The sequence below is a fragment of the Dermacentor andersoni genome, chromosome 11 (assembly GCF_023375885.2).
Source record: "Dermacentor andersoni chromosome 11, qqDerAnde1_hic_scaffold, whole genome shotgun sequence".
Classification (NCBI taxonomy): Eukaryota; Metazoa; Arthropoda; class Arachnida; order Ixodida; family Ixodidae; genus Dermacentor; species Dermacentor andersoni.
Window position 1 is genome coordinate 7746713 of NC_092824.1, and position 72089 is coordinate 7818801.

The following is a 72089-nucleotide window of genomic DNA, read 5'->3' on the forward strand; positions in this document are numbered from 1 at the left end:
TGATTTCTTTCGTATTTAGTGTTTCTCAATCTAGGCATATTTTTCTGAAAACACGTCTTAATGAGTTTTTCAGTTTACCCGTTTAAGAGGTCAATTTCGCATTAACACCCTGTATTGTTGTATGTAAAGCTGTTTATCGATACTAACTCCAGATGCAATGAGTAAAGAGTTGACTAACTTACAAGGCGACAACATGCCTGTTCAGTATCAATGCACTCATATCCAATAGAATAACAGGGAAGATAAAGCGAAACTTGTGGCTGAGGCTAATCGACTATAAATCTGAAACGCTGTTCTTTGGTACATTAGCGAATAAAATATCAAGCAGTGCAGCTCCATGTTCGTGGTTGCGGCCAGGAACTGTGATTGTATTTGGTCTATGATAGAGTTGATATTTCACCTTCCCATTAAATAGCGCCCTGTTTGCACCGCCCATAAACGGAATGTGGCATGCATTTAATGGGACGAAGACAGTAGGGTATCAACGCATAAAAAATGTAATTTGTCGCCCACCGGTAAGCAGCTGTAACGATGGCGCTACGTAATAGGACTTTAGTGCATTGGAAAGCATGAGTCACAAGGGTTAACAAGGTCATGAGTAAGACATCTGTTGGCGTACAAAGAACTTCTTCACCACGATTGGTAGCCCTAGAAATTTCCTTATACGTGTAGCCCCCAGCTGTTGGCTGTTCTTTAGAGTTACTTATGTTTCAGAGATAGCAAAACATAAAACCCCTATGCTAAGGCGTAATAGAAGACGCTGAAGACAGAGCAGGGGAGACAAAGCGGAGGAGGAAAGACAGGGAGGTTAGCCAGTGTAAGTACCGGCTGGCTACCCTATGCTGGGGAAAGGGGTCAAGCGAATAAAAGGAGAAAGACGAAGAAGATAAAAAAAATGGAAACCGTAAAATTCACACAGTAACGCGATACTACCTGAAGACAGTGATTTCATTTTAAACCGCATATATTTACATGAAAAGCACTGAAATAATTTTCACTGTGCTTACACGCTCGTTAACGCTCCTTAAAAATTAAATTATGCGGTTTTACGTGCCAAAACCACTTTCTCATTATGAGGCACGCCGTAGTAGAGGGCTCTGGAAACTTGGACCACCTGGGGTTCCTTAAGGGGCACGTAAATCTAAGAACAGGGATGTTTTCGCATTTTGCCCCCGTCGAAATGCAGCCACCGTGGCCTGGATTCGATCCCGCGACTTCGCGCTCAGCAGCCCAACATCATAGCCCCTGAACAACCACGGTGGGTGTTAATGACTCTTGAATCATAGTACCGACATCTTTGAAAAAAAACTAAATTGTTTCAATGCATATTAGCAAATTTCGGTTCCTCGAAGTTGTGCGTGGGGTTTCTGGACAATTTCTGAAGTATTCTCTTAATAACGCTCGCCCTTAATTTCTAGTTTATTTATTGTTATAAATGTACATTCAGTTTTCATTCATAGATTTGTGTTTATGGTGAGTGACACCTTAGCCCTCTGCATTTTTGTGTGCGCTCTTTAGGCAACAATTTTCTGTGTTCTATAACTTTCATAAAGGCCCCATACGTCAAAGGTCAGCAAAATCAACAGAACTCACTTAGATTCAACAGCAACCTATAATTTCTTGTTTGAGACTCGCTAGGACTGACGCTCACTAAACTTATGCTTAGTTGGGTTCACTCACACTCAAATCCACTAAAATTATACTCCGCCAGCCTTACTTGTGCTTTGATTCGCCAGATTTCTTCTCAGCCGAGTTCAATCGGTCTCAAACTCACTAAAATTATACACATCTGGCTACACTTAGACTCGGATGGACGAGTCAGACTGAGTTTTAGTGCGTAATGTGATGAGTAAGTTTGCCGCCGTATGCAACACGCATGAGATGAGTAATCCGCACTTCTATAGTAGCTCCCTCATACCTTTTTGAATCCTGTGATGTTTTTTTTTTATCTTTACAACCTTTCAACAGGAATCTCCACTTTTACCCCGCGACACCAAGAAGATGTGGTGGTGGCATCCTCAGTGCTGACTCCCTCCTTGTACACCTAGCTCAGCGCCTTCGAGCTGCTGCGGCGTTTTCACAGGTACGTGTCTGGATAGCAGTGTTTTCGAATCAAATCAAATCCACTTTATTCCAAATCGCAATCTGAATAATGCAGGTGTTGAGGGCCGTGGTCTAAAAGGCAGAAAACGGCTTGACCAGGCCCACGGTCCCTTTAACTTCGCACAAACAGATGGCAAATATGAGCGAAGAGCTAAAACATTGCTCACCACATAAGCACAGCATAAGAAATACAAGAAAGAAAGGAATACAGCAGAAAATAGCAAATTCAGATTAAACGAAATGTAAAGACGATCATAAGAGAGAAATGCTATTCTGGATAGGTGCTGATTACAGGTAGACAAATGCAATACACCTATGCTGATACACATATACATATATTCACATTCAAAGCAAGCAGCTTACTAGCAAAAGTACACGGGCTAAGAAATGAAGTGTAAATGGTATGGAAATAAGTAGCGTAGGGTCTGCTTTCCGTACTTGGTTCGAGTTCGACGAAGTTCCCATTTTTTGTTAAGGCGAGTAGTGCATTGTTTTCGTTTTTCTTTAAAAGAAGAAATGCTAGCTAAGAAGATGGGATTCCTGGAAACGGCTACCTCACACTAGTACATACGATAGTACATATCCTTTAATGCAAATGTCATGAAGGCAGCTCGTAGCCGAAGCAGCAGGTCACCATAGGGAAAATCGTCTTCTGAACACATTAACATAGCTGAAAAGATAAAACACTGCACTCTCAGATATAAATGCTTAATAAGGCTAATTTTCTGAGCTAAGTCCTTTCCCTAAAAGAACCATTTAGGTTGTATTCATAGCTTTGCGATACCAAATTCCCGTGTGACTGGCCGCTCAAGGCACTTTGCATGTATTCGCGGGCTTCTTTCTTGGAAAAGCACTTTTATGTAACACGCAATGAGCAACAGAAAGCTGTATCGGGAGGTTTTCATGTTGCTTTCCAATTTTTTCACTGACACTTTTAATCTAATTATTATATTGAGATGTAGTTAACTAATTAAGAGTAAGTAATTAGGCGGAATGAAAAAATAATCTGAGTATCTCCAAGCGACGACAAACATTACCCTAGTTCTGTCTAGCTAAATAGCATTTAGATATTTCTAAATCTTGGTGGATGATTATTCAGACACCCTGCAGAACGAAAAACACTATTACAATTTTTATAATCATGTCATGCGTGTTATTGGTGGCTATGTTTGCTTTAAGTGATTCCTTCAGTAAGGTGCAAGCAGTTTTGAAGTTAAACTGTGTTGCAGCTAAGGCGTACAACCTAGAAAATTAAGCAAAATGGTCAAGTTGTGTTCACTATTCAGATGTTTAACTAAGAAGCTATACAAAAAGAAAACAAGACACAACACCTAATAAACAATGCAAAAAAATTGAAAATCTCAACCGAACAAGAAACCAGTTTTTGAAAATGTAGCAAAAAGCTACCAGCTTATGTGGAGTACACCCTTGCTATGTGCTCCAAGTGAAGAAATTGTTACCGCAATGCTTGGGCAGCATATGAACGTAACAATCAACAACTTTCAGGAGCATATTAACACCACTAAATGAATTGGGCTTTGAAGAGTCTCGATATAAAATCCTCAACAACTTGTTCTGGCATTTACTGTGTTGAGCTCAATCAGTATACTCAAAAGCCGGCTCTCAGAATGCAAGCTCGCAGCCACAATTTCTCTAAAGGCAGCATCAGCTTGAGTCTTGAGATAGAGATGACCTACAGATAAAGTGGATAATGCATGGCAAACATCATGAACACACGTCTTAGCACGTGGGCTCACTCATGGAGTTTAGAACTCTTCAGGCATTAGAAGGCCGCCGCGTGATTGATCTTTTATATCTGTTTCACAGGTACGTTTATAGTAATAACTTTCATTGTTTGCCGCATGATTATCCTGTGCTCACATCTTGTCGCATTCCCAACGCACTTAGTTTCATGCGCTTTCATGGTCAAACGCAGACATTTCACTCATCACCACATTGCACACTGGAGCAGTCTCCTGGATCACATTGCATCCATCTCCAATCGTGAAACATTTGGTGATAGCCTGAATTCGTTGCGAATTGATGTGGTACAAAGATGTTTGACTTTGCTATTTTTGTCATGTAATTACTGTTGCCCCCCTTACTCAATGCCCTTCAATGGGCCTCTAAAGTAACGTGAATGAATAAATACTCTTCTTACTGGGCTAGTTCACGCATTGCTTTGAAGAACCAGGTTGCGCAATCAAAAAAGACAACCACAGTAAAAGGTGACGGAGTCGGAATCATAATTTCATGGAGCCATGAAATTATGTGACGCATACACAGGATATATTGAAGCTGCTTTCGGGAAGAGTTTCATGCTTCCAAGCCTTCATCTTCAGTGGTGAAAGCTGTCTCGACTACACAAACAAGCGATGAGAATAAAAAAAGAACTTCTACATCCTAACAATATGTTGGCCATTGGCAAGCAACCAGCAGACTTTTTGCTTCCTAGCTTGCCTCGTGCTAATCTACTATGCCACAGTACCTGCTGTGCCCTGTACCAGCCACTTTAAAATGCAATGTGTTCAGAGCCCTTGCCCTCTGTTTTTCTGCTTTGGAAACAGTTTACCATGTGTTCAGTTAGCGTCGAGGAAGGGGACACAAAACACTGTGCACCACTGATCTCTAACGCGTTTTGCTGGATGCCGCTCGCCGCGCGGGATGCAGGTGAAGCCAATGCAAATGCGCTGTCGCGCACCGGCTTGTCCTGGAAGCAGGGCGTATGGTGCACTAACTCGTGCGTGTGATCAATTACTATTGCTGCCGTAAAATTTTTCCTTCGTGGTTTGCCACATTTTACGAGATGCCTCTACATCTCTGGTAAGCGCTTTTACGACAATCTGAACCTGTATACGACAGTGTTTTCCTACATAAGGGGTTTTCTCACCAGTGTTTCCAGTGCGCGTGCCACATAGCGACGCCATGGGCGCTGGAGGAAATAACTTGATTTCGTGTCCTGCGAGTTGGTGGTGAGGGCCAAAGGCCCCGCCTAGGTAACGGCCAGGAGTTCGTGTGTCCTGGCGGCATCCTCGGCCCGCTGGACTGCCCATAGTTGATCCTCGAGGGCGGGGCTGAGCAGCGCTGCTTCCCAGCGCGTGCGAAGGCTGTTGCTAGAGGCCGCGTTCTCGTTATTTTAATGTATCCCTCGGCCTTCCCTTAATATATGCTCCGTAGTGGTTCTGATTTCGCATGTGTTGCATTTGTCCGCTTGGTATACATCCGGATATATGATCTGCAAGAGCGCAGGATTCGGATACGTCCTAGTTTGTAACTGCCGCCACGCGACAGACTGCTTTTTTGTCAATTTTGGGTGAGGTCGTGGGAATATGCCCCTCTGTAACATAGAGTGTTTCGTAATGTCATTATATGTTGTCATTCTGTCCTCCCACTCCCACTCATTTACTGCACAGTCACGTCCGGAGGGTGTCGGGGCGCCACTCGCGACTGCGGCTCGGTCTGTAAGCCCTTGAGCCGCGTCGTGTGCCGCCTCGTTGTTACCGTCCTCCGTGAGGGTGTGAGCGGGTGTCCATATGATGTACACTTTTCTCTTGAAATTCTGACCTCCTGCAAGAAGAATGTGTAGTGCCTCCGGGGAGATTCGGCCGTTGGCAAAGTTTCTTATTGCCGTCTGAGAGTCGCTGACTATCACGGTTGCGTTAGTCTGAGCTACTGCTAGCGCTATGGCTACTTCTTTCGCTGTCTCGTTACTTGTGGTGCGTATCATCGCGCATGTCTTACACTGTTTCTCGCTATCGATTACAGCTGCCGTAAACCCTCGGCTGCGACTGTTTCGAGCTGCGTCTACGAAGACTGCGTCCTTGTCTCTGCCGAATTTCTTTTGTATCTGCTTCGCTCTGTTCCCTCGTCTGCCCTTATTGGGTTCTGGGTGCATGTTCTTTGGTATTGGGGGTATTACCATTGTTTCCTTCGTCTCTCTCGGATGTCCACCTTGACACCATGCTGTGTGTGGTAACCTATGTCTAGTCTCTCTAGGATGTGTCTGCCGGCTCTATTCTTAGAGAGGCGTTCATATTGTGCCGTACATTGCGCTTCAATGAGCTCGTCTATCGTGTTGTGGAGTCCTAATTGCAACACCTTGTTCGTGCTGATACTGATCGGTAGCCCTATGGCTAGTTTGTATATTTTCCGAATGAGGCATTCTAGTTTGATCTTTTCCGCGACCTGCCATTTAAAGTGCGGCGCTACGTATACTATTCTACTTATTACGAAGGCCTGTACTAACCTGGTCGTGCTTGCCTCTCTCATCCCGCTACGTTTGTTTGCTATCCTCCTGATTAGTCTCACGATTTGCGCTACAGTTCCTTCCAGTCTTCTCAGGGTTTCTCCGTTGTTGCCCTTGGCTTCGATGAGGAGCCCCAATACCCTGATCCTGTCTACCTTGGGTATGGGCTTCTCATCGGCCGTCTTTAACTGTATCTCGTCTCTATGAGTGAGATCTTCCATGTAGTTGCCTGGTTTACAACCTCTGCGAGTCGGTCTGTACAGTAACAGCTCCAATTTCTCTGCAAAGCAGGTTAGCCCTGTCCCCTCTAGATATCGTTCGATTGTTTCAACCGCTGCTTGAAGCGTATGTTCTATTTGCCCGTCACTTGCGTTTCTCACCCATAAGGTGATATCGTCAACGTATAAGGTATGGTTGAGTCCTTCGATTTCTTGTAGCTTGGCTGGCAGCTCGATTAGCGCCAGATTGAATAGCATCGGTGATAAGACCGAGCCCTGTGGCGTACCTGCGCTGCCTATCTCGATCTCCTCCAAAACTATGTCCGCTATCGTGATCTTTGCCTTTCTGCCCGTTACAATATTGCGTACATAATCGTACGTCCGTTTTCCCAGTCCTAGTTCTCCTACTCTATTTAGTATTCTTGCATGTGTTACGTTATCGAAGGCCTTTTTTAGGTCCCACCCGAGAATTGCCTTTGTCGATCTTCCCGAATCCTCTATGATCTGATGTTTTAGTTGTAACAGAGAGTCCTGGGATGAGAGATTTCTCCTGAATCTTATCATCGTGGGGGGTGAGAGTGCGTCCCTCTCCTCGAGCTAGGTGGTTATCCTCGCCAGGACCACGTGCTCCATGAGTTTCCCCGCGCAAGAAGTGAGAGATATGGGCCTCAAATTCTCAATTTGCAGTCGCTGGCTCGGTTTAAGTATTAACACAATTTGTGCCGTCTTCCATTCCTCCGATATCTGCCCGGCCTTCCAGGATTCCTTAATATATTCTGTTAACTTAGTTATAGACTCATCGTCCAAGTTCCTTAGCTATTCGTTACCCCGTCCAGGCCGGGTGCCGACTTGGCATTGAGTTTCTGTAGGGCTGCCCTGACTTCTGACTCGCCGATTTTGCTGTCTAATTTGCCATTTGCCTGCCCTGTGTAGTCAGGGTGTATGACGGGCATCGCTTGCGAGATGTATCTTTTCTCGATTTTCTTGAGGAAGTCCTGCTCTGTCCCTGGGTACGCTTGTATTAGCCGACTTATATTTTGCCTATGTGCGTGACTTGGTCCCATCCGAGTCTAACAAATATCGAAGGATGCTCCACGTTTTTGCCATTCCTATCTGAGTGTCCATGTCGTTGCATTTTTCTTCCCTATTTTGTCTGCATAGCGGCTGGGTGTACTGTTCTATGTCCCTGCTCAATTTGACTATCTTTCTACGAAGCTTCCAGTTGCATTTTCGTTTTTTCCATCTTCGTTGCAACCCTGCCTTAGCTTTCCACATGTGTAGAAGCTCATTGTCTACGTTATCTAAATGCGCCTCCGCCGGGACCGTTTTCGTAGCTGCCGCCACATCTCCCTTTAGTTTTTCGGTCCGTTCCTCAATACCTTGTGTCATGTCGTTGGCCTCCTCCCTTATTTTCCTGAATTTGTCCCAGTCGACAATCTTAGGCTGTCTACCCTTTGTCTTGCGCGGTCCTGCCCTTACTGTTTTTTCTAGTATATTGTGATCGCTCACAAAGTCGTGTTGCGTATTTGTCCTCTGCGTGTCCCGCATTTTCTTGGTGAACGTTAAATCTGGCGTAGTATCCGCGCAAACGCTGTTACCTATTCTTGTGGGAACCGATCGGTCGGTCACGAGGGTCAGGCCCTCCTGTTGCACGTCTAGCCAGAGATTCCTGCCTTTTTGAGTTTCGATTTTTTATCCCCATGCCGCGTGCTGGGCGTTAAAATTGCCTCCGATCACTAACGCTCGGTTGTCCGCTATGGCTAGGGTTTTTTAAAAAGCATTCGAAATTTATGGTGTCTGCATTTTGGACTGCTATAAATATTTAATAAGAAGAGACTGTCATTCCTTTTCCGCATGGGTATGAGTTCCAGAAGAATGTGACAGATCGACTTAGCATCCGTGTCGTGTTGCACGACCGCGTGATTTCACTTTACCAACGTCGTTAGCGCCTTCGTCTCCCCTTTGGCAGCACCAAAGGACTTGTAGCCCGACAATTTTGCCACCCCGTGCGTTTCTTGCATCATTATAATATCCGCGTTTTCTTTGTATTTAAGGTGTTGTTGCAGAATGTATCGTTTTCGATAGTATCCTCTACAATTCCATTGCCAAATCGTGCATCTATCTCGTCTATCCATGGCGACGTTACAGGATTTCCAATCCCTCGGAGGGTACCGGGGGCCTAGTGTACGCCGTCTTAACCGGTCCTCCCCTACTTGTTTTCGCTCCCCATATTGCTAGCTTCGCTTCGAAGTCAGCCATCATTTGTTGCACTTGCTGTAGTATCGCCTTTCCTAGCGCCTCCATCTTTGCCTCCATCTTTTCCTCAAGCCTCATTTCCAGTTGTTCTAGATTAGTTTCAAATTTGGTTTCGTCCTGTTTGATGCTGGCTTCGATTTTCTATTCAAATCCCTCGTGTCTTTCTTGGAGCGTCGTGGCTGGCTTGGGTTTCCTTACTCCGGTTTCAATCGGAGCGTTCTCGGATTTACGTTTAATGTGGGTGAGTGCTACGTCTTCTTCCATTGCTGTGTCTTTTTGCTTCCTTATAACTCGCGAGATTTCCTCATTGCGTGGCACTTTCCCGCTCCTCAAACGGTCGTTCTCTTCCCTGAGTTTTTTTTAATTTCATCCATAAACGCAACATTGCTCTGCCTGATCTGCGCCAATTCTTTCTCTAGCGTCTTAACTCTATTTTAAGAAGCAGCCTCTGCCTCCGGACGCGCCTCGGAAGCCGCATCCGCCCAGCTCACCTGTAAAGATCCCGCGGTGCCGATGTCGTTGCTCTTTCCTTTTGGGCTTTGAGATCCTCCTCCCCCCTGTGATCCGGGAGATCCGGTATTGCTGGTCTTGGGTCTAGATCTCGCTCTGAACCACGATCTCGATCTGGTTCTGTTGTTGGACGTCGAGCGGCCCCTTTCCCTTGCCTGGAGCTTGGAGAAGTCTTCCAGTCCGGATCCGTCCCTCGTTCGATGTCCCGACCATTGTCTCCAGTCTTCCGGTCCTGGCCTGTACAGTCTCTCAGCTTCCCTTTCGTAGTACATCGCTTCTTCTTCCTCTCGTCTGGCTCGCTCCCAGCGGCGCCTCTTTACCAAGTATGGTAACTTGTATCTGGCATTACATCGGCGATCCGCCGTAAGGTGGTCTTTGCCGCAGAGCTGGCACTTCGCTTCGCAATCGTGGTCCTGCGGTGGGGTTCTCCATCCCGCAGCCTCTGCATATCCTGCTGTTCGGGTTCGGGCAGACATCGGCTCTGTGGCCGAGGCGTCCGCACTGGTAGCACACGTCTATTTGCTTCCGGTAAAGTGAGCACTTGACCAGTGCCCTTCCGTATCTCACGTAGTTTGGGACGTGATGCCCGTCGAAAAGGATGATGACGTTCGTGGTGTTCCCCATCCTTTTGGCCATGAGGACCGTCGGATTCCTTGGTGTTACTAGCATCTCCACTATTTCTCTAGGAGACACCTCGTGCGTTACTCCTCTTATCCCTCCCTCAGATGTATCCTCCAGAGCCGACTCGTACGCGTTGGCTCCGAACTCCTTGTCTCCCATCCTCAGTCGAGTGATGGTCCTGTATTTTTCTTCGCGCTCCTCCGATGGCGTGCTGATCACTAGAATGTTCTGTTTGTAGTTGGCACACACCGTGTCATCTTCCGATTCCTTCCTGGGGATTCCCGCGGCGTTGTCGACGCAGCATTCTAGGCGATTGATCCCATAGTCGGTGACCTTGAAGCCGTCACGTGGGCGCGCTATTATCTTGTACTCTGCCTTCGGCAAACTGGGCATCCTGCTTGCCGCCATAATTTGTCTTGCTTTCTGTCCCTTGCCCCACCTATTGTTGAATGCGTTCTCGCTTGAGAAGCGCGCTGCGTGATCCTTGGTTCCGTGAGATTTTGTCTGTTCATTGGCACATCCTCCTCTCTTCACAACACGTCAACCTGCTTCGTCCTCATACTGTTCTCTCGTTATATCCTCTCCTTCCACGCTCACTGCTGTCATCTTGCAGCTCTAACCCGAAAAGAGGCGACCTCACGGGGCTGAAGCCACCAGCTTTGTTGGGTCAGGCTTAGCGGCCGTGTCGGCGTGGCGTGATATAAAAATGGTCGATGTGCCGAAAATAAACGGTCCACCTACTTGAGAATGATATCAGGGTGGTCTGTGGGCCTTCCACTTCCTTCTCGATAATAAGGCGTCGGTGAATTCTTCGAATGTACGCCGAGAATAATTCAAGATCTGCGGAGCCGACGCGACACGCATCCGCACATTGCGTCTTCTTCTTGTTCTCCCGTGGGCGCTGCAATAGAAAAATTCTGGGCATCTTCTCGAAACAGTACTCTTGCCTGCTTTGGTAGTTTACGGTACAATAGGCAGGTATTTTAGGGAAAGAAATGCCGCACACGCGTGAAGAAAAAGTGCTGCGGCAAAGTCGTGAAGCGCCAACTTCCGTGACAGGGTTGGCTTCAGTCCAGGGCGCTTGGTGTGCTATTCACTCCCTGTAGTAGACATCAGTGGCGAGGACCCTTCTATATTGGCTTTCTTTTCTGGTCAGAACCTTGGAAACAGTTCACACTTTACTTTTTTGAACCTGCAACACGTGCAGCAAAAGTCACATCACTCTGTGTTTTGTCTGTGGCTTCACTTTTCTCAGCGAATGCCTACACATACTATCAAATAATCAAAAATACAGATGGTGCATTTTATTACTGTTGCTAGACGGGCTAGTTGCTGGACGTATGAAACCTGTTACCAGCCCAATGACAGAATGCAAGAATAGAAGCCTACACTGGAAAGCTACACTACAATTTAAACTTACGTGGCACCGTATGAGCATACAGTATGGTTACTGTATGCTCTAGCCCTGTGTCACGTAAAAGTTAATTGCAAAGTGTTTATGGTGTATTCTGTCATCAAACTGTACAATCTATGCTTCAAGTTTATACATTGTTGGCTTTTTATTGTCTATGTGATTCATTTCCTACTTATAGAAGAAGTAATCACATTGCAATAAGAAAAATGAGTTAGGAAAATATATGCAGTGATAATCTTCCACATTTGCTGAGGGCAGGAGCCATGGCCCAATAGTGCATGCCTGAAGGAGCATAACTATTTAGTTTTCACAAAGCCAAATTTTTCAGCGAGTAATAAATAGGTACGCTGTGCACGTCTGCACAACCGATGCAATCTGTCTACCTGAGACTGCACTGAGGCTGTTGCTTGGTACTATTCAGCAGTTCGACTTTGGTTTTCTGCTATACAGAATTGTTTAGGAACTAGGAGCTTACTTTGCAATAAAATGTAACGTGGAGCTCTGGTTATTTGCGCATAAATAATGCAACTGCATATATAACACAAGGGGAGGACTATCAGTCTCTCAGAAAAAGAACAAACACATATATTACGATTATAATATGATGTGATGCCACGATGAAACAGATAGCAACGCATAGAAGTGAACGGCGCTTATATGCTGCCAAGCTTATTGGAGAGGCAGTACTTCAGAAGTGCCCGCGATGCAGTCGAACGCTGCAAAGCCGTGTTTCTTCGTGTGTGTTTGAACACGGCTCCACACGCAGTGGCGATTTCAGTATTGTTGCCCTGTGGTTTAGCTCGACGCAGTTCGAAGTGTCCCAAAATGCAAAGAGAGAAAACTGCAATATAGTCTTTTCGCGAACAAGTTATAACGTGAAGTACATTCTGAGATGAGAAACAATAAAAAAAATCTTGCATTATATTCATGCTGCATGACAAGCTGGTAAGCTGCATGACAAGGTTTTACATGATAAATTTTCATGATGCACCAGTGTGCAGGGTTGTATAGACCAAGTCAAATAACTTTAGTGCAAATTTCATTCTATGATGGGACGCAATAAAGTAATCTCTTATAATATAAAACGCCTTGCCGAAATGTTACAACAAAAGTTGACATTACTCAATGAGAGCCCTGTAAATTTTAGGCTGCAGAAGCACCACTTGGTTAAACAATAGCGATGTAATGTCTGTATATAAAGTATTACCCATGCATTTCAGCCATTGTGCAAAAGAAATCAATTTTCTCATCCAAGTCTGCCTTATACAAGATCAGAACTAATGCTTAAATTTTATATGATCACGCTAATAGGAACACCGCATTTGAACTTCACAGTAAATAGGTCTCTGCTGATGCCGGCTTCCTTCAATGCTGAACCTTTGCATGCTTTACAGAGAAATTATAGTGGAATCACCTAACTCTAAAGCTATTTAGGACTGCAGCTTTGTAGAGCACACCTACAAATGTCCGATTTCATGTGTAAAAGCTTAATTGATTTGCTTGCAGAGCTTACGAAGCGCTAATTCAAATTACTGCTTTTTGTTCAGCCTTTTTGACTGCTAAGCCCCAATCGAATGGCATCGATATATTAACATATTAAGTCAGAGAACCTAATTTGGCTTATATATTAACACCTTCGCATACTGCCACTGCTGCACTTTGTCATATGTGTTGCAATAATGAAAGAGGTGCTTGCCCACCAGCATTCCAATGTCACTTACAGTGATCAGCTACACAGCTACGTAGATGGTCACGATTCAGGTAGCAAAAAGCTGAGAAAAAAAATCCACTAACATTGAGAGCAGCAATACTGCAATAACTTGAGAGATATAAACCCATTGCAGCAGCAGACCTCTTCTCAGCTCCAGCAGGATAACAGCAACTAGTCTTTCAGTAAAAGAAAATGATTAATTAGTAATGGTGAGTTACCTTGTTCTTGCTGAATATGAAAACGATGTGATTTCCATGCATATCTACTCTCCGCTTTAGTAATACAACTGAATTATTCGTAAAATAAAGTCTAGGATAAATGCATTCGCTTCTCTTGTACGTCCAAATTTTTTTTTGGAACTGATGCAACACTTACAGCTTGCTTACTGACACGAATGCCTTGGCTACCCAGACACATTCGAAGCAAAACGTCTTGCTAAACCTTAGGCAGTTGATGCAAGGAAACACACAGCAGAGCAGCCAGAGCGAAGTACTTTTTTGGTTACCACAATAAAAATGTGCATGCAAGCAAGAAAGTAACGATCACATGTAGTGAGCCACGGCTATTATCTTGAATGTTTAATTCCGCATTCTAACAGAAGTTCTTGAAGAATCGCATACAGTATTCTCTCAAAACGGTACAAGTGTCAACGCAAGGGCACTACAGAATACAGTTTTATTCTACGCATTTAGCGCAAGTGAGCAAGAGGTTAGAAGTGTCACACGGCAAACTGCGATCGAGCCGATCGAGCTACCATTGAAATCGACCTGAAACGATATGTGATCCTTTTCCCCATTCATGCGTCATTATTGCCCTAAGACGCTGCTTAGTGGTCTTTTGAAACAATATTTCTGCTCACGACGCCGGCTTACCACACATCATTTTAACGCCTACGTTATGAAAACCAAATAAAATTATAATGGACTTACCTCATGAGCAAATTACGAGCCCGCGTAGACTGTTGAACATCCGTTGAAAGCAGGCTATCACATGTCCAAGCGCATGCGTGCACCCGAGCACAGGACAACTTCGATGCCGCAGCGTGCAGTTTTGCAGATGAAGCGAAACACATTCAGCGCAAATATCCCGGCGCTACGACTGCACATGACGGGCATAAAGACCCTTAAACTTCGCAAAGTAGCACCACGCTTTGAAGAATGCCGCCTCCTCCTCGCGAACTCTTGCCCAGGCCGACGCTGCGTCGCTATTGGCCTAATGAGCTCACGTGGGCCCTCGCGCCGGCTTCGTTTGTTTACAGTCGTGCTTCAGCACCATTTTCGCTTGATAAGCGTCTACGGAGTGGCGAGGAGCGCATGTTGGCGCCGTTGCTTTTCTGTGTTGTTTGGTTTGTGAACGCCTCGAAGTAAGTTCTGTGGCAAATGCGACGTCGCTTTACGGCATTCTCGGTCACCATAACCCGCTGCGTCTTCGTGTGCCAAAATAGTTTCAGAAAAGACAAGAAGCTCTTGTCAATACTGTCCGGTAAGCGCCAAGAGTTAACAAAGGCATGGGTGCATGGAATTGGGAGGGAGAACTTCAGACCAACATTCTCCACACGACTGTACGAGGTAGTTGCGAGTCTCTCATAGTATAGTCCTATACGACCTGTACTTTGTTTATATAAGGAGTACGTGGTCGTATTTTGTGCGCTTAATCGTATTGTACGCAGAGAGGCTTGATTGCTTGGGGCATGCGAGGCTGCGTGCGAAAGCGCAATTACGAAACGCTTAGAATTCAGGGCATTCATTTTGACAAAAGTTGAAGCTCGAGCGTGAAAACTCCTCATAGGAAAGCAACTCTTCCCATTTTGTGGCTACTAACTAGCCTTGTTTAGAGCGAATAGCTTTGTTTGCCTCTTTTGTTCGTGTTCGTCATGGGCGGTCGCCCCGTGGATTTGCGATACAAATTAATGTGTGCGTGCACTCTCGAAACCGCGTTCATTGCCGAACGACAGCATCGTAAGTATTTCAGACGTAGGTGTTAATTCGTGTCAGCTTTAAAGTGTGTGTAGGTTAATATGCGGCAGCGGAGCACTCGCAAAGAAAACGTGCGGTCACCCACTCGTTCACCGTCTGATTTAGTCGTCGTTCGCTTACTCGTTCGTCAACCAGTCGCTCTGCGACGACAAAGGGCGCCTGAATGTGAGCGACTGCATTATTTCACTTACCGTCATCAGTTCACTAAAGTCGCATCTTGCAAATGTTATTTCGGAGCGAGTGCAACCGTCCTGAATGCATGCACTTCAGTGCAACTCGGACCGCGAACAGTACGTCCCTTCGGGAACGGGCGAGATGACGCACGATTAAATGTTATTCTTGATGAGCCAGGAACCTGAAAAAGTTATCCACTTGTTTGAGCCTGACTGAAGCGCTGTAACCGCATTACCGCTTTGTGAATGAATACTAAAAAAACTGGTTTAATTCTCTATATACACAGAATTCCGGCTTGACAATCGGCCGCGCCGATTTTGGTCGACATTGAGGCACGAGCAACATTAATAGCACCAGCGCCCACCTCTGAGCCTTTGCGCATGCTTAGAAGATTGGAAAGCATGCACGTTGGCGGCACTGTATATCTTTTAATGCTCTTTCGAACCTTCAGAGCAGCATTCGTTCGTGCCCTCTGTCGGCCTTTGTACGCCATAGCTGATACGCGCAATAGTAAGGACGGTGCGGAATGTTTAGGCCACTGAGGGCTTGCTGGAGGTCAGGATGTTAGTATTCGATCGTAAATGTGTTATTTACAGCCATTCACAATAAGCAGTTGCGACACGCACTTGACAAATGTTGCGCACTTTAATGTAGCGCACGCGATACATTCGGAGTCGTCAGGGCACAGTGTTCGCGCTCGTTCAGATATTTAAAAAAAATGGTTATAAGAACATCAAGATAAATGCTGCCGTCACTGAATTTGTATAACAGTTATTATAGAAATTCTATGCTGTACAAAGAGTTACTCGGAGCTGGAAAGCCTACGCGAACGCTGAATTCACTCTGGGAAAGTCGTGTGCTACGCTCGAGCGGTGTAGGCGGCGCCACAGTCGAGGATGGAGCGTGGAAGAGAGGAGAAACGAGGATGAGTGCAGGCTGAGGAGGAGAGTGGCGCTACTTTACGATTTTTAAGGGGTTTTAGACGAGTACACAAGCGTGCACCAGACAGTGACAAATCCAGAACTTAGCGAATTCAAGCATGCCGAGACTCGAGCAGCGTGACCATCCATCGATACTGTTCTTCGCTCCCGATGCGGCAATCTCTCTTCCTTGGAGCCTTGCTCCACTCTTGAGTCCAAATCAACACATAGTTACAGTAAACTAAAATTTTTTTACGAGATCAAACGATAAAATCCGGCTGACTACACATGTGCAACTATGACTACCGCTCTTTAGATCGGAAGCGCCGCGCGCGCTGCCCCCTGGTGCCGCACTCTGCGAGCACGGAGACGAAAACAGAATCGGTTACGTTTTCCCATTTGTGCTCTAGTTGCTGCAACAGAAAATGATTGCCTAACAAATATTTGAATTCTGATAGAGGAGGAACGCTTTCTCTCCCACAAGGCAGTGCATTTTATACAAAGAGATAGAGAAGGCAAGAAGAAGAAAGTCAGGGAGGTCAACCAGATGGATTGCTACTGGGGTTAGCGAACCCCAGTGTTGCAATGCAGTGCAAAGCAGTGCACTGAGATGCGTAAATAATTTCTAGTATAGTGCTAATTTGGGCTGCTTGGTCCATGTAATGAACGGGCAATGAATGAGTTGTGTGATAACATTTACCCATAGATAAAGCGCATGGAAGAAATAATGTTGCATGCTGGGTCAAAAAGAAATAAAGCTGCAATCATTACGCCAACTCGGCACTGGGTGTTCTTTCTTTCCTTTTTATTATCATTTTTTTTATTTTTGTCAATAAACGCAGTACTAGCACGGTACTAGTTCCTTCATCTTCAGTCACCTTCCTGTAGTTTGCACACATGTCGATGCATGATCGCGATGTTTATTCTGCCGTAAGAGAACGTGCGCGCTAACCGGTCTTGTTTCAATATGAAGCGGCAAATGCATGCGAGAACATATTACCGCAAGAATTGACTCAGCATGAACAGTGAAGAATATGCGCAATCGTTGTGTGACAGTGAATGGACAGTTATCGACAGGCACGAGATATTTGGAAATATTATGGAAATGAGTTAAACCAACTACATTATAGTTCAGCAAAGCCCTTTCAATCTTGGGCTAATTGCTTCCCCATTCGAAATTTCAGTCCGGCCGTTGTACTTCGTTCTATAAGCCACCAGTTCCATTCGAGATCATTTGTGGCTAATTGTAAACGCAGTTACTCTCATTATACCACTCTCTGCGTTTCGGTACTAATTTATAGTGTGCACCAGTTTTGGCGTAGATCACCAATGTCATTCCCAGTGCACGCGCGCCTGAGTGCCGCAAGTTTGTTTACATTGGCACGTATGCACACGGCTCTTCGTACACTTAAAGACATATGCGGTATTATTAAGTGTAAAGCGCTTAATTTCATAACATTGCAAACACACGCATATATTTGCGCATATGATTAGCGTTGCAAGACCCGTATGCGCGGCAAACTGCCACAGGAATAGAGGATGCGCATATATACATTTATACGATCTGTTATTGTAGCTTTCGGTAGAATGCTAGCTCTCACATTTTGTACGTATCTTCATAATGCGTACAGTTTGCGTGTTCAATCATATATGGTTAGATGAACCTTTGCGAGTACAAGCTCTCATTTGGACAGCGTGTATAGCTTTCCTCGCAAAAATAGGAATGTTCGCATAACAAAAATACAGAATTCCATCTGTTACGTGCAACAGACGGAATTACACCTCCGTCAAACAGGTTATGCAAATAGCGCCTTTTTTTTTTTTTTACAGAGCAAGAGGTTATTAACCTTGTTCTTTTTAGCATTCAATAGTTTTAATTCGTTTTAGTTTTCTTATTTCGGAAGCCATTGTAGAATTTATTGTTCGTAGTGCTACGAAGGTTATTGACGCTTGGTGGATTAGCGCGTCCAGCGCAGAGAGTAGCCGAGCTGTCCCAGCCGAAGGACAGCGCGAGCCGAAGCAGCGACACCGACCCTTTTGTCTTCATCTTCCCAACTTCAGGAGCCATATGGCCGCAGTAACGTTTGTGCGATCTTCGTTATTACACCAGGTATTTCTTTTAGACAGTGCCATGTAACCCACGGTTTCTTAGATTTAAGGGAAGGGTTAAGTTTATTCAAATGAAAGGCATTGTCGAAAACAACCATTAATTTATTGAAAAATACATCCTAAGCTACTGGGGGCATTTGGCAAATATAACATCTGAGCAATCGATTATCAGACGCTCTTTACAAAAATCAGCTAGAGTTTTCGGACTCATATCTCTTACTGTTCTAATGTGTCGCATATTACGTTCTAAAAAACGCACGGCTTGTCAACAGAAATATTGGTTGGTGCCCACTAATTGGTGAGCTAACTAGACGAGAAACTGCATGCATGCTCCCAATATTAGTGATAAATACGTCTTGTAGTGTAGATTGATAGCTTTGAGTACGAGTAGGAAGAGTTATAACTATATAGGAAGAGTTATAATTATAAAAGCTTGCACAACTGCACAATTCCTGCTCTTGTACAGAACTCATGCAAAAGTTTACGTTCAAATCACCTCCAAATATAATTCTGCAATGACTGTCATTAACGTATCCTGAGTAGTCATTAAGAAAAGATAAAAGATAGCCGCATTTCCACTTGGCGGTCGGTATAAAACAGAAACAATAAAATCAGAGAATCGGACACTCAACACATCATAGTTACATGTCGCGTAACATAAGAATCCACCAGGTGAGAGTCAAGTTCATTTCTGCCCATCCCCATAATGCTTCCTCCTGTAAAAGATTAACTTGTGCAAGCTGAACACCAAAGAACATCTATGCTGTTTCGGTACCATGTTGCCGTGACCATAAGTACATCGGGCTGAAATCCAAGCATAGCAAAGAAAGCAAGGATTTGTTGTTCATTATTTATCGCCGATTGAGCGTTTCTTCCTACGTAACAATATGAATAGAAGACAAGTTTTTATCACACCTCATACGCAAAGCAGCTATCATCACAAAGAAACGAGAAGAAAGGGGGTTAACCAAGGGGCCCGATTTTTATTAGTGATATCATAACAAGCCAACAAACACTGACACCAAGGACAACATAGGGGAAATTACTTGTGCTTAATAAATGAAATAAAAAAAACGATAAATTATTAGAAATGAAAGTGGATGATAAAACAACTTGCCGCAGGTGGGGAACGATCCCACAACCTTCACATGTCGCGTGCGATGCTCTAGCAATTGAGCTACCGCGGCGCCGTTTCTCCGTCCACTTTCTTGGGTATTTATGTTTCGTTGTGGAACCCTGGGAGTGTTAGCCAGCGCCACCATTCACAGACCTTGGCGGCGGAGATGGAACAATTTTACTGCCGCAGGCGTCACGAGAACGTGATCATTTAAGGTGAAGGCCAATAAACCCACACGTGCTACCTGAAGGCATCAATGCTGCCGGATTCGAGACCCGATCGAATCCCGAAGAAAGTGCACGGAGAAACGGCGCCGCGGTATCTCAATTGGTAGAGCATCGCATGCGACATGCGAAGGTTGTGTGATCGTTCCCCACCTGCGCCAAGTTGTTTTTTCATCCACTTTCATTTCCATTAATTTATCGTTTGTTTATTTCATTTATTAAGCGCAAGTGATTTCCCCTATGTTATCCTTGGTGTCAGTGTTTGCTGCCTTCGTATGATACATCGCAAAGAGTAAGACAATCACACATTTTTATTAAAAAGAAATATTGCTTCAAAGGAGCTTGGTGCTATCTAATTTATTTGATCAAGGTCACTTGCTTTGCAGGAGTGCATTACAGGAGACGATAGATTTTTTTTTACGAATAGTTTCCACCGTTTCTCTAGGCAAAGCGTCAGCTGTTTAACTTCTTTCGCGCAATCGTGAGCCTCAAAAGCTTTTTTAGCTTGAGCCACAAGTGTTCCTTAACAAACACCGGAGACTACTCTTTGTATCCAAGATCGGCTGTAGAACGCCGCGCCTTTCTTGCCTTTTCAAATGCAGCATCACGCTTTGACCTCGTGAGGAAATGAACAATAATTTTCGATTGTTCAGAATGTTTGGTGGGTACCCTGTGGCACACTTTAACATCGCTTTTCGAAATTGGTTCATTGGTGGTTTTGTCAATGTTCTCCAGAATTTTACAGAAGCTTTCTTCACGTGTAACAGGGACCCCTTTGATTTCAATGTTCTTATTTCAAGAATGCTGTTCTAGCTGTATTGGTTTTTCTTCATTTTCATGTACAGCTTTCTTAAGTGTTCTGCATTCTGTAGACAGCACAGAATTTTCAAGGCAGGAAATTCAAGAGCTCGTCCTGTCGTCTTATCTGTCTGTGTCCCTGTTATTTGTGCTAGTCTTTTGATCAATAAAACAGCATTTTCCTTCCAGATTGCGGCATTTTCTTCCTTTATGACACTGGAAATTCAAGAGCTCGTCCTGTCGTCTTATCTGTCTGTGTCCCTGTTATTTGTGCCAGTCTTTTGATCAATGAAAACAGAATTTTCCTTCCGGATTGGGGCATTTTCTTCCTTTATGACACTCAGTTCCGTCATAATGTCATCGAAGGGCTTGCTGAACACAATCTATGGAATTTTTGACATCTCGGTTTTCTTTCCCGAATTATCTTTCAAGTGATGTTCGCATTTCTTGGAGTTCCTGGCATACATCTTTCAGCTCTTTCGCAAGATCGGTGCTCATGACAACAGGCATTTAAGAAAACAAAAAGATACTTTCAAGGGCACTTTCAAAGATAGCGACAGCAGCGGCAAGAATAACTGGAAGGTAGGTGTGGCAGAAATAACAATTTCCAAGCTGCAAAAGGCGAAATGTAGAAACTTGAAGCTCCATGCTTCGTCGCTACCACCGATGCCAAGTGATGGTCCCGGCTGCGTGAACTGTCGCTATGCCAGGATGGTCCTAGCGGCCAACCTCCGCTGTCCAGTGATGTCAACTAGGAAATAGACGCAGTATGTCGGACAGTTGGGCCGCGGTGTGTTGGATCGAAAGACACAGAGTGAGTTTGGGCTTCTTGTTGGTGAAGACCACCACAAGCATTGGGCCGTTGCGGCAAAAAACGACACCAGCTCATCGATCGTGCACCAACAATTTTTTCTGGGGTAACTACTGTGTTATCTGAGAAAGGGTTCAGCTTCTTTTTCTAGCTTATGGTTAGAATTTCATATTCCATATTCCTTTATTCTACCAAAATGCAGATTGGCCTGCTCCAAACTGCGTCAAAATTAAGTTTTATCCGTTTCAAACAGCTCCAAAATTCAGTTTGCTTTAAGCGGCTAGAAATGGCAATTTCGACTGCCCCGAACTGCTCCAAAGCACAATTTTACTTGCTCCAAAAGATGCTCCAAAATGACTTTGGGCAGTCCCACCACTGCATGAACGTTTAAAGGGGAGGGGACAAATTGAGTGAAAAAGAGAAGAGAATAAAATGTAGAGGGTAGATATGATGGAACAGAAACAGAAATGAACGAACTGGAGAACAACACAAAAAAAAGATGTGCATTTGTGTCGCACGCAAAAGTGCACTTTGGAACATCTAGATTAGTCTTGAATGCAGACCGAGCAAACGGGCGCTCTCCACGCACATCTACGCTCTCAACGCAAGCCTACACACTTTCATATGCACAGAAAGCCGCACGATCAGAGCTGTATGAATTGCCGTGTGAAAGTCTTGAACTCGTCTGAAGGGGCTCGAGGATCTCCGTGCGCAAACTAAAATGGGCAAGTAGGACAGATCGCTGGGCTAGTTGGTGCTTACTTAATGGCATGATGTAGCGCCAGAGAAAAGAAGACACATGGCGCGATACGGTGCCCGATGATTCTTCAACGACCGGAGTGATCGGATGGTATGGAAGCAGTCCTCACGGCAGATTGCGTGCAAGGTTGCCCGCCACAGAACCGGCACCGCCGGCGGACTGGTACTTCGCCGGTCGGATCACCCAAGCCGAAGCGATCGCTTAGTGTTACTGCACACGGCAGCGAAAAAATCGCAACAGTTCGTTTCTGTCATGAAACGGTGCTACGAGAATAAAGTTATCACGGATGTGCGCCTCTTCTTAAAAGCACCGCCCAGTACCAAGCTACTGGCGTGATGGCTAGCCATGACAGCGTTTTCTCTCACCGACTGAAAACCCACACCGACCTATTTCGTTATTTATTTAACTATTACCGCGATATACACGATGTAACCAGTCCCCTTCGTCCTAGTCTATCCCCCATGTCTATCCTCTCTCCCGGCACTGCCATATTACAAGCTCGTCGGATTAGCCATTCATGATGAGTGAATGTCCTCTTCATAGGTGACTGCCTACAAACATATGTGAAGGCCGCGCATTTGCACGAAGCGGTACGGCCCAAGTCCCAAGTCCTCACAGTGTCGTGATCGCAAGAAAACTGCACATGTTAGTGGAGGCTGTCTGTAAGAACTAAATTGTACGGGTCTAGTGTTCCGACTCACATAGTTTTGACACGTGTCGTGTAATTGCCTTCAAGTGCTCCAACTCCATGGGTACACGAATTCCAAAGATTGCCCTTTCCTGAAAAACAGAACAGTGGATATTGACGCAGATGGTTAGACACCATTCGACACATAAATGACCTTCTGCTGAAATGAGGCACCAACGCTCGCGGCACCGCATGCGCAGAAAATACACTGGTAGTGCTAAGGAGGTGCGCAGTCTCGCCAGTACTGGTAGTCAAACACTGACGTCACGCATTAGAAGCGCAGACGAGAGGGGGCACCGGTCATCCTTGATTTAAGCGAAGCAAAGCCTCCTCTATCCAAGAACTTGCTCGCAGAACCATGCGACACGACTCTAGCGCACTCTACCAAGGATGCTACAGCAGTCAGCACACAAGGCTAGAATTTGCAAGTGGTCGTCATGCTGAGGTCACTCATAAATATCACGCGTAAATGGCTGATGAACGTGAACACCCAGAATGCCCTCAGCGCACTGCGAGCAGTGGACGTCACAAATATGGCAATTGTAAGTCTCGGATAGCATTCTGACTCATTCATTGCTGTGGTTTAGCAAATATGTCAAGGAAGTATAGCTGTTCCAGCTGAATTCTCGAAGCCTTAATTCAACGTTTTCTGTTTTTCATCTTTCATTTTTTAGAACGAATTTCCCGCCATCGTCCTCTGCTAAGCAAGCCTTCGAATCATCAACCGACTGTCGGTGTATGAAGCTTTCTCGTCCCCGACATGTAGTATACTCATCAACGTCATTGTTTATGTTCGGTGTTAACTCACGTACCTGTTGCATCCAGTTTTGTCACCCGATGACTACAGATATGTTTCTTAACAGTCAAAACAAGGAATCTTGGGTTAATTGTTGCCACTGCGTGGATTTCTCCAACCAGCCATTTTGCACTCACCGACTGGGCGCTTTGTTAGTAGCAGCACCTAGCCTGTGGAGTCTTAATGGATCTTTGAGGGCCCATCCCTCATTTCTGGGGAGTTTGAACATGGACTCAAAGGGAAGAAAACTATTAGCATTTGCCTCGAAACGGAGCTTTGTTGTCTCAATGGCGGCAGTCCGACAGTTTCACAGAGACTGACCTGCAGCTGCTGCCAAGACCTAACTTTGGTTTCTTGGCGTCTTCGAAGGAGTGTACAGTGGTTCTGAGACATACAAATCAATAAAAGTGATCACGTTCCTACCTATCTGAAAATCAAGTGGTCAATTCTCCGCAGAACAAACTGAATGAGTTTCAGGTCCCCTTCGGAGGACCAGTCAAGAATGTAAAGAAGTCAATCGTTCGAAATCAGATTCGAAATGCACTACAAGAGGCTACATTCACTTTTAGGCCTTCTGCTATCTACACAGAATACTAGGGTAAATTGTAATGACTTCGAGAATTTAGCCGACGAGAAAAAATAGGAGATAGACCAAATATTTTCCCCGTCAGTGGGAAGTGGGGCAGATATCCAAAAGACTGTCTAGCACCACATATATACATTGCAATCTCAAAAGCGGAAATCCTTGTGAGAGCCCTGGAATTCTTGTAACCATGTATCCCATATACGGAGAAAAACGAATCCTGGCGTGTAGAATTGATTCTATGATAGTGAAAAGTCCGCTACCTAGTACCTTTGTTTAAGGCTTGCATATCCCCATTAGACTCGGCATCGTAGAATCCAATCACTTTTGTCACTTACGTTCGGAAACTGATGGAAAGAATGGCGGCGATGCCCCTTGAATGGTACTTAGGACATCACGACGTATATCCTCAAGTAATTGCGGACTCATGGCGCGGTCGGTCGTCCATCAATATTGTGCTTGATTTAGTCGCATCTATTTTCAAGAAATGCAATAAAGGTCTAACGGCGACGATATTTCTGGACATCAGAGGTGCATATAATCTACCACACAAAGCAATAAGTCGTTGGACTGATGTGCACATTGGTGGCCGTGCGTTACGCTGAATGTACAGCTATTCAAATGACAGACATTGACAAACATTGATGTACGGTCTTGCTCGTAAGATATACTTAAGTTCGTTTTAAGCGCATTCGCACACCCGAAAAGTGAGTGCACACACACAAGACTACGTTTGTGTGTCCACATCTTTCTGTGTGCCCACACCGCTTATATGTGTCCACTCGCTTATCTTCGTTGTCAATACGCTTAAAACAACATTTTCAAAAATAGCCTTCGTGTTTCATGAGAATGGGATGATATCCTGCTATGTGCGTTCTGCGTTTGTTCCAAGCGTAATTTGTGTCACTTATTACGGTGTATTGTGGTGTATTCCCCAGTGTATAATGTTTCGCAGTGTTTGTATTAGGTTTCCGAGCATATTACCGCCGTCGGCACATCTATGCGACATGCGAAAAATGGCAAGTGCACCGTCGGATTCATGCAAATGTGGCAACTAGGAAAGCAGAAACCTCTCGCTCCCTCCAAGCCGGAAAATTCTCAATTTATACCGATTTAGCACAAACCGTATGGCAACAGGAGGCATATGCCATATCTATATTTGCAAAATATTCGTAATATAGGCTAATATATTTTGAGCTCTTAGTCACATAAGGAGAACAGCATTCATTAGTTTTGTACCTCATGAATTTATTATTATCCTGTACGAAAGGGTGAACTTCGGGGAGACACCGGGTTGAGCAAGATTTGCACAAAACATGTTCGCCGCGCAAAATTGGGAATATTGGGCTTTACCCGAAAAAGAAGGACTTTACTTATAGGCTGCAGCAGCCACGTGTTGTCTGCGCAAGCGCAGCAATTCCACAGCACTGCAGCCTCTTCCTGCTTAAAACGACATGAGGTTGGGCTGTGCGCCGATTCGAAATGTGTTGCCTAAGGTTGTCAAGCGATGTGACAGCGGTTAATGTTTCCGTGCGGAAAATGGACGGGGAGGGCCCAGGAACACGTACACCTACGTTCAACAATACAAGCTGCCTAAAAAGAAAATTTCCGTGCAAGAGAAAAATGCTGCTGTATTTAAATATATATCAAAGGCTATATTTCGGGAATATACATAATAAATTCAATACTGTCACTCTATTGGAGAGTTTCAACCTTCGAACACCCAACACAGTTCGACACTATGTAGTGTAATCGGATCTCTGATCTGACCCAGCACTCATGTGCACAGGCTGTGACGCAATTGAGGAAAAGGGATAAAAAGCGGCTGTCTAATACACACGGGGCTTTTTGGATTCGTTGCTACATCGGAGTGGCATCAGTCTTTTGCTTGCATCACCGCTCCGGCAGCGGACACGACATGGTGTCAGAAGTGGGATCGACCCTCCCCCCCTCCTAGTTGGCTTTGCGGCGCTCACGCGGCGTTCGATCTGCGCAATGACGTCACAGCGGCAGCCGCGCCACCGGCAGCCATCCCGCCACCGACACCCTTCAACTTCGACCGGACTTCCGAATGGCCAGAATGGATTATGTCATTCGATGACTACCGCTACGCGTCGGGGCTCAACGACAGAACGGAGGCGGCCCAGGTGCGAATGTTTTTGTACACCATGGGCAGGCAGGCAAGAAAACATTTTCAGACATTCGGCCTTACCGAAGAGGAGTCTCGAAGCTACGAGACAGTGAAGAAAAAGTTTGACGCCCATTTTGTGGCCACGAAGAATATAGTCTATCAAAGCGCAAATTTCCATCGACGAAAGCAACAACCCGGGGAAAGTGCGGACAACTTTGTGACAGCCCTGCCCGAGCTTGCAGACCACAGTCAATTTGCAGAATTCTGGGATCGAATGATCCGCGACAGATTTGTGGTCGGCCTCGAGGACGCGCAGCTGTCGGAAGCGCTCCAGATGGATGCCACCCTTACGCTAGCGACCACTCTGGTGAGGGCCAGGCTCAAGGAAACAGTTCACCGACAGCAACTGGAACTCCGGGCCGTCAGCAACGAAGCGAATACAGGCGAACTTGACGCAGTCCGACGAACAACGAGGAAGCCGTCCAACAACTGGGAGCCTGGCACCACAGCACAGCGGCGAACGCAGGCGTGCCAGTTCTGCGGACGGTCGAGCCACCCGAGAGCCCGGTGCCATGCACGTTCAGCACGGTGTGACCACTGTGGTATCAAGGGACATTTCGCCGTGGTGTGTAACAAGATAACAGAAAACAACCAGGTGGGCGTGTCTATGCTAGAAGGCGATGGACAAAACTTTTTTGTTGGGACACTCAACAGCTCAAATGCCAGATACGCGGAAGTGTCTATCAATGGTGTACGCGTAAGTGTAAAAAATTGATTCAGGAGCCGAAGTCACTGTTCCACCCGATTTCCCCGGTGTATTGCCCCGTATAGACAGGTCGCAAACGGTGTTGAGAAGCGCTGCGAATCAGCGCCTCGAAGTGAATAGTTGTTTTTCAGCAGATATTGTTTGGAAAGGCAAAACAACGCGACAATCACTGTACGTTGTAGAGTCACTGCAGTGGGTCCTATTAGGGCTCCCAGCCATTGAAGCACTTTGTGTAGTCAAATTTCTTGATGTGGTTGACGATAAACAGTACGAGCACATGTATCCGCAGCTCTTCTCTGGACTGGGCATGATGCCAGGCGAATACACCATTCGCATGAAAGAGGGCGCCGTCCCCTTTGCAATTTTCATGCCGCGCGGGTACCCATCCCGTTAAAGAACCCCATCAAACTAGACCTGGCCAAAATGGTCAAAAGCAAAGTCATTCGTAAGGTAGATGGCCCAACTACATGGTGTGCAGGAATGGTTCCAGTACTCAAACCAATTGGGGAAGTTCGAATCTGTGTGGATTTAACCCAGCTGAACAAGAGCGTCCTACGTGAATGGTTTGTATTGCCGACCGTAGACGACGCACTTGGGCAATTGGCGGGAGCCACATACTTTTCGAAATTAGATGCCAATTCAGGATTTCACCAGTAGATTGGTGAAAGAAAGTCAAGAACTAACATTTATCACCCCCTTTGGTAGGTACTGCTTCCAGCGACTGCCGTTCGGTATCACCTCGGCCCCGGAATACTTTCAAAAGCGAATGGCGGAAATCTTAGATTGCCTTCAAGGAGTAGTGAACCTGATGGACGACGTTCTGGTTTACGGAGCTGCTAAGAGTGAACATGGTGAACGGCTGCACGCAGTGCTCACAAGGCTGGCTGCAGCGGGGGTGAAACTCAATCGCGCAAAATGTTCTTTTTGTGTCAGCAGAGTAGCGTTTTTAGGCTACGTGATCGATGCGGCGGGAATCGCGCCGGATCCCAAGAAAGTTCGAGCCATAAACGAAATGGCTACGCCATCAAATGTTGCTGATGTCCGCAGGTTTTTGGCCATGATAAACTATCTGGCAAGGTTTGTGGACAACCTTGCCGACATGTCAGCACCGCTCCGTAGTCTTCTCTTGAAAGGCCGTGAGTGGCACTGAGGCCTGCCTCAGCAAAAAGCCTTCGAGACTCTGAAAGAACTGATCACCTCGTCGCAATGCGTCGCAAAATTCGACCCTAAGCTGCGCACTATTTTGTCCGCCGACGCGTCGCCATTCCGTCTCGGCAGTGCGCTCATGCAAGTGCAGGTTTTTGGCCATGATAAACTATCTGGCAAGGTTTGTGGACAACCTTGCCGACATGTCAGCACCGCTCCGTAGTCTTCTCTTGAAAGGCCGTGAGTGGCACTGAGGCCTGCCTCAGCAAAAAGCCTTCGAGACTCTGAAAGAACTGATCACCTCGTCGCAATGCGTCGCAAAATTCGACCCTAAGCTGCGCACTATTTTGTCCGCCGACGCGTCGCCATTCCGTCTCGGCAGTGCGCTCATGCAAGTGCAATCACATGGGGAAAGGCGGCCGGTTGCATACCACTCTTTCATTAACGCCAGCAGAACAACGGCACGCGCAGATAGAAAAGGAAGCACTTGCGCTGACGTGGGCGGCAGAAAGGCTGGAAGGGTTTTTGATAGGGCTGGAATTTAAATTTGAGACAGATCACAAACCGCTGGTATCGCTACTCGGCCAGTCACCCCTTGATGCGCTTCCCCCTAGAATACAAAGATCCGATTGAGGCTCATGCGATATCGCTTTTCAGTCTCCTATGTCCCAGGAAAACAGATTGGCACCGCCGACGCCCTTTCTCGGGCACCTTGCACGGAAGCGGATGTAGAGATAGGGGAGCTGGATCGCGGTGAAGTATCGGGCCATGCACAAGGCTACATGAGCGAACTTAAATTTTCAGCCCATTGGAACAAAATAAAGTTCGCGCGAAAAAAGGACTCAACCTGCCAACAACTTCGGTTGTATTGTAAGCAGGGCTGGCCACGTCTCGCTAAAGTAAGCAGTTGGCTAAGCCCTTACTGGTCGGAGAGAGCAAACCTTACAATATATGACGATGTATTCTGCATGGGTCTCGTTTTGTGGTGCCTCAGAACCTAAGAAGTGAAATACTTCGCTCATTGCATGTTGGTCACCAGGGCATTGTGAAATGTCGCGCAAGGGCCCGCGAATATGTGTGGTCGAGAATGCCGTTGTCGAGAGTGCGCGAGGCTGCGCGTTCAGAAAGCCGAGCCCATAATGCCATCAGAGTCCCCCAGCCTGCCTTGGCTGAAGGTAGGAGCTGACCTTTTCCATTTGCATGGTAGATCGTATCTCGTGGTCGTAGGCTATTTTTCGCGCTATCCAGAGCTTGCCCTTTTATCTTCCACGAGCTCGGCGGCGGTTATTGAGCAAATCAAGAGTGTATTTGCTAGGCACGGGATTCCAGAACTTGTCGTAACAGTCCTCAAACGGTCCTCAATTCGCTTCCGCAGAATTTATATTGTTTGCGAGCCCAGGTTTGTCCAGCCCCAGGTACCTGTAGTCAAATGGAGCTGCCGAACGTACAGTGCAGATGGTAAAACGAATGCTGGAAAAAGCGGTTGCCCTGTACCTAGCCCTCCTAGCTTATAGGGACTCCCGAGGTCCTTTGGGTACAAGCCCAGCCCAGCTATTGATGGGCCGACGGTTTCGCTCTACGTTTCCTGTGCACCCGAAAAAGCTAGTACCGTCAATGACGAGTGGTCTCAGGAGCCTCCGATACAAAGACAAGAAAGCGCGGATTCAGCAAAAATTCGACTACGACCGTCGCCATGCAGTAACGCAGCTATCGCTGCTCGCCCCGGGAAACCGGGTATCGATAAAAGACAGCAAAATTCCAGCAAAAGTGTTGAATCGAGCCATGCGGCCTCGGTCTTATCGGGTGCGGACAGACGACGGGGTTGAACTAGAGAGAAACAGACGCGCGTTGGTCCGGTACAGCGAGCGAACCGGTGTGCATGACCCATCCTATGATTTTCCTGCGACTACGGACGCTGCAGGCCAATCCGAGGAAAACAAGGCCTCGGCAGAGCCTCCTGCGCTTAATTCAACGCCGGCTGCTGCCTCATATGAGGACGGGAGACCCGGTGGTTATATGACACGCTACGGTCGAGAAATAAGGCCGCCACAGCGATATGGCTACACTTCAGTGCTGTATACTCATCCTATTTGTATGTTTCATACTCTTTGGTTGTTTGGTGGTTCATTTGTTTTCTGTGTTGAAAAAAAAAAACGGAGATGTAGTGTTATCGGTTCTCTGATCTGACCCAGCACTCATGTGCGCAGGCTGTGACGTCATTGAGGAAAAGGGATAAAAAGCGGCTCTCTAATAAACGCGGGGCTTTTTGGGTTCGTGGCTACATCGGAGTGGCGTCAGTCTTTTGCTTGCATCACCGCTCCGGCAGCGGACACAACTATCACACATTATCACAAGCTACAGCCGGCCCATAGAAATGTCTTGCACCGACTCTGAGAACCTATCAAATATGTTATCAGAAGATGTTTGAAGCAAGTGTTGTTTATTTTATGCAATTCATTAATAAAATAATTTTCATCATCATAACGTATGTATGCAAATAAAAAAGTGCTATACTAACGAGTTAGAAGCGGTATGTCCACATTCACAAGCGAATGCTGAAATATATATACCACAGCTTTTAATAGGCTCACTAGCGCCGTGACGCTCGCGATGTGTCATGCATTCTCTAGGCCTTTGAAAAATGCAGATATAACCATTCTTGCATATTTCCGCCTCATCCTCTCGTTCTGCAGAAAACGCCTTCGTGTAGAGTTCTCAAGTGTAGTTTCATACATAAATTTGTTAATGAATATCCCTCGACTTGTTTGAAACAAAAATAGGTGCGTAAGCTCAAGAATTCAATTTCGACGGCGCACTTCTCAAAAGGATTTAGCAACTCAACACGAGAGTGCAGCCCAGTAAAGAAAATGTAGAAATAATTTGATGAAGGCGCAAGTAACAAGCTTGCGATTTTCTCAAATGCAGTGTCGCTATGTTAAAGGCGAGAGAAAGAAATGATAGAAACGGCGAAGGACGAGGAAAATAACTTGTGGTAGCACTCATTGAGCACATCGGACGTCTGCAAATGGAATACTGCATATTTCAGGAGCATTGCAGAGTGGTTTCTGAAAAGTCTGTACCCGTAAGGAGCTTGTGCATCACTTTCGCCCATCCACACGCCACCCCGTTTTCTGCACACGTGACTTGAGTTTCAGCCTCTTTGGCTTAAAACGCTCAGGGTCTTTCGATGGTCGTCTTGGCGGAATAAGATTTGCAGAAAGCTTCGGCTCGCGTGTCGGCAATATCCTGTTTTGGTGGAGGACAAATTCTAAGTGTTCCGCACTTCACTTTAGGCATCGCTTTTCCTGTGAAATCTCCACGGCTAGTGCGCGTTGTGGCAAGTCATGTAGCGCCGTGAAAGCTGCTTTCAGCGTTCGGTAGAACACTATCTAAGTGGTGACTAAAGATTCCAAATCAGACGTAGCCCTCTGGACGTCATCTGTGCTCGCTCACTGTTCACGTGGGCGGCATGCGTGACTTGCGCCTTTGCAGAGCGGCGGTCACTTGTCCTGAAGCGTGCGATAGTGTAGTTTATCTCACTCACGTCTTCGATGTCTATGTAAGGCCAAGCTAGTGCACCAATTGTTGTTCACACAAGCCACGTTTTCTCATGGGCGAGCCGAGAGACAGGGAAATAACGGGTGATATCCTGCCGTGCTTTAGCTATGTCTTGCGAAGCTAGTGTGCGCCGGGGAGCCATTGGACGATCCCCTTCAGGAAAACATGAGCTAGCGAATGGTTGTGCGAGCAGAATAGGGAAAGATGGCGCCCAAAGAGGTTACATATTGCAGAACGCAGGCTTTCCCAGTTATCTGATCACTTAAGTTTGCGAAGCCATCTTGCAGAAGGAGAAAAGAATAAGTTCCGAAACATCACAAAAAGAAAAGTATAGAGATAAGAGACAAGCGCACGTGGTGCTATACTTGCACAAGTTGTCACGCAATCTGAAGAAAGTTTCCAATACACATAATATTTATTTGTTTTCAGTGCCCCGTGCAAGCTGTCCTCCATATGTAATCGTATGAAAACGCGCGAAAGGCCCCTGTGCACCACAAATCATAAATCTCGTTTCACTGACTACAGGCTTAACGTTACCTATCAGATACCGCTGAGCTGTGGAAAAGCTTATATAAGTCAAACGGGACAGTGTTTCAATGAAACAGCTCGTCAGCGCAGCATTAACCTAAAGAATGGCTATGGGAGTCATTTAGCAGGACGATGTAAAGAGTGTCACTGCACTTCAATATTTGAAAAAAAAAAATTCATATGGAAAAGAATAGGTAAGAGGGAAAGGGAAATAACAGAGGCTTCCTACATTAGAAAGGAAGGAGACAGATGTGTAAGCGCTCCCTCTCTTGCCTTGTCTGGAAAAGAAATAGCCTTTTTGGATAAAAGATTATGATGTTGCTGATTTTAAGATATTCTTGCGACTGGCGTACGCATGCCTATGCTGAAGAAAGGTATAAAAAGGCTGGAGAATTTCAAATAGACTTTCAGTTGGCTGTCAGCCCTTGTCTGTGGTATTTGTTCCTCGTTTTCTTGTTTTATTCGCGCTGTTTAACCTTAGTTCTAAACATGCACCAAATTTCCCTCATCAAGATCTTACTAACCCAAAGAGGTGGGCGAGTGTAGAACAGATAATACTGCAGGTCTTGCTTCGCCGTATTGTAAACGCGCCCACAAACGCCAAAACTTCGCCCGACTTCTTATGATTGAATGTGACACATATTGGCAGCATATTGCTGATTGTCCGGTTGGTACCTTCTGTGAGACAATTCGCACTCAGGTAATATGGCGTCGAGTGTGTTCACACAAGCAGGTGAGTTCCTTCACCACGTCTGCTGCGAAATGGTATCCACGGTCACTTACCATCGCTTCAGATGGAATAACCTTCAGGAACACATGACGAAGAAGCAAGAGAAATACTTCGGCAGTAGTCGCGGAGGGCATTGCGGTTCTTTCGCACTAAGTCAGATCGTAAATGCATACGGTCATGCAACGGTATTTCATCGAGGACCGTTAATCGACTGACGTATGGACACGTCGTTCACTGCGCCTGCATTCGCAGGCGAGCGCGAGGCAGAAGAATAAGGCGGCCGATCAGAACAGCCCATCCACCACCAGGAAAAGGGCTCGCAAGGGGGCAGCTCATCGGTGCCCCTTGAAGAGGCCTCGCTAGGAGGATAACGTCCAGGGGCAATGCCCATTTTGGAGGGAGGCCTTGTTGGCTGCAGGTCGTAGGCTGGGAACTGGCATTTAACGATAAAATTCGCACAGTACCCGAGCAGCAACAAGGCAAGCACACAAACCCTCTCGAAGATATTCCAGGCAATCCTAACCCTCTCCCATAACTAATTTAGAGGTTAGAACCAGACTGCGCCAGAAAGGCAGCCATAGAGGAGCGCCGCGCAAACGACCCTAAACAAATTTGGAACGGTAACGTGACTAACGTTTCGATTAATTTGGGTGCAATCGGATTTCTAGGAAGGCGCAACTCATGCAGCTCTGAGGCATTCGAAAAAGCGAGGGAGATTGTTTAAACAAAACAATAAAAAAATCTTTATGTTCCTTCTCGCGGCACAAACACTCATCAAACGATATAGTTCACGACAATGACAAAAATAAAAAAAGAATAAATGAAGGGTCTCAATCAGGTCAGAACTGCCAAACTGAAACGCCTCAGCTGAGGACAACTGAATTTTGGCCATTTCTTGCCCCGCAGTGCAGTGAAACTGGAAAATACCCTCGACTGAGTCACCCTCTTCGAGTTGGCGACAATCTAGGAGGCATACTTCACAGTTGTCACAACTGGCAAATATTTGAAACACGTGCTAGCCAAGGAGCGGGCAAGCCATTAAGTAGGCTACTTTCAGCCACCTTTGTCCCTGCCTCTTGAAACTGCCCCAAGACCGCTGTCAATCGGGTCATGGTACGGTTAGGACGATATTCGAAGAATTAGAATCCTCCCCCAGCAATGTGTCCCGCTTCTTCAACTCTGCCTTTTGGATTGCAGAAACTTTAATAAAAGTCCTGCGGGACGCACGGCAGCGCGCATTGGGCGTCTCCCACGCAGGGACCGACAGGGAGCACCTGGCGGCCGCTGCGCGAGCCTTCTGGACGGCCCATTGCTGGTCTTGTAGGAGCGGGCTTCGTATGGTCTTCTGCCACTTGTCGGAGATAGAATCGGGCGGAGCGTTTTTGCACTCCCAGAGCACGTGTGCGAGTGACGCCGTGACCCAGCACAAGGGGCACGGCCTTTTCGTCCTAAAATTTCCACGTAGCGCGTGATTCAAAAGTCGCCCAAGCGAAAGAAAAGGGCGACCTTTTCAACTACGGCATTCGTGACACGATTCAAATATTCAAAGGGATAAGGGCCACCTGCCAGTACCAGCACCTCTAAAGCGAAACGTGCTGGGCTCTGCTGACCGCGTAACGTTAAACTAAATTAATTCGCAGAGTAGTATTTAAAATCTAAACGCTGCACTCTATCTACGAGTAAAAACCTTTTAAAAAATTGCTTTCTTAATGCGAAACTGTTGAAATGAAAATTAATGCGTTCTTAATAACAAACAAAAATGCCTCCCATACTCCCATACGATAAGAAACAACCACTACAAAAAAACTTATGGGTGCGCTCAATTCCGCAATGACTCTCTCTTAATGCGGGCTCGAATGGGTCGTCGACTGACAGCCTTTGGGCCACGCACAAAGGCTGTCAGCTCAATGTAGGTGCAAGACCTACATTGAGGAGTGCAAGACCTACATTGCTCTTTGCCGTCACCTGTCACCCCGTGTGCTCGCAGCTCGCTGTCTCGTCCTTCAATGGGAGGCCGTAGACAGGGGAAGAGCCATTCTTCCTTTGTGCTCGCTCTCGCGGTGCACTCCTCCTCAGCGACTATTCCACTGGCCCAGTTCCGACGCGCATGTCTCAGCTCTCAGCCAGGTTGAACATCTCGGCCGCACCCTTACTTGACGAGGCACGGCCTCCCTTGTTGTAATGAGCCTTTTGCGAAGCTTCCTTTTTCTTACTCGGCACAATGAACCCTTCTCGGCTCTGCGCGATGGCCTATTCCTTTCTCTCAAGTGCTGAGTTGTGGCGTCTTTCACATGTTTTTGATGCGCAGAACACTTACCTCGTATGATTCCGCGCCGCCTGAACCAATATTTTGCTATCAGGATGTCACCGAATGTACCGACCGCTAGAAACCATGAGCGTCGGGTTCCTACCCTGCCTAGCCGCCATATAATTCTCTTCTTTAGGCGATTCCGGAACATCGCTTAAGTGCGGTGTTGTGAGGAAAGACTTCAGCGCCTCTTTACACTGTTAGGGCGACTGAAACAAGCCTCACCCCGCGAGAAACGCCATTCGGAATCGCCATTGTATCTACTTCCTTCTCCATTCTCGGCAACGCCAGAGAGCCACTCACGTGCTAAAGCACGAGGAAGGTATCTAGTCCTAGACTGACCCTCATAGGATTGTTGGAACAAGCTTTGTCCCTGCAAGGAGGGCTCTCCATGATGGCCGCTGGCTCGGTTTCGGCGTACAACTGCATCGCGCAGTCACCGATGCTGGAGCCTTGAGCGATCCCGGCTCCGTTCGGCTGCGTCGAGTCCTTTCTTGGCTCGGCCGACATCGCATCTGGGTCTATCCTAGACGATTCCGGAAAGTCGGCCATCTTCTCGGATACGAGGAAATCTCCAGCGCCTCATTAACCTTCTCACGGCTACTGAAACAAGCCTCGTTCTTGCAAGGGACTCCCTTCGGAATGACCCTTCTTTTTAGACAGGCGACGGCCTCGCTTTGCTCATGCTCTCTCTGTGAGGGTTTCGCCACCTCGCACTTTTTATGCTCTTCATTCACTGGCGCAACCTCAGTTTTAGAAAGGACAAATTCTGCACTGATCTTTGTGATCTTGTATCTTGTACTCCACAGAAATACCGAAATGGCACTACAGTGTCTGTTTAGCCAGATCGTACTTCTTGAAGTCAACTTAAGAAAGGCGAGCTAAGCAACAGGACACGCTACTGGGAAGTACCCCCAACAACCTAACTGACCAAAACACAGGGTCCAGGTGCACCTCTGAGCAAACATTCTCGAGAAATTCAAGAAAATTTTCTATGTTTTCGCCATCTTCGAATAGGTGCAGCTTAGACCGGGCCTGCAGCGCCCTGAGATGCCAGTTTTCCCTATGAATTTCCTGTATTTCCGTTTCGCGTTCTTTGTCGCGCCTTATGTCGGCTTTTCTCCAGCCTTGGCGTTCGCACTCATCCTGCTCTCGCGCTATCCGGTACTCTTCAATTTCGCGTTTTCATTCATCCTTCTCTCGCTTTCTCTGGTTCTGAATATTCTCCCAAGCCTCCACAATCTCCTCATCATCTGTATCGCTTGCCTCTATCGCATCGATGGCTTCCGCCTTGTTTAGATGCTTCCCACAATGAATCCCGAATTCCCCACATTTCGCGTTTAGGTACGTTCTGCGCAAGTTCCTCCAATCCATGGCTGCCTCTCTTTTGCCGACAAGTTTCTCAAGGAATAACGTGTTGAAGCAAGCTATCTTTCACCCACCCCGATTGTCCGACATTGAGGGAGAGGATGGCATAGCGGCGGCACGCGGGCGGCAAGGAGAGGATAGGTAAGAGAGAGGCGCGAGACGGCAATGACAATGACTATGTGCGAGGGATACAAATATCGAAATAAAGAAAGATGAAATAGAGTACCTTCTTTCACACCTGGCGAGCCAACCTTTCCTGGTTGGTGCTCCGACTGTTTCTTCCGTTTTCAAATGTGAATGTGAGTTGCATTTGCTGCGTAGGTTCTTCATATATATACTGTTAAATTTTCTTTTGTTTATATCTAAGTTTACAATAAGAACAAGGCGTAGGGAAGCGGGAACAGCAGATTTTAGACTATTTAGCTGAGCTTTTGGTTGCCTTGAGACCGGACTGTGGGCTGTGCTGAAGAAACCTTTTTTTTTTATCTCTCTGTCTCATTCATTCGGTGGCATATTCCTGCAATGTGTACAGTGCCGAGTCGTCATCGGGAAATCCACCTCAGGCTACGTACACGATGTCGGTGGGTGTATAAGAACGCTTTCTGCTAAAGTCGTGCTAGGCTGGACGCATTTGTTGGTCAGGTAAGAACTTAACTGCTAACAAACACGTTCGCTCTTGAAACAGACGTACACATAAAGAAGCAGCAGAAGCTTGATGTGGGCGAGTTGGTTTCGAATACTTGAAGAAAAGAGCGCTACGAAGACACGGACTAAAAGAGGAACATGTACGATGGACAAGGCGCCCTGTCCGTCATACATGTTCCTCTTTTAGTCCGTGTCTTCGTAGCGCTCTTTTCTTCAAGTATAAATAAAGAAGTGTTGTCCATGTGGAAATGTTGCCTGCTCTTAATTTCTTGGCTCGGTAAGCCTCTTGCGTGTAACTTGTTTCACCACATTCAAGTCAACTGAGTCAAGTCTTTGTCTGCATAGTCAACTCTTCAGCCTTCATACTGCATATATTTTAGCCTTGCGGTATGCACATGTATGTTGAATGAATTCTCTCTCAGGTAGCAAGTGGGGCAGCTTGTCGCGATATTGCTTGAATAATATGCTTACTTTTTAAGTGCAGAATAACTCAACCTAACGGAGCAATAAGATAACAGATGCACACTTAAGCATAGAGTACCATGTAGACAGAAATCGAAAAAAGAACACCAAGAAGCATTGCATTTTATTTTTTGTAATGGGGCCAGAATATCATGGCAAACAAAAACAAATCAAGCTATCACATACTTGGTTAAATATTATTAAACACTACGATACAATGAGGCTTTGACAAACTCAAGTATAAAAATGATGACATAGCAGACAATAACAACCACTGTTTGCATCTATAACAGGACCAAAAGACGAAATTTGGTGTCCATATAAATTACTGGGCATCATACGATGTAAGCATGCCTCATAATATTGAAATGCAATTTGTCAACCAATCGGTAGACTAGAGAAAGTGGAACTTTGTCATATTCTAGGGTGTTTTCTAAGCTGCTCTGTGCAAACACCAATAATAGGTAACAAAGCGCACGAACATATGCATAAGCGAACGTTGGGCCAGTTTGTCACTGCTCTATGTGTAAAAATAGGAAAATTGCTCCATATGTAACCTGACTTCGAAGAAGTTACAAGATGCCGGTGTGAGGTTATAGTTATACATTTCTTATGCACATACTTATACACAGTCACTGACCATTAAATTGTGTTAGTTTAGCATGCTTTTACCACACCCTTTCTTGTGAAGACGGTCTGCTGTTGGTCTGGCGATGTGATGCATCCTGACTTGCCGATATTTATCTACAATTGCTCTTAACAAATGTTGCATATGCCGTTCCAGTGGAGAGTTATCAAGGCCATGTTCACTCAAATCTGGGAACAGATCCTTCATTATCGCTATGCCGTTGCGCGGATGCCCGAAAAAAAAGAATATTACGTCGAAAGTCTTCTTGTGTACCGCAATGCGTGTCATCACGCTAGAAATACAACAACGAATCATTTTATCGTTTCGCGAAATAAGCAAACGGCGCGCTTCGGAGAGTGACATGGCGAAACAAGTGAGTGACAAAAGCGCGGTTTGTGCGAAGCACTTCACTCGCGACGACTTCTTTGTCCCCGGCGAGTCGACTATCGTTTTTTTAATGTGTATGTATGTTTATTACACGCAGGCTTCAAGCAGCGGATTGTGTTCGAAATCGTTTGGGCAGGCGTCTTAAAAGTTAGTGATGTACGCGAGATTTTGTTCTCTTTGTTTACGCACGACCCTTAGTTTAACTGATGCTCAACTTAAGCTGCAAGCACGGTAGTAGTGAAGCTGAAGTAGGATAAATAGTGACACGTGTACTTATCTTTATCGGGCAACCACGTTTCGCCGCCTAACAAATGTAATCGCACAGCATGGGACGCGCCTGCATGTATCCGAAGTTTCTGGAAAGTTATCGATGCTTCTATCCGCTGTCTGTTGTCGCCGAGACTTATGTTATCTGATTTCATCACCTGACGCGAATGGTGTAGAACTTTGTGGAAGGCACGCGGGTCCGAACGATTAGTCTGGAACATTCGACGACTGCTCTATAAAAGCCGACCCGCTTGACCCGCAGATCAGATTTTCGACGATCGCCGACTGTGTTCGCCGCTTTCGTTGTGCTATAAGTGTAGCCTGTTTTGTGGGCACAGGTTCGCCCAATAAAAGCTAGTTTTGTATTCCACCGTACTGCTTCTTTCTTCACCGTCACTACCACGTGACAATAGGATATCCATTAATACGTTATGGCGCGATCCGACATATCGTTTTCATAACCTGTTTTAGTTATGAAGTGTAATGCACGTGATGCTGTTTTCTCGTGAAACGCGGGTGCGTTGTCAATTTACCTGCTGCCAAGAAAAGCAGCAGCAGGAGCAGCAAACAGCGTTTGTTCCACCTTTTGAATTTGAGACCCATGTACAGCCGGGTCATGCGGTCTTCGCTACGGTCCCAAGCATTGGCCCTGCTTCAAACACTACGAACACCAACAAGGGGTAGGTCATCGCACGCATACGATCTTATTACAAAAAATTATGGGGTTTTACGTGCCAAAAGCGCGATTTGATTATAAAGCATGCCATAGTGGAATAATTTGGTCCACCTGGAATTCTTTAACGTACATCTAACTATAAGTACACGGTTGTTTCCGCATTTTGCCCCCGTCGAAATGCGGCCGCCGTGGTCGGGATTCGATCTCCCGATGTCGTGCTTAGTAGTCCAAGACCATAGCCATTAAGCAACCACGGCGGGTAAAACATAACGTGTATCGGCGAACGAAAGAGAAAGGTGCGCTTCAACCCGTAAACTAAACTTTGCTTTATCCCTCACACCAGAACTTATCAGGTTACAAAACAATTTGTAGCCTCCCTTTATAAGTGAGGGATATGCGTGCTTAGACAGACATTACTATGCAATTTACCGCAACATGAACCGCAGTGCACACTTACCGCAAAAGCAGTCAGCAGTATGGCAATGCGGCGCACCTTTCGGAGATGCCTGCTACATTTGCTTTCTTCAACTTCCGACACGCTTGAGAGGCATTCTTTCTGATGCGGCTCGCCGAACGGACGCGCATAGCGCAACACTGCGGTTCGACGCCACAATCCAGAAACTTGAGAGCGGCATAAAGCAAGACTGCTGCGGTGGCAGCCATGTTCTTGTTTATATGAAGAGTTCCGAATCTGTATGTATAAAAAAAACCAACCGGGAGTACTAAAACATATGGCGCGCTCTGACGTTTCCGTCAGGTGTTGGACCGCCACAACGGATTCAATCGCGTTCCGGCATGCTCTCTCCTATTAAATCCTTCTTCCATGGCGCGCGGCGACGCGCGCTACCCTTCCAAAACGTTTCGCGACTAATCTGCTAGGGCAGGGCGCGTGCGTCACCGCGCCATCAAAACGGCGGATTACTAGAGGCAACTCTGGCACTGCACTACAACTATGGACAACAACGCAGAAATTTGAGGATAAAAATCGTTAAGCGTCCTTCATACTCTTTAAACAAACATTTGGAACGCGAAGTCTGACATGCATCTGGCTGAAATTGCGTTGCTGAAATGTTTACTAATGATGGAAAATGATAAAACAATTGGCTGTGGTTTAGCTCTGGTTAAACCTAGTAGAGTAGCGATAACTACAGACGCTCGGCTGCGCTTAGGCTTCGCTTGTAGTTAGACATGTTATTAAACTAAGTGGTTTCCCACTATACTAACAAAGGCAGGAGCTTGGCTGCAACGGTGGGAACGGTGGCCGCGCGGCGACCGCGACAAGGCGATTTGCCGGAGGATCTAGACCCGTAGTGTGACGTCACCCAGAGGGCGCGGCGAGCGCGCCAGCTGTGGCGGTTGCCAGGTAACGGGGGACGCGCGCCTGTAGGAGCGGTGGCCGCGTCGCGACGAGCCGAGTCGCCGGAGAATCGAGCCCCGTAGTGTGACGTCACACAGAAGGCGCGGCGAGCGCCCAACGGCAGGAGCGGTGGCCGCGCGGCGACAGCGACGAGCCGAGTTGCTGAAGAATCAAGGGCCATGGTGTGACGTCACAGTGTGGCCACGGCTCAAAGTGCGGCGATGGCGAAGAGGCGAAAACCTGGCGTAATGCAGCTATCGCTACAAAAATATGACGGACCAACTGCGCTTTTCATTCAAGAATACGTTGAGCATGCATCGGGAGGTTGTTATCAACAGCGTCTGTTGGCGCTAGCTATCACGAGTGAACAATGCAAGATCGCTCCCCTTACCACCGTGCTACCACGCGGTACTGAACGGTACTACCCTGCCATCAGTACCAGCATACTGTGACCGCTGCGTGGTTGCGCGCGGTCACGCTGGCTTTACCTTCAAACTACGTGGGCCGACGTCTCGAGGCTTTGCGCGCGCTCTGTTCTCACCGCAAAGTTTGCGTTGAAGTGATAGAAAGCACGACGGTGACTTCACTCGCTGTTACTGCCGCGGTTCCTAACGCCAGCTTTGTGAAAGCGAGTGTCCGCGGCCATCGAGTCTGAATTGATCATGTATGCCTGTGCGCGCTGACACTTTGCTACGTAAATTTGGCAGTAAGCGAATGTTGACAAAGGGGGCGTTCTACTCCAGCGGTTGCTCAATATAGTACGGCCGCGCGAGTCCTGCCTCGAATACAACCTGGGAAGCGCACAGTGCAGGTGTTTAGGCGAACCGAGGGCCGATGGCGTCGTGTGCGCTATAGCACCCACACGCTTGTGCGTCATCCGCACTCGCGAAGTGAAGCATCACTGCATCTTTCTTTTTTCTTTCTATAATAGCTTAGAAAACATTATACAATACAATACAGCGATACAACATGTACTGTATTATAGGCGCTAAAAATATGTAGAACGACAGACCAGTACCGGTACCATACTATCATAATATTGGCAGGGTATGCATGCATGTTATTTTACGTATAGACGCAAAAAGATATAGCAAAAAAAAAGGAAAACACGCAGTTGCACGCCTGCATCAGAGTAATAAATGCAAAAGATAAGGCTTGGCTCAGTACCGCCAAAAAAAATTAATTTTGATTCTTCGGTTTCACATACCAAAACCATAATTTGGTTACCAGGAACGTCGTAGTGAGGGACTCCACATTAATTCTGACCGCCAGGGGTTCTTTAACATGTACCAATTCCCGGTATACGGTCGAGTTTGCAGTAAACCACCCATCCAAATGCGGCTGCCACGACCGGGGTTCGGTCCTGCGCCATCACGCTTAGTAGCGCGACGTTATAGTCGCTACGGCACCACGGCGGGTAGTAACGCCAAACAGAGGCCTCCATTCTATGTGATCTCCTTTCACCACGAATGTTGAGATGGCGTTAATACGGCTAATAAGAATATTCCTGCCCAAGAATCATATTTCGCAACCACCATGGTGGTTGGCGAAATTTGCATCTTTTATCTTCCTTTATTTTTATTGAGCATGGCGCCGTACTCTGTGGCGAACCTTACCGGAGAACATGAGTTGCAGAACTATTGATACATTGCACTGGAGCAACCTAGCATAGGCAGCGAAGCAAAAAGAAAGCGTAGAAAACTAAAAAGCAATAAAGGACGGGTACTAAGAAGTGCGAATAGAAATGAGGGGCACTTGAAACAATGGCCACTAAATGGCGGGCGCCATTTGCTTGCTCCGGGAGAGTTATATGGGCGCCCGCCATCGGTCGCAGCCAGCAGCTGGGCTGCCCATTTCGGGGACCCTCTTTTCTTCCAAAGCCTTTGCCCTACTTCCTGGTCTCCGGCGTCCCACCTACGCAGCCCCTCATTCTTTCCGAAACTATGGCTGCGCACTTTGCTGCTCTCATAAGTATAGGGAGTGGCATCTCTCTTGCGTTTCTTTCTTGTTTTCTCCTTTTTTTTTGGTGTTCGCATCTTCACTTCAGTTTACTGCAAAGTTCATGTTTTTGTCACATTAGTTATTTGTTTATTTCATAACTGCCCTATAGGCCCTCGAAATTTCCCTACACAGGGAAATCAGGGGCGAGACGACCGATATGATGTCAGCTTTACAATATAATGTCACCCACTAAGGACTGGACAGTGCGCACACAAAACGCACTGACAAGTGACGATAGGTAACGAAAAGTACATGGTAAATTGCAAATGGGCCAAAAGTACACTAACACCCGCCGTGGTTGCTCAGTGGCTATGGTGTTAGGCTGCTGAGCACGAGGTCGCGGGATCGAATCCCGGCCACGGCGGCCGCATTTCGATGGGGGCGAAATGCGAAAACACCCGTGTACTTAGATTTAGGTGCACGTTAAAGAACCCCAGGTGGACGAAATTTCCGGAGTCCTCCACTACGGCGTGCCTCATAATCAAAAGTGGTTTTGGCACGTAAAACCCCATAATTTAATTTTAATTAAAAGTAAACCAACCATACAAAAGCAAACTGAATAGAAAATGAATCACGAAAATACCCATTCGCGGGTATGAGACTTAAGGGTAGTTAGATATCAATTCGAAAAGTTTCTCATTCGTTCACATTCTACAAATTATTTCGTTTATTTTATCTAGTACACCTGCGTAACGTGGGTACCCGGACACGAGGGACTAGAGGGGAACGAAGCGGCCCACGCCGCTGCCCGCGAGCACGTCAGCCGGGCTCCCCTCTCCCCACCCTCTCGGACCCGTGACAGAAGAGGCGGAGGCCGTACCCCCCAACTATTCGGCGATATTGCAACAGTACATGCTCGAGCGTCGAGTGTACTCTCCACCGCACCCTAAACTCGACAGAGAAGAAAGCCTGATCCTTAGACGCCTGCAAAGTAATACGTACACGCACGCAACGATAATGCATCGCCTCTACCCGACGCTCCACGGCTACCTCTGCCCACTTGGCAACGTACCCGACACTCTGGCACACTTGCTCCTGGAATGCCCGTGGCAGGAAGGCAGCGAAACGCAACCAGAAACGCACGCAAAACGAGCAATAGAAGCAAACGGCCTATTGGAAACGTGTGAGGCCAAGCTAACCCTCAGGGACCTGGAAGACCAACGACAACTCGTCTCCAGGGCCAAGAGGGCAGTCGAAGTCAGAAGGTTCCTGGACTAAGGAGCCTTCCCACCTTAGGGTGATACATGGCCTCGCTCGGGACACTGTTTCGTTTATTAAACGTTTCTCTCTCTCTCTATCTCTCTAGCACATCCTATGTTGTTTCACCGCTAACGACTCCAATAGCAGTTTTCCAGCTATCGCCACTAAAGCTACAAATTTTGCCTCAAGCAATACTGAAGAAAAAATTCTGGTCATGTAATTTTTCACAATACTTGGCATAAGAAACAACCTTTTACGCAAGACTGCGAGTCGGCCTAGTTGGAACAAATTCATCTTAAAACTTATTGTGCGCAACAAACAGGGACGATGAATAGAAGAAACACAAGGACGAGCGCTTTCTAACAACTGGTTTTTATTTTTGAAGAACCACCTGCTTATATACCCACAGATCTGCGCGATCAAGTCAAACATAGCAGGCCTATAGCGCATATAATACACACAGATCTGCGCGATCAACTCAAAAGAGCACATCTACAGTACATATACCACTTGTGATAAAAAACAAAGACGTGGAACAAAGCCACCCGGTCAACATAAGAACAGCAAGGAGCATGAAACTTCCACTTACGATAAAATGCGTTAAAGATGTGATGATAGAAGTGAATTTTCTTTATCCAACAAAGAAACCGATTGATGGCTGATGCATTTTTCTTGTTGTTTTTCAATCCAGTGTGCTTCCACAATTTCACAACTAAATAGGTAGTGTGTGCTCTAAGGTTAAAAATAAGTTCGAAAGTAAGGATGATGCAAAGAAAGAATGTAGTGTCAAACATCAGATCAGATGTCAAACATCAGATATCAGATCCCTATGACGTGTGGTCATGTGTACGTAGGGCAGACTGGGAGGTGCATTAACACCAGGTTAAGGGAACACTTGTCCAGTCTGAAAGGTCGCCCTAGCACGCATTTGGCAGTGCATTGCCATCAACATGATTGCTCCCCCTGTCTTAGTAGCACCATCATTTTGTATAGGAATCGGAATCAAACCGCGAGGGAAACCCGCGAGGGAAACAATCTCCAAGGGATACAGCAGCTGTATAGGTCGCTTCACCACGGTTGGAATATGAACCTGCAACGTTTAACGCTAGAACGTTATCTAGTGAGGCGAGTCTAGCAGTGCTATTGGAGGAATTAGAGGGCAGTAAATGGGATATAATAGGGCTCAGTGAAGTTAGGAGGCCAAAAGAAGCATATACAGTGCTAAAAACGGGCACGTCCTGTGCTACCGGGGCTTAGCGGAGAGACGAGAACTAGGAGTCGGATTCCTGATTAATAAGAACATAGCTGGTAACATACATGAATTGTATAGCATTAACGAGAGAGTGGCATGTCTTGTTGTGAAACTTAATAAGAGGTACAGAATGAAGGTTGTGCAGGTCTACGCCCCTACATCCAGTCATGATGACCAGGAAGTCGAAAGCTTCTATGAAGACGTGGAATCGGCGTTGGGTAAAGTCAAAACAAAATACAGTATACTGATAGGTGACTTCAATGCCAAGGTAGGCAAGAAGCAGACTGGAGACATGGCAGTGGGGGAATATGGCATAGGCACTAGGGGAGAGTTATTAGTAGAGCTTGCGGAACAGAATAATATGCGGATAATGAATACCGTCTTCCGCAAGCGAGATAGCCGAAAGTGGACGTGGAGGAGCCCGAACGGCGAGACTAGAAATGAAATAGACTTCATACTCTGCGCTAACCCTGGCATCATACAAGATGTGGATGTGCTCAGCAAGGTGCGCTGCAGTGACCATAGGATGGTAAGAACTCGAATTAGCCTAGACCTGAGGAGGGAACGGAAGCAACTGGTACATAAGAAGTCGATCAATGAGTTAGCGGTAAGAGGGAAAATAGAGGAATTCCAGATCAAGCTACAGAGCAGGTATTCGGCTTTAACTCAGGAAGAGGGCCTTAGTGTTGAAGCAATGAACGGCAATCTTGTGGGCATCATTAAGGAGTGTGCAATAGAAGTCGGTGGTAACTCTGTTAGACAGGATACCAGTAAGCTATCGCAGGAGACGAAAGATCTGATCAAGAAACGCCAATGTATGAAAGCCTCGAACCCTACAGCTAGAATAGAACTCGCAGAACTTTCGAAGTTAATCAACAAGCGTAAGACAGCTGACATAAGGAAGTATAATATGGATAGAATTGAACATGCCCTCAGGCATGGAGGAAGCCTAAAAGCAGTGAAGAAGAAACTAGGAATTGGCAAGAATCAGATGTATGCATTAAGAGACAAAACCGGCAATATCATTACTAATATGGATGAGATAGTTCAAGTGGCTGAGGAGTTCTATATAGATTTATACAGTACCAGTGGCACCCACGACGATAATGGAGGAGAGAATAGTCTAGAGGAATTCGAAATCCCACAGGTAACACCGGAAGAAGTAAAGAAAGCCTTGGGAGCTATGCAAAGGGGGAAGGCAGCTGGGGAGGATCAGGTAACAGCAGATTTGTTGAAGGATGGTGGGCAGATTGTTCTAGAGAAACTGGCCACCCTGTATACGCAATGCCTCATGACTTCGAGCGTACCGGAATCTTGGAAAAACGCTAACATAATCCTAATCGATAAGAAAGGGGACGCCAAAGACTTGAAAAATTATAGACCGATCAGTTTACTGTCCGTTGCCTACAAAGTATTTACTAAGGTAATTGCAAATAGAATCAGGAACACCTTAGACTTCTGTCCACCAAAGGACCAGGCAGGATTCCGTAAAGGCTACTCAACAATAGACCATATTCACACTGTCAATCAGGGGATAGAAAAATGTGCGGAATATAACCAACCTTTATATATAGCTGTCATTGATCACGAGAAAATTTTTGATTCAGTTGAAACCTCAGCAGTCATGGAGGCATTGCGTAATCAGGGTGTAGACGAGCCGTATGTAAAAATACTGAAAGATATCTATAGCGGCTCCACAGCCACCGTAGTTCTCCATAAAGAAAGCAACAAAATCCCAATAAAGAAAGGCGTCAGGCAGGGGGGTACGATCTCTCCGATGCTATTCACAGCGTGTTTACAGGAGGTATTCAGATGCCTGGATTGGGAAGAATTGGGGATAAGAGTTAATGGAGAATACCTGAGTAACTTGCGATTCGCTGATGATATTGCCTTGCTTAGTAACTCAGGGGACCAACTGCAATGCATGCTCACTGACATGGAGAGGCAAAGTCGAAGGGTGGATCTAAAAATTAATCTGCAGAAAACTAAAGTAACGTTTAACAGTCTCGGAAGGGAACAGCAGCTTACAATAGATAGTGAGGCACTGGAAGTGGTAAGGGAAGATATCTACTTAGCACAGGTAGTGACTGCGGATCCTGATCATGAGACTAAAATAATCAGAAGAGTAAGAATGGGCTGGGGTGCGTTTGGCAGGCATTCTAAGATCATGAACAGCACGTTGCCATTATCCCTCAAGAGAAAAGTTTATAACAGCTGTGTCTTACCAGTACTCACATACGGGGCAGAAACCTGGAGGCTTACGAAAAGGGTTCTACTTAAATTGAGGGCGACGCAACGAGCTATGGAAAGAAGAATGATTGGTTTAACGTTAAGGGATAAGAAAAGAGCGGATTGGTTGAGGGAACAAACGCGAGTTAATGATATCTTAGTTGAAATTAAGAAAAAGAAATGGGCATGGGCAGGACACGTAATGAGGAGGGAAGATAACCGACGGTCATTAAGAGTTACGTAATAGATTCCAAGAGAAGGAAAGCGTAGCAGAGGGCGGCAGAAAGTTAGGTGGGCGGATGAGATAAAGAAGTTTGCAGGGACAGGCCACAATTAGTACATGACCGGGGTAGTTGGAGAATTATGGGAGAGGCCTTTGCCTTGCAGTAGGCATAACCAGGCTGATGATGATGATGACCACGGTTCGCCCACTTAATACCAGTTTGCAAGACCGTACCCGGCCGTCTCTACCCTTCAATGCTTCCTTAATTCAGGCGGTCTTCCCTCAAGAGCACCAAGGCGCGTTTCTTCAGATCACTCGATGTCGTTGGTCGGCACATATGTGCCGACCTGAGGTCCAATAAGTGCTCTTTCAGCCACCGTCCCCAGAACGATCGGCCATAGCAGTCCGGTACTTCCAGCGTCGTGAAAGATGCATGCCACCGCCAGAAATTTCGTCCGGCAACAAATGTGGAGGAAGGGTCGTCAACTTTTTTCCGACAAGGAAGTGCGCCGGCGGCAGTGGTTCTGGCTCTCGAGCATCATCATATATGAAAGTCAAAGGGCGTGAGTTGATCAAGGCCTCCTCCTCATCGGCGGTCTGTTCTTCGAATCTCAAGCTGCTCCGACCTAACGCCTTTCGCAATATTACTTTCACAGATCGCACCATCCGCTCCCAGAATCCGCCCCACCAAGCTGCCCGTTCAACAATAAACTTCCATCTGATCTCGTTTCCGCTGAGGTATGACTGCAATTCCTCGACTTGCAACATCATGAACATGGCCTTTAGATCCCTGGCTACACGCTTGAATGTGAGCACTTTACCCGAATACAGCATCGAGCAAATTCCACGGCGTGCCACAAAGCGTTTAAAGGCTAAGAGGAAGGCTGTAGCCGACAGGTTGCTGACGAGCTCAAGGTGGACAGCATGTGTCACTGCACCGGTGAAAAGAGCGATGTAGCATTTTTTGCTGTCGCATGACTGTTAACAAATCAAGGGCCCTGCAAAAATCGATGCCAACGATGTCGAACGGGTTTCCCTTTGTCCCTCTATCAGCTGGATGATGATGATGATGATGATGTGTGGTATTTTATGGCGCAAGGGCCAGGTTTGGCCAAAGAGCGCCACGACAAGTGGTAATGTTGACGATGTATTATGGATGGCGTGCACAATGAATTCCTCATGGTAGATGTCACATGGCTGTAAAAGGGCCTAAAATCTGTAGCTGTAAGTGGCGTAGAATATATAGTTGCTAAAATAATGACGGTGACTAGGCAGTGATGTGGGCTATGGCAATGGGCTGTCGTTAAAACATTATGCAATAAAACAACACTCACACCAGAGTTTCAAGAGAGCCCTTGAATGCAGGGCTGTTAGTCACGTGCTAAAAATTGCCTGGCCAACTGATTTTTAGAATGTCGGTTTCGGCTCAAAAATCTAGGACTATTTGCAGTTTAAAAAGCGGCTCGTCACTAAGAAAAAATGCAGGATGGAGAGGTATATTTTCCCGATATGCAGAAGGGAAATACTTTTTCCTCTCCGTTTCTATTGCATGGCACTGGACAAGAACATGGAGGACTGTCAGGCTATCGCCGCACCTACTGCAAGTAGGAGGATCCCCGCCAGTCAAGAGGTAGGAGTGAGTATTGTAGGTGTGTCCTATTCTTAATCGGCAAAGAAGTACTTCCTTGTACCGTGCTGTTTTGTCACTTATCCAATTCCGCAATCTTGGTTTTATAATATGTAATTTATTCAATGTTTGTGCATCCCACTCTGCTTGCCAATGTTTCCTCAATTTACAGCTCAGAAAGGGCTTTAGGTCTGTGGCAAGAATGGGGATATTTCCATCTGTGTCCCTAAAACTCACTGACGTAGCGTTTTCGTCAGCAGCTACGTTGCCTTTTATACCTTTATGGCCAGGTACCCAGCATAGGATAATCGCTTGGTTGCAGATATATGCGGAGCACAACAAACTATACAGTTCATTCAAAACGGGATTCTTATGCTTTCGTAAGCTAATCAGGGCTCTCACGACGCTTAATGAGTCTGTAAAGACAACAGCCTTAGCGACATTTCTGCGCCTTATGTGTTTATTAGCCGAAAGTATACCGTATGCTTCTGCCGTAAAGATACTGGTGTGTGGGTTTAGTGGCCCTCATGTTGAAAATGAGGGTCCCAGAGCTGCGTAAGCAACACCAGCAGGAGACTTCGAAGCATCTGTGTAATATTCGTCAAAGGAATACTTCTCTTTAAGTACAATAAAATGTGACTGTATGTGAGCCTCAGGTGCTTGTTTCGATAATTCTAAGAAAGAGATGTCACATTGGATAGTTTGCCACTCCCAGGGCGGTGGAAGCCGAGAGGGGGCCATTAAGACATTCTCTAAAAGAGAGACCCCTGTTTTTTTTCTGAGAGTGCTTCCAACCGGAGGGACAGAGGAGGCCGGACACCTGGGCAGTAACGGAATAGCCTGGCCGTGGAGGAGTCGTGAATAATTGAATGACATGGATGATCCACAGCTGATTTTACCTTCAAGGCATACGAAAGACACAAATATGTCCTTTGGTAGTACAGCGACCATTCATTAGATTCGACGTAAAGGCTTTGCACAAGACTAGTTCTAAAGGGGCCTGTTGCAAGGCGGATGCCTAAGTGGTGGACAGGCTCTAGCATTTTTAGAGTACTAGGTCCAGCTGAATTATAGACTATGGCCCCATATTCAAGGCGTGTTAATATTAGACTTTTGTACAACCTTATTAGGCATCTCCTGTCGCTTCCCCAAGCTGTGCGTGAGAACAGCTTCAGCAGATTCATAGTCTTGAGGCACATTTCCTTAAGATACTTCAGGTGTGGCGCAAAAGTTAGCTTACTGTCTTGAAGGATCCCTAAGAATTTGTGTTCACAGCTCACAAATAACCGTTCTCCATTGAGATTGACTGCGGGGTCCGCCAGTATCCCCCTTTTATTAGAGAACAGGACGCACGTACTTTTTTTCGGATTTAGCCTAAAACCATTTTCATCCGCCCACTTAGACAATTTATTTATGCAAAGCTGCACGCTTCGCTCACAGATACTTAGATTACATGATATAAAACCTATCTGGATGTCGTCTACATATACAGAATAAAACATACTACGTGGTATGGCAATCTGGATCGAGTTCATTTTGACAATAAAAAGAGTGCAGCTGAGCACACCTCCTTGTGGAACACCAGCCTCTTGCGTAAATAGACGAGACAGACGAGATAGACGAGACGAGATACGCTTACATGTAAGCGTATCTTCATTTGCTTGATAGGCACATGTATAGTAACTGTACTGACACCATGCAATGTATTCTGATGAAGGCCGGACCCCAGCCGAAACGTCAATAAACCGCTTCATACGCACGTCTGGTTTACTGTGAATATTTACCCGGACCCAGAACTGCTTTTCTTCTGGTATACATATATATGATGCGAGACATTACCAGGAAGCTCGGGGCCCCCTACCTAAGTACGCCGGAAAGGAGAATTCATTGTATTGCGATACCAACTATAGGGACACTCCAGGCGCATTTCTGCCGTCGGCGTCGCCGTCGCTATGAGGTTCGGTATAAAGTCCAAGGGTGATAACACTGGCGCCGCGCGTCGCATGCTGTACGTGCGAGTGAAAGCACGCAGGGGAAGCCGACTATCGCGGTTCAATGTGGCGCGTGGGAAGGAAGAAATGTATGAGCAAATGCGCCGTGAGGCGAGCGCAGAGAGGTAGGAAAGGGGGGGGGGGGGGGAGGGCCGTTGTGCTCCGGAAGCAACTGTGCATCTCGCGACCGGGCGCAAGGAGAACTGAAGCTCTCAGTTAAATCTCGCGCGCGATATACGGAGACAGGGAAGCAGCACGGGGTGAGAGGGGCGGCTTTGACTCTGCCAACAAGTGCGTATCAATAATTCATAAATAAATAAATAAATAAATCACTTAATCAAGTTTTATTTTCGCCGCAGACAATACATTGTTACTGCGAAAATAGGGGGCCAGAGAAAAAAGCTGCACCTGGGCAGCTTGACTAAGCTCTAGCCACCCATACAGCAGCAGTGACACGACGATTTGGTATAAGGATTCAGTTATGTAACCATCAGCAAATAAAGAAACGACCAGACATTTCCATCACAAATGGCAGTTACAAGAACAATTACACAGCATACATATTTCAATGAACAATTAGAAGCATAAGCAGTTTCAATACAGTCAAACAAACAGGTCAAATAAGGTTTTGTTAGTAAGGGCTGGAACGTCCACATTTTCGCGGTCTGGTTCATTTACCGTAGTTGCCAGTGCGTAGTCATGTCTTTCTTTCCCATAATGGGTGCGCGAGAACGGAACGTAGTATGGCGGTTGACATCGGAAAGGGTAGGAAATTGTACTTTTCCGGAGATTTGATAATTCTTGGAATAGTTTCGCCCTACCTAATGAGGCGTTTCTATAGTTTGTTAATAATTTGTATTTGTACATATTGTGGATTTTCATAATTTTATGTTCGTGAAAGGGTGGTTCTGTGTGTTCTAAGAACGAGGAACTTTCTATTGATCTAAGTGTTTTTTTTCTGAATGAGGACGAGTTTCTGTAAGTTCGATGCTTTAGTGTTTCCCCATATTAACATGCAGTAATGTAAGTGCGAGTTGAAGGGTGTAAAATATACGTTCTTTTAATGTTGACTGCAAACGTGTGACGGCTCTGGCTTAATACACCGGCGGCTTTACTTAATTTCGGTAATAAAGTTTTCACATGTGGTGCAGCGGTGGCGTAGAGGTAGAACACCCGCCTCGCGTGCTAGAGGTCCGTGGTTCGAATCCCGGTGCCGCGCAATTTTCCACTGGATAAAAGAAAAAGAAAATCCGCGTGTTGATAAAATTGCATAAAGAGGCCTGGAGTGTGGCCTGATACCGGTGACCAGAACCGGCAACGTACTCCCTCACCAGAGCAGGATTGGCCACCCTGGTGCAGTACTTGGCGACAACCTCCTATATGAACACAACAATCAAACCCCGGCCCTCAGCCCCCAGCAGCTGCGAAGCAACTAACCACGGCGGCGGTCAGAGCTGCAACGCTGCAGAGGGTGCTAAGAATCCCTGGCTCTGGACAGGCCGCCATTAGAATATGAACCTGGCAACGTTTAACGCTAGAACGTTATCTAGTGAGGCGAGTCTGGCAGTGCTATTGGAAAATTAGAGGGCAGTAAATGGGATATAATAGGGCTCAGTGAAGTTCGGAGGCCAAAAGAAGCTTATACAGTGCTATATAGCGGGCACGTCCTGTGCTACCGGGGCTTAGCGGAGAGACGAGAACTAGGAGTCGAACTCTTGATTAATCAGAACATAGCTGGTAACATACAGGAACTCTATAGCATTAACGAGAGGGTGACAGGTCTTGTTGTGAAACTTAATAAGAGGTACAAAATGAAGGTTGTACAGGTCTACGCCCCTACATCCAGTCATGATGACCAGGAAGTCGAAAGCTTTTATGAAGATGTGGAATCGGCGATGGGTAAAGTCAAAACAAAATACACTATACTGATGGGCGACTTCAATGCCAAGGTAGGCCAGAAGCAGACTGGAGAAAAGGCACTGGGGGAATGGCATAGGCACTAGGAATAGCAGGGGAGAGTTATTAGTAGAGTTTGCGGAACAGAATAATATGCGGATAACGAATACCTTCTCCCGCGAGCGAGATAGCCGAAAGGGGACGCCGAGGAGCCCGAACGGCGAGACTAGAAATGAAATAGACCTCATACTCCGCGCTAACCCTGGCATCATACAAGATGTGGGCGTGCTCAGCAAGGTGCGCTGCAGTGACCATAGGATGGTAAGAACTCGAATTAGCCTAGACCTGAGGAGGGAAGGGAAGCAACTGGTACATAAGAAGTCGATCAATGAGTTAGCGGTAAGAGGGAAAATAGAGGAATCCCAGATCAAGCTACAGAACAGGTATTCGGCTTTAACTCAGGAAGAGGACGTTAGTGTTGAAGCAATGAAGGACAATCTTGTGGGCATCATTAAGGAGTGTGCAATAGAAGTCGGTGGTAACTCCGTTAGACAGAATACCAGTAAGCTATCGCAGGAGATGAAAGATCTGATCAAGAAACGCCAATGTATGAAAGCCTCTAACCCTACAGCTGGAATAGAACTGGCAGAACTTTCGAAGTTAATCAACAAGCGTAAGACAGCTGACATAAGGGAGTATAATATGGTTAGAATTGAACATGTTCTCCGGAACGGAGGAAGCCTAAAAGCAGTGAAGAAGAAACTAGGAATTGGCAAGAATCAGATGTATGCGTTAAGAGACAAAGACGGCAATATCATTACTAATATGGATGAGACAGTTCAAGTGGCTGAGGAGTTCTATAGAGATGTATACAGTACCAGTGGCACCCACGACGATAATGGAAGAGAGAATAGTCTAGAGGAATTCGAAATCCCACAGGTAATACCGGAAGAAGTAAAGAAAGCCTTGGGAGCTATGCAGATTTGTTGAAGGATGGTGGGCAGATTGTTCTAGAGAAACTGGCCACCCTGTATACGCAATGCCTCATGACTTCGAGCGTACCTGAATCTTGGAAAAACGATAACATAATCCTAATCCATAAGAATGGGGACGCCAAAGATTTGAAAAATTATAGACCGATCAGTTTACTGTCCGTTGCCTACAAAGTATTTACTAAGGTAATTGCAAATAGAATCAGGAACACCTTAGACTTCCGTCAACCAAAGGACCAGGCAGGATTCCGTAAAGGCTACTCAACAATAGACCATATTCACACTATCAATCAGGTGATAGAAAAATCTGCGGAATATAACCAACCTTTATATATAGCTTTAATTGATTACGAGAAAGCATTTGATGCAGTCGAAACCTCAATAGTCATGGAGGCATTGCGGAATCAGGGTGCAGACGAGCCGTATGTAAAAACACTGAAAGATATCTATAGCGGCTCCACAGCCACCGTAGTCCTCCATAAAGAAAGCAACAAAATCCCAATAAAGAAAGGCGACAGGCAGGGAGATACGATCTCTCCGATGCTATTCACAGCGTGTTTACAAGAGGTATTCAGAGACCTGGATTGGGAAGAATTGGGGATAAGAGTTAATGGAGAATACCTTAGTAACTTGCGATTCGCTGATGATATTGCCTTGCTTAGTAACTCAGGGGACCAACTGCAATGCATGCTCATTGACCTGGAGAGGCAAAGCCGAAGGGTGGGTCTAAAAATTAATCTGCAGAAAACTAAAGTAATGTTTAACAGTCTCGGAAGGGAACAGCAGTTTACAATAGGTAGTGAGGCACTGGAAGTGGTAAGGGAATACATCTACTTAGGGCAGGTAGTGACGGCGGATCCGGATCATGAGACTGAAATAATCAGAAGAAAAAGAATGGGCTGGGGTGCGTTTGGCAGGCATTCTGAGATCATGAACAGCACGTTGCCATTATCCCTCAAGAGCAAAGTGTATAACAGCTGTGTCTTACCAGTACTCACCTACGGGGCAGAAGCCTGGAGGCTTACGAAAAGGGTTCTAATTAAATTGAGGACGACGCAACGAGCTATGAAAAGAAGAATGATGGGTGTAACGTTAATTGTTGTTGATGTTGAGTTTAATGGCGCATAAGCAACTGAGGCTATCATGCGCCGATCGCAAGGTATAATGTAGGAAAAAGCTGGGGAACCTCAGAAGGTCCTTTTCTGATAGAGGACCCCTAGGATTCCAACAAATTAAATAAACACCTCAGCCTTCTTCTCAGACATGAGAAGGTGGGTGAGGTCTGTCACTGGATGTAAAAGAGAACCAGGTTACGCTTTACAATTTTTTTAAGAAAACCGGCTTCTTTTAAAAAGCTAAATAGATGAATTGTCCCAACCAGCGCATCTTCACTTAAAATCAGTGAAGGATGAAAAGGAATACGTTCGCTGTAAAATGGCGTAAAATATTTTTTTCTCAATGTCTCAAGTTGTCTGCAGGAGAGTAAAATGTGGGTCACTGTAAGTTCGTCACCGCATTTCTCACAAACTGGCTTGTCTTTTTTTGTCAGCAAGTAGTTATGGGTAGTGTGTGTGTGTCCAATGCGGAGGCGACATAAGACAACTTCAATAAAACGTTCTTGGTGTGAACATGACTTCCACTCTTCTATGATGGGTTTTACAAGGCGTAGCTTATTGTTCGTTTGATTGTTCCATGCGGACTACCATTTTTCTTTCAGTTCATGGCACACTAATTTCATGCAATCTCTCTAAGGAATTCTTATGTTTTTTATTTCCTTATTTCGAGCTTTAGCTGCACTCTCGTCTGCTTTCTCATTTCCACAGATTCCTACGTGGCTCGGCACCCAACAAAATTTGATGTTTTGTCCCCGCCTCATGGCTCCTGTTATGTTGTGTAGGATATCACCGATTATTGGCAGAACTGCATTCCTAGGCTGAAGGCTGTAAGTATGCTTAGTGAGTCTGTATAAATGAGGCTGTTTTCAATGTTTTCATGTATTATTCTTTCCACAGCCATGGAAATTGCATGACCCTCTGCAGTGAGAATTGATGCACATTGCGGCAGCCGTACGATTTTTTCCCAGCTATCCTGTATCACAGCACATCCCACGTAGTGTGCAGCTTTGGAACCATCGGTATAAAATGCTGTATATTCCGCATATTTTTCCTTTAGTGCTAAATATTCTTGTAATATATGTTCCTGCGGCGTTAGTTTTTTTTGAAATCATGGTAATGCGAAGTCAGAAACAGAAGGCAAGCAGTACCATGGTGGCAGTGGTTTGGGTTTCTGGGCAATATTAGGCAGTGTGTCCGTTACATCTAACTCTTGTAATTTGTCTTCAAAACGGAGAAGGAGTGGTCTGATAGCCTGGGGTTTGTTTGTAAATAATATTCTAGATGGGCATTTGTTAACTATTGGGTAACATATATGTTTTGGCAAGGAACGGATTTTTAGAACATATGAGCATGTCAGCATGCTTCTTCTGTCGGCAAGAGAGGGTTCGCTAGTTTCTACATACAAACTGGTTATTGGCGACGTCCTGTAGGCACCAGTTGACAAGCGTAAAGCTAAATTGTGTACTGGGTCCAATCGTTGCAAATAAGATGATCTGGCAGACCCATACACTTTACACCCATAGTCCAAGGACGGCCGTATGGCGGAGCGGTATATTTGTAGAAGGCATGCCCTATCAGAGCCCCAGCGTTTCCGTGAAAGGACTTTAAGTATGTTCAGTGCTCTAGAGGCCTTGTTTTTCAAAGTGTTTATGTGGGGTAGGAAAGTGAGCTTTTTGTCAAAAGTAATGCCAAGGAATTTGTGCTCGTTTTTTACTGGGAGTTGGGTTTCATTAAGGTGTAAGGTGGGATCAGGCTGTAAACCTCGTTTCAGCGAGAACATAACAGCTACCGTTTTCTGTGGGGAAAACTGGAATCCATTTTTATCTGCCCATGCTGATAGTTTGTTTATTGTTAACTGTAGTTGCCTCTCGCATGTTGCTATGTTTGATGATGTGCAAGCAATCTGGAGATCATCAACGTAAACTGAATACATAATGGATTTCGGAATTATTTGCGCTAGGGAGTTCATTTTTACAATAAAGAGGGTAGTGCTTAAGATACACCCTTGTGGTACCCCATTTTCCTGACTGAACTTCCTTGAGAGAGTTGAACCGAGGCGCACATGGAAGGAACGGTTGGACAAAAAGTCACGCAGGCAATTTAACATCCTGCCGCGAATGCCCAGGTCTGCTAGGTCGCGGAGAATGCCATACCTCCAAGTAGTATCATAAGCCTTGTCTAGATCGAAGAAAGCGGCAAGGCAGTGTTGTCTATGGATGAATGCCTCTCGGACTGTGTTTTCAAGTCGAATGAGGTGATCAGTTGTAGAGCACGTTTCTTTAAAACCACACTGATGGATGTCAAGTAGTTCACGGGAGTCTAAAATAAACATCAATCTAATATTTAGAATGCTTTCGAAAGATTTCGCCAGACAGCTGGTAAGGGCTATTGGCCTGTAACTACCGGGAGATGTCGGTGGCTTTCCGGTTTTCAAAAAGGGTACAATAATAGCTTTTTTCCAGGCCTCCGGTATTTTCCCTTGTAACAGTATCTTGTTAAAAAAATGCAGAAGTACATTTATAGCGGATTCGGATAGATGTGCCAGCATTTCATAGTGAATTTTGGATGCCAGGGGTTGTCAGGAGAGGAATTGTAAATGGGGAGTAGCTACCATGGAGCTTACGTACCTGCTCCCACATTTCTTTTGATGTGACTGTGCTATTTATTGACGAAACGTATGCTTGCCATGACGTCTTTTCGGCATTACGGCGGACGTATCGTGCTTTAGCTCGTGCCTTTTCAAAGATTAGGAGGTTGTCCGGAGTTGGATATCGGCGAAGGACACTCCAGGCTTTATTTTGTTTTCGCTTTGCTTCTTTGCATTCCCGAGTCCACCACACCTTGTGATTGTGTCTCACCACTCCTGAAGTCGGGGGGATAGCTAAACGGGCAGCGGCTAAAATGCAGGTTGTGAATTTTTCATTTAGATCATCGACACTAAGGTCTTCAGAAAAGACTTCATCTAGATTGGCCTTTTCTCTAAACAGTGTCCAGTCAGCTGCTTGGAGCTTAGATCGTCGTGGTTTGTTTGGAATGATTGCAGGTGAGGATGGAAGAGTGATTATGACTGGTAGATGATCGCTTCCATATAGGTTATCTATGACGTCCCATTTAAAATCGTTAAAAATACAAGGTGAACTAAAAGATAAATCGATACAGCTCATCTTTCCTGAGCTTGGGGAGCAGTATGTTGATTTGCCAGAATTCAACAAACAAACATTATTGCTCAAAATAAAATCTTCTATAATTTGGCCTCTTACGTCTGTTTTCTCCCTTCCCCAAAAACCGGAATGCGCATTAAAATCCCCAACTACCAGATAGGGTTCTGGTAATTGTTGGAACAGGTCCTCTAACTCATGAAGGGTTATTTTTAGGTGTGGTTCTAAATACACAGAGCACACCGTAATCGTTTTGTAAGAGAGCAAAGTGGCCGCCACAGCTTCAAATTTAGTTTTTATTTTTACTTCACGAGCTGCAATGCCACTTTGTACAATGATGGCTACCCCTCCTGAGAGCCTGTTTGCCTGCTCTCGGTCACGGCGAAAGACTTTATATTTCTTCAGTACACTTGTATGCTGAGGACCTAAGTTCGTTTCCTGTAGGCACATTGCTACAGGAGAGAAAGAATTTATGATCTCTTTTATATCACTAAAATTATTTAGGAGTCCTCTGCAATTCCAGTGTATTAGGAACGCCATATTGATTTATGTGTGTGGGGTCGGGATACGTTTAATTGGTTTTCGCCCCGTGATTCGGGGGTTTTCTTTATACGCAGTGTCCAAGGAGTTCTGCCGTCCCTGTGACGTTGACGGCACGGAACCACCCTGGCTCGTCGCCGTCACCTCATCAGAGGCGCTGGAGGGTCATGCAGACTGCACGTCGGCACTTTTTTCAGACCTCCCCTCGTGGGCAGAGGCCTTGAGGCTTGCCAACTCGAGGGACGGCATAGCCTGCTTTGCGGCTGGTGGAGCAGCGTGAGCTGCTACCACCGGGGGCGAGGATGGCTCCGTCCCAGCCTCACTATGTGTGGTCTGGGCAGGTGCCGGAGGCCGGTGTGGTGGATCGCTCTGTCGCACCGCATCGGCGAAGTTCATGTTCGGTTTGAGTGAAAACTTGTTTTTAACTAGGTTGCGGTTTCTAGCCTCTTTGAATGAAATGTTCTCAATTATTTTCAATGTAATGATTTCTTTTTCTCTCTTCCATGAGGGACAAGATCTGGAGTATGCAGCATGGTCCCCTTCACAGTTCGCACAGCGAGGTCCTGCTTCGCATATTTCGGAAGTATGGTCTTTGGATGCGCATTTCGCGCAGGTTTTGCGCCCACGGCAACTCTGGGAGCCGTGGCCAAATCTCTGACAGTTAAAGCAACGTCGAGGGTTCGGTATGTATGGGCGAACTGCAACTTTCGTATACCCAACTTCAATTGTCTCTGGAAGTGTGCAGCAGGCGAAAGTCAAAATTAGGTGCTTCGTAGGTAGCTTTTTGTTGTCTTTTCTTAGCTTAATTCTCTGAACATTGCTCACATTTTGTTCGGAAAGACTATTTAACATTTCTTCTTCGGAGAGATCCAAAAAGTCAATTTCAGAAATCACCCCACGCACTGTGTTCAGCGATCTGTGGGTTGAAATTGAGATGGGGATGTCTTCAAACGACAAGATATTAGCAAGTTTGCACACTTGAGCTTTGCTTTGGATTTCTAGCAGTAGGTCACCGCTAGCAAGCTTTGTTACTTTATAGCTAGTGCCTATGGCTTCTTTCAGACATCTTGCAACTGAGAACGGAGATATCTTTCTAGCCGGTTTTTCTGGCATTTCACTGTGTATCACGTGACACTTAGGGAAGACTTCTTTGGTTGTTTGGAAAAAATCAGCAGTGACATCGGTCCGCCCTCTTTTCTGAGGGCGATCTGGTGTGGAGAGAGGAGGTGCCATGGAAAAAGTTTATACTTCGGCCGCGGTGCCAGCCACCCACCATGGAGCCCTACAAGGGGACGGGAGAGGAACTTGTAAGCAAGTCCTGCCCACGCCAGCTGTACAGCGCAACTGTAACCAAATATGGCTGAACTCAGGACAGCTCGCCACACAAGGTTAACCCTAGCCACCCAGGAAAAAAGGGAAAACGCAAGAAGAGATCCAAAGTGCAGGCATGTCATAGAGATTTCCCCCGTGGGAGATGCATCATATTTGGTCTGTTAGACGTACCATCACAACTGTCAAAGCTCATCAAATATTGCAATATACGTGACCTCACAAAACTTCTTAGATCCCGTGACACGTTCTCTGGCATAAAATATGAAAAGTTGTACTGTGACTTTGCTACCTCTGCAATTGTTTCTGGTGTGAAGAAGAAGACGCGCCTCGCGGCACAGACACATCGCCAACGCGCGGCTCGGCTCCGCTCGCGCTGTTGATTACTGTCGCCTTTTTTGGACAGTGCTTCGGGCTGTCTCGCCGTTCCCGGTCGCTGCGCTTTTGCCTTACGAGCCGCCAATAAACCTCTTCTCAATTGGTGGAGGTGCTGGGACTCAAACCCCGTCGCTTGTAACCCTGGAGCTGCGATCAAGAACGCTATCGCCCGCCATGACCGACAGCTCATCCCAAACGGCGCCGACGCCACAGTCCGTCACTTGCACCGGCGTTGCACGACAACGCGACCCCAAGATCTTCAGCGGTGCAGACGACGAAGATGTAGAAGACTGGCTGGCTTCATATGAACGGGTGAGCGCGCACAACAAGTGGGATGATCCAGCGAAGTTAACCCACGTCATCTTTTATCTGGCTGGTGTTGCCCAACTCTGGTTTCACAACCACGAAAGTGACTTACCCATATGGTCCATCTTTAAGACAACCTTTACAGAAGTGTTCGGCCGACCCGCTGTTCGCAAACTGCGCGCTGAACAACGCTTGCGCGCCCGAGCACAGCAGACGGCAGAAACATTCACGAGCTACATTGAAGACGTCGTGGACCTGTGTAAACGAGTCAACGCGGCAATGCCCGAAGCTGAGCGAATTCACCATATACTGAAGGGCATCGATGACGGCGCTTTCCAGATGCTTCTAGCCAGGAATCCGCGCACTGTGTCCGAAGTCGTCAGCCTATGCCAAAGTTATGATGAGTTACGCAAGCAACGCGCTTCGACTCGGCGTGCTCTGGGCAGCGACGACTTGGTGGCAAGCCTTGACAGCATGTACGACCCATGCTCATTACTTCAACGGGTCAAGGACTTCGTGCGTGAGGAAGTTGCCCGCCAACTTTCGTTAGTCCCCTTCACTCAGGAGCCCACCTCCAGTCTTCCAAACACGCTCCGCACTCTCATCTCCGAAGAGGTCGCTCAAGTTGTCCCTTCCGCACACCATCAGCCGCCTGCAGCCACGAATCTCAACTCTGCTCTGGCAGTGCAGCCTGTCGCGACTCCTCGCACCTATGCGCAGCCAGTCCTGCCTGTGGCTGCGCCTCTTACGTACGCGCAGGCAGTACGCAGGCCTCCGCCTGCGTCTTTCGCGACCCATTCCCAACCGGTGCCACCGGAAGCCCATGCTGCATCTTGGACCGCACCGAGAGCTAATCTTTGGAGGACGCCTGATAATCGTCCCATCTGCTATTCTTGCTGTACTCCTGGACACGTCGCCCGATATTGCCGACGTCGGCCTCAAGCGTTCGGCGACGCCTCTCGGCCCTTCCAGTACGGCAGCCAGCCCTTTCGCCAATACGCCACTCCTTCCCACCAACCGTATGCTCGTGCTGACCTTCCAGAATTTCCTTCGCGTCGCTCGCCATCCCCTCGCCGACGCTCGCTCTCCCCAATGCGTCGGCGACCCGCACCACCTGACCAGGAAAACTGAACGTCGCAGTTCACGAGGCAAGAACTGCGCCCCATTCGAACTGTCCAAGTCCTCGCGCCTGTCCTGCTAACGTGGTCGAAATTAGTGTAGAAGGTGTTCCTGCATTCGCTCTTGTGGATACCGGCGCAGCCGTTTCTGTGATAGCCGCCAAACTGTGCCGTTCGCTGCGCAAGGTGACCACGCCGCTTTCTGGACTGTCGCTTCGTACGGCAAGCGCTCAGCACGTCACTCCGCACGCAGCCTGTACTGTACGTGTGCTTATTCACGGCATTGTTTACATAGTCGAGTGCATTGTTCTTCCCACCTGCTCGCATGACGTCATCCTCGGATGGGACTTCTTATCCCGTCATAAAGCCGTGATCGACTGCGCACGCGCCGAAGTTGAATTTTTTCCTTGTGACGCACCCTCGCACGAAGATTGTGACCGCCCTTCTAAACTTACCGTGCGCGAGGACACAGATATTCCACCTGGCTCCTTCGCTCTCGTACCCGTCTCTTGCGATGCCATCACTGATGCAACGGTCCTCTTCACACCTTCCGACGTCTTCATGAGCCGTAAATCTCTCCGACTACCCTTCGCAACACTTGACATGGCTGGCGGCTGTAGCAATATATACTTCTGCAATCCCCTCTGTGCGCCGATTACGTTGCTCGTTGGTGAATGCCTTGGCATCGTGGAACTCCTCGACTCTTCGTCTTTGGTTGACGTCCCCGGAGACTCTTTTGATATCGACTCCGGCCAGTCGTCTTCGATTTCCGCGCTTGAAGAGACGTCCAAGGATGCATTCTCGAGTGCCATCGCCGATACCCTCACACCTGCCGAACGCGCCGACCTTCTTGATCTCCTGCACCACTTTAGAAGTTCATTCGACGTTTCACAACCTCACCTGGGCCGCACGTCGGAAGTGCAGCACTACATTGACACCGGTTCACATCAGCCGTTACGTCAACGACCCTACCGCGTCTCGGCCGAAGAGCGTCGTGTCATTACCACCCAAGTCGAAGATATGCTGCGCCGTGACGTTATTCAACCTTCGCACAGTCCCTGGGCGTCGCCTGTCGTTCTCGTTCGCAAGAAGGACGGGTCTATTCGCTTTTGCGTCGACTACCGTCGGCTAAATAAGGTAACGCGCAAAGACGTCTATCCTTTGCCGCGCATCGACGACGCCCTCGACAGTCTTCAGGGAGCAGAATTCTTCTCGTCCCTTGACTTGCGTTCGGGGTACTGGCAGGTACCGATGGCTGCAGCCGATCGCCAGAAAACCGCATTCATTACGCCTGACGGCTTATATGAATTTAACGTAATGCCGTTCGGGCTTTGTAACGCCCCTGCCACCTTTGAACGACTCATGGACAACACGCTGCGTGGCCTCAAGTGGTCCATATGTCTGTGTTACCTCGACGATGTCGTGGTTTTCTCGCCTGATTTTCCGACTCACCTGCTCCGCCTCAGACTTGTTTTGACCTGTCTAACGAACGCTGGCCTCCAACTCAACCTCAAGAAGTGCCGCTTCGCCGCGCGAGAGCTCACCATTTTAGGCCACGTTGTGTCCAAGCACGGCGTTCTACCCGATCCTGCAAAACTTCGAGCAGTCGCTGAGTTTCCGAAGCCTCAGACCATCAAAGAACTTCGGAGCTTTGTGGGCCTATGCTCATATTTCCGGCGCTTTGTTCGGAATTTCGCATCGATCATGGCGCCATTGACTCAGCTTCTGCGCGGTGACACCACCCTCTCCTCCTGGTCCCCTGCATGTGACTCCGCCTTCGCTACGCTGCGTCGTCTTCTCACCTCCCCACCTATTCTTCGCCATTTCGACCCGTCGGCTGCAACTGAGGTACACACAGATGCCAGCGGGGTCGGTCTTGGCGCCGTCCTCGCCCAACGAAAGCCAGGCTACCCCGAATACGTAGTCGCCTATGCGAGTCGCACGCTGACGAAGCCTGAGGCCAATTACAGCGTGACCGAAAAAGAGTGCTTGGCCTTAGTATGGGCACTTGGCAAGTTCCGACCATACCTGTACGGGCGCCCATTCGACTTGGTCACAGATCACCACGCGCTTTGTTGGCTTGCCAACTTGAAAGATCCCACTGGCCGCCTAGCCCGTTGGGCATTACGCATCCAGGAGTACGATATTCGCGTCGTATACCGCAGTGGGCGAACACACTCCGACGCCGACGCTCTGTCTCGTTCACCTTTACCTCCAGACTCGGCCTGCGGAACAACTTCCGCACACTCCATCTCATCTCTCGACATGGACTCCTTTGCCACCGCACAACGTCGTGACCCGTGGATCGCTTCTCTTTTCGACTATCTTTCTGGATCATCGACCATGCCTGTATCCCGAACCCTCCGACGCCAAGCAGTGCATTTTGCCATTCGTGACCAGCTGCTCCACCGACGCAATTACTCTCCTGAAGGCCGTCGGTGGCTTCTGGTGATTCCCCGCAGCTTAAGGTCACAAATATGTGCCGCTTTCCACAACGATCCACAGTGTGGCCACGCCGGAGTCTTCAAGACGTACGAACGAATTCGCCACCGCTACTACTGGCGCGGCATGTACAATTTTGTACAAAAGTTTGTTCGGTGCTGTCTTGACTGTCAACGCCGCAAATCGCCGCCTTTACGCCCGTCTGGTGCCTTGCAGCCGCTCCCGTGCCCTGCCACACCCTTCGATCGCGTCGGCATCGACCTATACGGCCCGCTTCCTATGACGCCAGACGGCAATCGGTGGATCGTAGTTGCTGTCGACCACTTGACACGCTACGCCGAAACTGCTGCTTTACCAAGTGCTACGGCACGGGATGTAGCCTTTTTCGTTCTACATCGCTTCGTGCTTCGACACGGCGCACCTCGAGAACTCCTCAGTGATCGAGGTCGCGCCTTCCTCTCCGAAGTCGTCAAAAGTTTGCTCTCGGAATGCCGCATTATTCATCGGACAAGCACGGCATACCACCCCCAGACTAACGGACTCACAGAGCGATTTAACCGCACACTTGGTGACATGCTGTCGATGTACGTGGCATCTGATCATGGTAACTGGGACCGCATCCTTCCATTCATCACGTTCGCGTACAACACCGCGATCCAGGCCACTACGGGATTTTCACCTTTCTTCCTCCTGTATGGCCGCCAGCCTACGCATACCATCGACACGCTCCTTCCATACCGTTCTGACGCCTCCGAGTGTCTACCTGTGTCAGACATCGCCCGACAGGCCGAAGAATGCCGCCAGCTAGCGCGCTCCTTTACGGCCGAGCAACAGCAGCGCCAGAAAGAAAACCGCACCGACACGCTTCCGAACACCACCTACGCTCCAGGCGTTCTTGTGTGGTTGTCTGTGCCTTTCCAGGCTCCGGGGCTTTCCTCGAAACTCGTCCCGAAATTCGAAGGGCCTTACCGAGTCTTGGAGCAAACATCTCCGGTGAATTTTCTAGTTGAGCCACTGTCACCACCTGAAGACTTGCGCCGGCGTGGACGTGACATTGTCCACGTCTCGCGTCTGAAGCCCTACCACGACCCTCTGCCTCCCGATTCTTAAGGCGCCAGGATGGCTCTTTTTGTCCGGGGGGGAGATTGTGAAGAAGAAGACGCGCCTCGCGGCACAGACACATCGCCAACGCGCGGCTCGGCTCCGCTCGCGCTGTTGATTACTGTCGCCTTTTTTGGACAGTGCTTCGGGCTGTCTCGCCGTTCCCGGTCGCTGCGCTTTTGCCTTACGAGCCGCCAATAAACCTCTTCTCACTGGCAACGATCAGTTTTGCCTTAAATACTGATGGAACACCCGATTTTAAATTTTGTGGCACTGCCATCTGGCCTGCTCAGCTTTGTATAAACGAGATTCCACCGGATCAGCGAATGAACTAGCTTTCGCTAGCAAGCGCTATGGTTCGCAAAAGAAAATCCCAATATAGAATTGGTTCAAGGCGCTTTTGTAGATGCACTGAATAAGCTTGGAAAAGAGCGACCCCTGCTTGAGCATGAAGAGAAAGAAAAGGTATTTAAAGTCTTTTGTATATGCTCTGCTGTCGACTCAGGTTCCAAGAGCACTCATGCAGGGCACAATGGAATTTGATGAATATTTTTTGTGCAACTGGTTTCCGCAGCAAGGACAAAGAATCGCAGGGATACTGAAATATCGTATGGCACGAAATGAACCGATTGAGCACATAGAAGACAACAACTGCGGGATATGAAAAGAGCACTAAAGAATGGAAACACTGTGCATGGTGTGAAATCAGTGTCACAACTTACAAATTTGCGAAAATTTAATGTATTGTCTGGATTTAAATCAGGCTATATGCACTGTATCCTGCTAGGCCTAGGACGTCAGGTATCGGATTTATGACGAAGTGAATGAATGGAAAGTTTGCGTAGGTCACCATCTAAACATTATAAACAGTTACTCTTATTAGCGTCTCCGAGAGAAATCAAACGAATGCCCGTCATTGAAAGAAAGGAAGTGGTGAAAAGTCAAGAATTTGGAAAACTGCATCCTTTTTGCAGCCTTCGAATACTTGAGGGGATCTTGGGAAACAAATTTTTGCAACACTTCGCATGCCTCGCTGAAAGTTTGCGTCTGCTCCTTGAGAAGGGCTTGCTCACCTGTGACCTGATAATTGCAGAAAAAAATATTTGCTTCAATTTCACATCAAAAGAGAGATTCGTCATCGAAAGGAAGCTATGAACTGCAGCATGCACCAAGTGACCCGCTTAGCCAAAAGCGTGTACCAGTGGGGGCCGCTGCGGTCCCATTCAGCTTTTCCATTTAAATGTGGAACTGGTCCTTTCGAAATCATTTCTAAAAGCGACGAATAGAATTCCGCATGAAATCTGTTTCACACTGCAAATGCATAGTGCAGTCCGAGCTTACTAAACTAACTGATGCACATATAATTCTGCCCCATTGTTCATCCTTTGATAAAATTGTAACCCAGAAAGCAGTGTCAGTGCCTGAGGATATTCATTTTTTTTTTGTAGAGGAGCTCTTTATGCACAAAAAGACACGTTGGTGAAAAATCACGACAAGCTTTCTGACCATGTTCAAGAATTTCGTCGTGTACTAAAAATAGAAGACGACCCTCACCAACAAAAAAATACGCAGAAAACCAAAGGTCTAATAGCTCTAGTGTTCAGCTTTAAGTGGTTCATATGCCGTCATCGAACGAGTATTATGTGACGAAAACTCACGAGCATATGCCATAGTCAGTAGGCTGAAGTGTCTCTTCTGAGCTACATGTCAACGACCATGAGAAATCTTTTAAAAGTGATTTGGCAGGCAACAAGAATGGAGCTGATTGGCAGAAGCCTGCAAAGTCCTGTGCATTCATTCAGATCGAATAAACTTATATATTTCCTCTTCAAGCTCTTTCACTCTAGTTTTACTGTGTCAACAGTTAGAGTTTTGTTGCAAATCTATTTCGTCTTGGACGTTTAACGTGTTTCTGGAAACAACACATCGTGTTGACCTTTTGAGTAGAGCTCGTGCCGTCTATTTCTGTACTGCTGTGTGTCCCAACTTTGGCCACTACGATAGTAAGCATTATGTGCAAGCAGACGAAACAAAAGATCGGTATCAATTTTATTGCGAAATTATACAATGGGGCAGAATCCCATCAAACGTGAAAAGTCCATAGATAGGATGCCCTCAAAGAAAAGAAATTTATTCAAATGTGTCGCGCATTTTTGAGAAGTCTCCGAGGGCACCAACTATGATGCGAGGTCTGGGCTTCCCGCCACCCCGCGTGAAGGTGTAGAAATAAAGGGAGTAGCCACGAATAATAACATTGCTTGCTTTTTTTTTAGAGAGACGAAAATTTTGCATCTCAGACTGCCCGCCCTGCAATGTTAACCATTTTTATAAGAGGTTTGCAATCTTCAGTGAGGCTGTAGGCGTACACTGTAAATATACTGGAAGCCGTGATAGGACTGTCCACAGCTCCGCCCTTCTAGTTGTTGCCACGAAGACAGCACCGCTTCTTCGCGTCGAATGTAAATGTAAAGATTTGGATTGTAAGCAGTGCGTATGGTCAGCACCTGCTGACAGCGAACGTATGTACAAAAATATGATTGGGTAAATCTTAGGTACCAAGGTTTCCCACCAGGTCACACCACTTACCACTTTTAGAGACTTGTAGCGCACATTTAAGAAAAATTTTTCTATTTGAACCGCAAACAACATACTAGATTCTCTAAATGTAAATCACAGTCTTTTCATTTGCACCTTCTCACGAAATGTTGTGGACACTTTTGTGTCCCTTAAATCGTATGCCTTCACTTGTGCTCACCGAATGCAAAATGTTTGTTACGCCGGAAATATTTGGTGTGATGAAATTGTGGACGGCGTTTCGACGACAATTAAACAAGCGGACATTGAAGCTAAGGCACTTAACAGAAGCGGGCCTTCAAGGATGCTACAAGCAATGAAAGTGGCACAAGCATACTTGGTACGCTGGCAAGCGTTCCGTTAGCTTCGTTACCTAGAATGCCCTCTAACCCACTGAAGAAAAATTCGATTTTGGGGTTTTACGCACCGGAATCACTTTCTGGTTAGGAAGCATGGCGATGTGGCGGACTCTTCAATAGTTTGCACGACCTGGGCTTCTTTAACCTACTCCAAATGCAAAACATTCAACAGAAGAATGGAACTTGACGGCCCTGTAAATTATTAGTAAGCTCAATTCTAGATGTATCATTGGTTTGGACATGTTGACATTCCTCCGACATAAAGCAACTCGAATCAATCTAGAAATAATCAAGTAGGTTTACGTTTAGCCAATACGATCACCACTTCTCACCGGCATTGCGAATATCTTGTCTCTCTTTACAACCTATAGCTCTTTAGTGCTTCTCTAATCAGTGCCTTGTCATGATGCACAAGCTTGTTCCATCGTCATGAGACATATATGCGCCAATCGCACTGATAGATTCATCCACTTTCGAAGCACGTATAACTCGCCCACTAAATATTGTCCCATTAATGCTACATTTACATGTCAGTTGTTTCAAGTACTCTTTCTTTTCTACTTAAAGCATAGCAGTGTAGCGCACACTAGATGGTTTCCTTAAATATAAGCCGACGAAATAGTGTAACTGATGCAACCGGTGCAGATGCTGTGATGGTCGTTGGTCACTGAGTTCCTCGGAGAGGAGCTACTGGAGCCTACTCTGTCATGATGGCTCGAGGCGCTGCAGGACGGTGTGTTTAAGGTCGTCGTATGCTGCGGCCGAAGGCCTACCAACTAGCAAGTCGTCTATGGCATCGGCTATGTCGGAGGGTAACTCGGCGACGTCGTGCAGGTATTTTGCTCTCTGTGAAGTGACGCGCCGCAGTTGAAAACGGGTCTGTATTTGCATAAACCCAACTCGGTGATTCTTGGGCCAAAAGCTAGGAAGCAGGAGACGTAATCGTGGCGTCGTCTCAGAAGTTGGAGTAAGAGCAGCGTCATCCATGGCTAGTGTTCGACAGAAACGTCAATGTCGTGGGTCACCGCTTTTTGGGAGCTCAGTTTGACGGAGGGAAGGAATACACGTTTTGACAGCTTGAGAACGGATAGTAGGCTGGCTTTATAGAAAAGTATTATTTTATTTTTTATTTAATAATACTGTCAGCCCATAAAGGGCCATTACAGGAGTGGAAAATACAAACACATACAAGGATACAGTATGACAACAAAAAGCAAGCAAATGAACAACTGCAGACGTCTTAGCAGGGACGCGAATAAGTTGAGATTCTATGCACCTTACAAATTCCTCCCAAAAAATAAGAAACAAAAATGAACAGATACACCTTTGGCAAAGTTATGATATACACATTAGTTAGCGGCAAAAAGAATAACGTGTACACAATGTAAAAATTCCTCAACGCATGAGGCCGACATGACAGAGTCGGGAGCGCATTCGATTCCGTAATACCTCACGGGACAAAGCTGTACTTAAAACAGTCATTTCTGACTTGAGGGGGTGTGATGTACTGGCTATGACGATGTCTGGATATTTCATTTGTAGAGATTTTGAAGTACTTGTGTTTGTCGACAAGCAAGTGACCATTAATGATAACGTAAATTAGTTTCAGTCGCTCATACCTGGTACGCAAATCTAGCGGAGGTAAGTCGGCAAGCTTACAAAGTTCAGAGGGGGATTGGCAGTAGCGATACTTGTTAAATATGAATCTTGATGTTAACCTCTGGATTCTATCAATCTTTTGTTGGTTAGATTTAGTGTAGGGATCCCATACAGTTTTAGCATACTCCATGATAGGACGTATTAAGGATTTATAGGCTAAAATTTTTACCTCAGGTGTCGACGCACTTATATTCCGTCTTAGGCTCCAGAGCGCTGTGCTAGCCTTACCACATACAGCATCAATGTGTTGATTCCATCTGAGGTCAGAAGTGAACGTTATTCCTAGAGACTTATGTTTATCGATTCTGCTTATAGGTATACTAGTTATTTTGTAAGGATAATGCATTTTTTTTCTTTCTCGTTATGGACATAACAACAGACCTAGCTGTGTTTAGTTCCATCTGCCAGTCGTCACACCATTTTTTAATTTTTTGCAGACTAGACTGTAAATTGGCCTGATCATTACTATCTCGAATTTTATTATACATCCCACAATCATCACCAAAGGGTCTGACAGGGACATTAATATTACTGGAGAAGTCATTTATAAAGATCAGAAATAAAACAGGACCTAGCTCACTTCCTTGCGGAACACCCGACACAACACGGGAAGGGCGTGATGTGCACCCCGCGAAATCAACGTATTGTTCTCTAGAAGAAAGGTAAGATGAAAACCACTGCATGATTGCGGGGCTTTGAAATACGGAATTAATTTTTATGATTAACTTCGGATGGGACACTTTATCGAACGCTTTCGCAAAGTCGAGGAAGATTATGTCTGTTTGACCACGGGAGTTTAACGTTTCAGAGAGGTCACATGTACAATTTCAATGAGTTGGGTGGTTGTTGAGAGCTGTTTTCGGAAACCATGCTGTTCATGAAAAAACAAGTTGTATTTATCCGAGTAAGAGACTAATTGTATATAAATAATGTGCTCGAGGAGCTCAGTACACGCGCTTGTAATAGAAATTGGTTTATAATTTGCTACTTCCGCAGTACTGCCACTTTTGTGTATAGGTATGATTTTTGCGCGTTTCCATGCTACCGGGAAGCAACCACTATCAACAGAGGACTGAAAAATTTTAGTTATTTAGAGTTCCATTCTACATATCTACGTAAAAACTCGTTTCGAATGCCGTCAGGACCAGGGCTCTTCTTAACATCAATATTCAGCAAACGATTTAAAACACCTTGTTCATTGATTTCAATGTCTTCAATGGGTGGTTAAGCAGCTGTGTAGGCTACATGAGATGTATGATCATTATCTTTAGTAAAAACGGATGCAAAGTAATGCAAAGTAAGCATTAAAATTATCAGCTTGCATTGCAGCAGTACTGCAGGATTCTGAGGATAACGGTTTTGTGGATGGGTTGACATACCGCCAGAACTTCTGCGGCGCCTCTTTAAGGAACTTCGTAAGTGTCACAATATAAATCTTGTCTTTACATTCTTTTATAAGGCATTTCAGGTCATGACTCATGTGTTGAATTGAGATCTTCTTATCGGGGGTTGGATTCCTCGAACAGTCCCCACGTTTTCACCTTAATCTTCTCTTTAGATGTATAACTTCCCTTGTAATCCAAGGATTTTTTCTTTTAATTCTTTTA

The 72089-nt window shown here is 46.5% G+C and overlaps 1 protein-coding gene across 1 annotated transcript; it reads left to right on the plus strand.

The window, feature by feature from the left end:
• The first annotated feature begins 23125 nt into the window (after positions 1-23125).
• Positions 23126-33257, plus strand: LOC140214175 (uncharacterized). The gene is made up of 3 exons (XM_072285535.1): positions 23126-23198; positions 25944-26821; positions 33147-33257. The coding sequence occupies exons 1-3, from the start codon at positions 23126-23128 to the stop codon at positions 33255-33257; spliced, it is 1062 nt and encodes a 353-aa protein (XP_072141636.1).
• The last annotated feature ends 38832 nt before the right edge of the window (positions 33258-72089 follow it).

Bases quoted from the DNA above. Each gene is read 5' to 3' on its own strand.
- LOC140214175 (XM_072285535.1), top strand. From the start codon at position 23,126: ATGGCTGATGAACGTGAACACCCAGAATGCCCTCAGCGCACTGCGAGC. The intron at 23,199-25,943 runs GTAAGTCTCGGA...CCGCTCCGGCAG, and splicing joins ACGTCACAAATATGGCAATT to CGGACACGACATGGTGTCAG. The intron at 26,822-33,146 runs GTGGGCGTGTCT...CTGCATTCGCAG, and splicing joins AGATAACAGAAAACAACCAG to GCGAGCGCGAGGCAGAAGAA.